General features: G+C 34.3%; 8 protein-coding genes across 9 annotated transcripts; 4 read left to right on the top strand and 4 right to left on the bottom strand.

The window, feature by feature from the left end:
• The first annotated feature begins 531 nt into the window (after positions 1 to 531).
• Positions 532 to 3,935, top strand: LOC111405951 (probable LRR receptor-like serine/threonine-protein kinase IRK). Its single transcript, XM_023035086.1, has 2 exons — positions 532 to 2,772; positions 2,965 to 3,935. Exons 1-2 carry the CDS (start codon positions 1,293 to 1,295, stop codon positions 3,690 to 3,692), a joined length of 2,208 nt encoding a protein of 735 aa, XP_022890854.1. The 5' UTR covers positions 532 to 1,292; the 3' UTR covers positions 3,693 to 3,935.
• A 6,724-nt stretch (positions 3,936 to 10,659) lies between these two features.
• On the bottom strand, positions 10,660 to 12,664 carry LOC111405946. The gene is made up of 4 exons (XM_023035074.1): positions 12,505 to 12,664; positions 12,306 to 12,427; positions 11,744 to 11,923; positions 10,660 to 11,546 (listed from the first exon to the last, which is right to left on the bottom strand). The coding sequence occupies exons 1-4, from the start codon at positions 12,662 to 12,664 to the stop codon at positions 11,136 to 11,138; spliced, it is 873 nt and encodes a 290-aa protein (XP_022890842.1). The 3' UTR covers positions 10,660 to 11,135.
• Positions 12,665 to 14,018: 1,354 nt separating this feature from the next.
• On the bottom strand, positions 14,019 to 17,724 carry LOC111397204. Of its 2 annotated transcripts, XM_023023991.1 has the most exons (8): positions 17,564 to 17,724; positions 17,345 to 17,431; positions 17,133 to 17,238; positions 15,895 to 16,866; positions 15,242 to 15,304; positions 14,950 to 15,167; positions 14,655 to 14,752; positions 14,019 to 14,247 (listed from the first exon to the last, which is right to left on the bottom strand). In XM_023023991.1, exons 2-8 carry the CDS (start codon positions 17,402 to 17,404, stop codon positions 14,145 to 14,147), a joined length of 1,620 nt encoding a protein of 539 aa, XP_022879759.1. In that variant the 5' UTR covers positions 17,405 to 17,431; positions 17,564 to 17,724; the 3' UTR covers positions 14,019 to 14,144. The 2 variants fall into 2 exon arrangements, with proteins under 2 accessions (XP_022879759.1, XP_022879768.1); XM_023024000.1 differs by lacking the exon at positions 17,345 to 17,431.
• Positions 17,725 to 19,422: 1,698 nt separating this feature from the next.
• On the top strand, positions 19,423 to 23,877 carry LOC111397196 (transcription factor RF2b-like). The gene is made up of 4 exons (XM_023023980.1): positions 19,423 to 20,119; positions 21,579 to 21,711; positions 22,598 to 22,682; positions 23,006 to 23,877. Exons 1-4 carry the CDS (start codon positions 19,668 to 19,670, stop codon positions 23,377 to 23,379), a joined length of 1,044 nt encoding a protein of 347 aa, XP_022879748.1. The 5' UTR covers positions 19,423 to 19,667; the 3' UTR covers positions 23,380 to 23,877.
• Positions 23,878 to 35,019: 11,142 nt separating this feature from the next.
• Positions 35,020 to 36,872, top strand: LOC111397188 (expansin-A8-like). Its single transcript, XM_023023967.1, has 3 exons — positions 35,020 to 35,223; positions 35,442 to 35,754; positions 36,315 to 36,872. Exons 1-3 carry the CDS (start codon positions 35,091 to 35,093, stop codon positions 36,616 to 36,618), a joined length of 750 nt encoding a protein of 249 aa, XP_022879735.1. The 5' UTR covers positions 35,020 to 35,090; the 3' UTR covers positions 36,619 to 36,872.
• A 277-nt stretch (positions 36,873 to 37,149) lies between these two features.
• On the top strand, positions 37,150 to 38,302 carry LOC111397181 (major allergen Pru ar 1-like). The gene has a single exon (XM_023023955.1). The coding sequence runs from the start codon at positions 37,413 to 37,415 to the stop codon at positions 37,887 to 37,889; it is 477 nt and encodes a 158-aa protein (XP_022879723.1). The 5' UTR covers positions 37,150 to 37,412; the 3' UTR covers positions 37,890 to 38,302.
• A 1,560-nt stretch (positions 38,303 to 39,862) lies between these two features.
• LOC111397171 (alpha-galactosidase 3-like) lies at positions 39,863 to 46,086 on the bottom strand. The gene is made up of 15 exons (XM_023023944.1): positions 45,624 to 46,086; positions 45,193 to 45,251; positions 44,716 to 44,772; positions 44,601 to 44,635; positions 43,984 to 44,087; positions 43,809 to 43,881; positions 43,492 to 43,550; positions 43,356 to 43,421; positions 43,166 to 43,249; positions 42,788 to 42,852; positions 42,603 to 42,685; positions 41,939 to 42,029; positions 41,626 to 41,684; positions 40,957 to 41,097; positions 39,863 to 40,319 (listed from the first exon to the last, which is right to left on the bottom strand). The coding sequence occupies exons 1-15, from the start codon at positions 45,812 to 45,814 to the stop codon at positions 40,209 to 40,211; spliced, it is 1,278 nt and encodes a 425-aa protein (XP_022879712.1). The 5' UTR covers positions 45,815 to 46,086; the 3' UTR covers positions 39,863 to 40,208.
• Positions 46,087 to 66,516: 20,430 nt separating this feature from the next.
• Positions 66,517 to 67,162, bottom strand: LOC111394391 (zinc finger A20 and AN1 domain-containing stress-associated protein 6-like). The gene has a single exon (XM_023020229.1). The coding sequence runs from the start codon at positions 67,017 to 67,019 to the stop codon at positions 66,552 to 66,554; it is 468 nt and encodes a 155-aa protein (XP_022875997.1). The 5' UTR covers positions 67,020 to 67,162; the 3' UTR covers positions 66,517 to 66,551.
• Positions 67,163 to 71,129: the final 3,967 nt, after the last annotated feature.

The raw sequence follows: 71,129 nt of genomic DNA, 5'->3' as shown, positions 1-71,129 counted from the left end.
GTTATCTAAATTCTTACTTTTAGAATGTTTAATTGATATTTTTCATTAAAAATATTTTTCAAAAGTTGATCAAGTGACTACTTTATTCAAAAATAAGGAAAACGTTTTCTTAAGTTTTTATTTTTCGACAATTCACATTTTCCAAAAACTCTATTCTGCAAAAGGTATAACTGTTTAAGTTAAAAATTAAATCAATCAATAATTAAAAATTTAAATACACAAATTCTTTTAACGAAAATGCCTCTTGTCCAGGCCAAAAAATAGGCCAAAAAACAGGGTGCCGAGGTGTTTCCACCTCGGCCGTCGGATCTTAAAAAAAAAAAAAAATGTATGAGATCACCTCAGCCCCCTGTTTTTTACCCTGAGCCTGGCTCAGAAGCAGAACTCTTCTTTTAATATGTACTCAAGGCGTGGGCCATATGGACACCCGTAACAACGGGAAAGACACGTCGGATTATTTATACCAATAAACGATCACCACGTGTCGATTCCAAATAAAACCGTTCCTATACCTGCATTAAAAGATGTCTCTCTCTCTCTCTCACAGCTGTGTGTGTGTGTAAAAGAGAGCGCTTTAAATGTTTCAGTGACTGTCCGTTGCCGGAAACTCCCATCCCCCCACCTTTCCCGGCGAATTTTCTGGTAACTTCCCCTCTCCAAGCTCCAGCCAGTTACTCCACCCCCTGGATTCCATTTCCAGAAAAAGATAGTCCGGCGAGTCTTTTCACTCTCAGATTTTTCACGGTCCTTCTCGTTACAGTCACTTCAACGCCAAACAAAAATTCTTCTCACAATTGATTCCTATTTTTGATTTTCTTCGTTTGTTAACTTTTTTATCGTCTGCTAAAGATATTTTATGTGTTGATTGATTTTTGGGTTTTCAGAAGTTCTCTTTTGCCAATGCAGTTGTTTAATTTGGTTCTTTAGCGGCTTTTTCTGTTAATTTTCTGGGTTCTTTTCCATATTTTTCTTTGGTAGCAATTTCTAGCTGTTAAATAGTCAAAACGCAAAAGTTACTTGCGTACATGCACATTTGTATGTACATGTGTATCTTTTGATGAGTTTGAAGGTTAAATACAGTAGAATTTGGTTCTTGAGAGCTTAAAAAGAGTTCAAGAACCAATCTTTTCAGCTCCTATTCAAAGTCACTTCCAGTTTACTTGTCTCCTCTTTAGGTTCCTGAGAAGTATTCTTTTAGATAGAAAAAAAGAAAAGAAGAACTGTCTTTCTCGATTTTCAATCTGAACCCAACAATGCCATAACTTTTGTTAACACTATATTAATTTATTTAAATGAGAATTCTGTTTGGTGTATTGTTAGTCTTTTTTTCGTTTCCCATTTTGGTGAAATCTCTGACCCCTTCTCTAAATGATGATGTTCTGGGGTTGATTGTGTTCAAGGCTGATATTCAACATCCAGATGGGAAATTAAGTTCTTGGAACGAAGATGATGTTAGCCCTTGTGATTGGGTTGGTGTGAAATGCAACCCCAGATCCAATAGAGTATCTGACCTTGTTCTTGATGGATTTGGACTTTCTGGAAAACTAGGTAGAGGTCTACTTAAATTGCAGCTTCTGCGAAAGCTTTCGCTAGCAAAAAACAACCTTACAGGAAGCATAAGCATCGGTTTTGCTCAGCTTTCTAATCTGAGGGTGCTGGACCTGAGTGAGAATAGCCTATCCGGGTCAATTTCGAACGATTTCTTTAGGCAATGTGGGTCTTTGAGATCGGTTTCCTTGGCGAATAACAAATTTTCAGGCCATATTCCTGAGAGCTTGGGCATGTGTTCAACGCTTGCTTCACTGAACTTTTCAGGCAATCAGTTTTCGGGATCCTTGCCATCAGGGTTATGGTCATTGCACGGACTGAGGATGCTTGACTTATCTGATAATTTGTTGGAGGGAGAGATTCCAAACGGCATTGAAGGTATGAACAATTTGAGGGGGATAAGTTTGAGGAAGAATCGATTTACTGGTGAAGTTCCGGAAGGAATTGGAGATTGTTTTTTGCTGAGGTCAATTGATTTGAGTGAAAATTCATTTTCTGGAGGGCTTCCAAACACAATGCAGCAGCTTACCTTGTGTAATAATCTATTGTTTGGAAAAAATGGATTCACAAGGGAGGTTCCTGAATGGATTGGAGAAATGAGAAGCCTTGAAACCCTGGATCTTTCTGAAAATAACTTAACTGGCCAAGTTCCAGATTCTCTTGGGAAGCTCTTGTCATTGAAAGTTTTAAATGTATCCAAGAATTCTCTCACTGGACTCTTGCCCGAGTCTATGAAGAATTGTGTAAACCTTCTGACTCTTGATATTAGCCACAATTATTTGACTGGTGAACTTCCTTCTTGGCCATTCGAGCTTGGTTTACAGCAGCTTCTGTTTTCAGATAATAGATTAAGTGGGAGTGTGGATAATACTCTTGCTTCCTCCTTGGAGAGTTCTCGTCACAAGCTTGTAGTTTTGGATATCTCTAAGAATCAGCTATCTGGTGAAATTCCCAGTTCTACCGGAGATTTCAGCAACTTGCATTTCTTGAATATGTCGAAAAACTCATTTGTAGGTAGTATTCCAGCAAGAATTGGACAATTGAAAATCTTGGAAACTCTGGATTTGAGCGATAACCAGTTAAATGGTAGCATCCCATTGGAAATTGGTGGAGCTACATCTCTTGAGGAATTGTGGCTAGAGAAGAACTTGTTCGAAGGCAACATTCCCACCGCCAGTGGCTCCATCAGAGGGAAAAGGTGGCGTCGTCTTCTTCTTTATTTTTGTTTTTACTTTTGATTTTTAAGTATACATTTGTAACTGATTTGTAATTTTTCGAAAATTTGAGGCTATAGTTACAATTAGTTCTTTATTTTTTTTCTTTTCTTCTTATATTATTTGAATAGGGGGTAAATATTGTCTTTTTATTGGAAAAATGGATAAAAATGATCTTTTGAGCAATGAAAGGTGGAAATAGGGATAAAAATGCCAAAAAATGAAGGGAAAGTCCATCATGATAATCTTGTAGCACTTGAAGGTTATTACTGGACCCCTTCACTGCAGCTTCTTATATATGAATATGTCTCTGGTGGAAATTTGCATAAGCACCTTCATGAAGAATCTGGTGGAAATTACCTTTCATGGAACGATAGGTTCAATATTATTCTTGGTGCAGCTAAAGGCTTGACTCATTTGCATCAAATGAACTTGATCCATTACAACATAAAATCAAGTAATATCTTGATTGACAATTCTGGTGAACCTAAGCTTGCAGATTATAGTTTAGCCAGGCTGTTGCCCATGTTAGATCGATATATTTTGAGCAGCAAGATTCAGAGCGCCCTCGGTTACATGGCACCAGAATTTGCATGCAAAACTGTTAAGATAACCGAGAAATGTGACGTGTATGGATTCGGGGTTCTGGTGCTGGAGGTCGTCACAGGGAAGAGGCCTGTTGAGTACCTGGAGGACGATGTTGTAGTGCTCTGTGACATGGTTAGAGGATCATGGGAAGAAGGCAGAGTGGAGGAATGCATTGATAGTAGGCTACAGGGGAAGTTTCCAGTCGAGGAGGGAATTCCAATGATAAAGTTAGGCTTATTCTGCACATCACAAGTTCCTTCGAACAGGCCCGACATGGCAGAAGTGGTTAGTATATTGGAGCTGATTAGATGCCCTTCAGGAGGCCAGATTGAATCAGGATGAGTTCAGCTAAGCGTTCAAGGTAAGTAGGTGCATTATCATGGCTTATCAGGCGAAGAAGAATCCCGTTGGTTTGTTTAAGAAGTAGAAATTCAGATTTAGCTCTAATATTTTTCCTCTTCTGTTGTTTTTCTTAAGTTTTTTAATCGTTCGGTTAAATGTTTGGCAACGGGATTCCTTTTCACCAGGTTCCAATTTGGGACGCCACTGGATATCAAATCGTTACTTTCTGATCCTAGTCTTTCACCTCCTGTTGTTACTTTGTTTCTAACCAATTGATGCTGGCTTTTTACCTTGTAATTTATGAATCTAAATTAGAAACTCGTGTTCACAAATGCTGCTTGCCTCCCGAGTCCTATGATCTTCTTTCCCCAGCAAATGTCAAACCTTTCAACCTGTTTATTCCAGCACGAAGACCATGAGACAGTTTAATCCAAGCTGTCCACAACCTTTTCATATGGCAAGGGGCAAACTTAAAACTTAGAAGAGTGTCCACAGAGGTATCAACCTCGTTCTTCCGACACGGTTACACCTAAAATTAATGGAAGCGCGACACATTTTTACTCTTCTAATAAATAGTGGACATGTTTCGTACGTTAAACTGGATAACGTTAATATAGAATTCAAGAAGAGAGACACATGACAAAGGTTTCTTGTTGAGAATTCAGTGCATGAAACATTTCTGAGTGACAAAGTACAACATATTTTGGTCAATAAAGAGCAAATTTGATATTCATGAGTGCATGTTTGGCAAAGCTTATGATTGCTTATAAGTGTGTCAAATTCTATTTTTATCCATATATTTTGCAAGACTTGCTTCGTATAATCTAGTAAACGCTTTACCAAACATGCTTAGGTTTTACAAGATTCTTGGTTCCCACTACCAAGCAAATAATCTAAGTCAAGCAAATAATCTAAGTGATGAATATAAAAACAGAAAGTAAAAGCAGAATCAAAGGAATAAAGATAAAAGAAAGAAATGTTTCAGAGGAATTGAAATAGAATAATGCAGAAACTATTGCTTTCTGGACACCAATATCATTAGGTCCTAATAATCTATTTTTTTTCCCCCCTTAGCCATTTTTTAGGTTTTTGATTGGTTTTGTAAGATAACATTGTTTAGTTTTTTCAAGCTGCAGCTGAAATTCACATGGTTTCTCCTTCTACCTCATGTCCTTTTCTTGGACTGAGACTTATCTATTTGTATGCAAATCTTTCTGCAATATCAGACAACAAATGGAGCCTCCAACTCCCTTGTCTCTTTTCATTTTGAGCTCATAAATTTGTTCTTTTCTCTCTGACCAGTTTTCTTGTGAATATTCTATCCATATGTATACAAGATTATAGCAAGCATCATTAAAATCATTTTACAATAATATACAAGATTGTTGGAAGAATTTTGTGAATAGTGACGCTGAAATAAGTATAATGATGGTGACAAAGCCGAGGCAAGAGTTGGACTCTTTGTTCTTAAGTCGAATTTGCCCCGCAACGGTGCCTACGGATTTCGGCAATCGACTCCCAAGATACAACGGCTACACTTGTGTTTGTAGCACTCCAAAACACAAGTACAACGAACCAAATGTAGGCTTATGTACTCCAAGGATGAAATAAAAGAAAATCAAAATAAATGAAATGATTTTGATTTTGGATAGAAGAGAGGATGAGAGACGTTTTTGCATATCAAAACTGTGAGGAATAGGACACCCAAAGGGTCCTATTTATAGACCATGAAAGGGTGTAGACGAAATGGTTGAGGCCAAACCATGCACCCTTTCCAAACAATGCACCTTTATGAAAAGGTGTCTATTCACTAATGGTTGAGGCCTTTTTCGTAATTTCTCATTCATCCGATATTGGTTTTCGAAATGCCAAATATACCCTTCAATACATGCAGAGAAATCAACATTCTCTTTCGTTTGTGCGCCCCGAAGCGGTGAAGTGGCAAACAATTTTGCCTAAACGGATTGAGTCGAGCTTTTGAGTATTTGGCCGAATCGATACGAACTTTAATCGATTTTCAATTCTCGATTTATTTAACCAATATCCAACAAAGATTACAGCAAGCATCATTAAAATCATTTTACAATATTGTTTGTCATCACTTGGTGGTTGTCTGAACCCGAATCGTTTTGGATTAAAATTTGATACACGGAAAGAATATGATTACATGAGGATTTTGAACGTCATATAAAATAGTTAGTCTTCTTCTCAATAAATTTAGAGTCGGGCCATACGAAAGACCTTTTTGCCACTTCAATCCGTTCAGCTATTGGAAAATACAAAATAACTATATTCTTAGCAACTGCGATACATTAAGTTAATTTTAGTCTATTTCCCATGTTATACCTTAAAATTGTGCCACTATAATGAACATAATTAAAATGGAGCATGTAAATAAAAGTCCTGAGTCCAGTTTCATCTCCTCCTTTGGCTAACAAAAATATTTTAATAAAGGATGACAAGAAAATATATTTATTAAACAAATTTCTTTTAAATAACACTTTTGGTAGGTGTGTAGGGTTTGTCAAGCCATTGCAGATACCCAAATATGAGTTGTACCCAATCCTTATCTAATTAAGGCCGAAAAAGTGTCGGGCCCAAGAATACCTAACATTTGGCGTTTTCAACATTAGCTTGCACAAGGGACCACTAAGATTATCTCCTAAATTTTGCTAGTCGTACAACAGGGATTGGCAACGCCTCGCAGGAGGAGGGTCGACGATTTATTTATTTATCGTGAATCTCCTACCATGTGTGTGATTGTCAATCGAGATTGTTGATCTTGATTGTACATATAGCATCTTCCTTATCTTCTAGACATTTATCAAACATACAATTGATAACTTTAATTATCACCTAGACGTGCATTATAAGTTGACGTTAGTACTGGGTAGAACAAGACTATGCAACAAATAAACTTTTTCGTCCTTAATATTGTACTCTAGTTTATGTTTTGGCATAACTAATCCAGTGAGCTCCCTATCCCACAAATATTACTTCCGATAAAATCAAATTTTTAGCAACAATATTTTCTAACTCCTCTCTTTTAACTCGATATAATTATACTGTGTCGTCTTTATTACGTGGGATTCTTTAAGCCTACTTGGAATAACTTCCAACCATGTAAGTTGTTGTGCTCTTAATCTATCATTAATCGAGTACTGTAATTTGAATTTCATATCAAATGCCTAGCCAGACACTGTAAAAGAAATACAGTACAAAAAGGGAGGATCAGCAATGAGGCAGAAAGCTCTGATTTGCTTAAGGGGAAATGAGACAATTTGATGGATAGTTTAAGGAATCCAATGGGCTATGCCTTGGCCTCCATTTCGAATAATAATATTTCGATATTACTCTGCTAAGGGCGATCAATGGTTTTCGGGCATTGCAGCCATTGTTGTTAATCCTGCACAGTCTACCCAAAGGTTAGGCTGGATTGTACGAAGTAGTTAAAAACTTAAAAGGTGCCTCTGGAAAGAATACTGTTATTTATTACGCAGTCTTGAAAGGAACAAAAGATGATTCAGAATTCATATGCAATAACTTTTATCATGCCTTATAGGGACATGCAATTCCATCATGGAGCAAGGGAAATAAGGATCTAGCAAAAAATTTGGTTCTTTTTTTTATCTTCGTATTTTGTATGGGATATTTCAAAAGCTTCCATTGTGTGTGCTCGGGGTAAAAGTTTTGTATATATGTATTGCCATGCTATTAATGTTGGGGGAATACACCGATTATGTACATATTATATTCATAAAACGTAACTTACACGTTCACGAAATCGAAACAAGGTTTCAACTTATCGAAATGGAATTTGAGAAACTAACAATAATAGTTACCGAATCCGAATGCATGAATATGGATTCATCTTATTTCGATTCTTGAACGAAAGCAAGTTATTCTTTGAATCAAACCTCGCAGAACAAACATGTAAATAATGTTAATCAGTTTCTGAAATCAAATCATAATTAAGAGAAATCAGAAAATGAAGGAAGAAAGATGTGAATTTTTGGTCGAGGCAAGTGTTTGACACTTGGTTCTTAAGATGAATTTGCCCCGCATCGGTGCAACGGTTTTTCGACAATCATCTCCCAAGATATAACTATCACGTCAAGTTATAGGAGCACTCCAAATGACTTCGACCAACGAACTCGAACGGAATTCCCTCTCTACCATAACAATGATTTTGATGCAAAAGATAATTACTTCTACAAAGTGTTTTATATAAGTTAACATGAAATGAATAATATGGAATTATGAAATAAATTGGAATGACAAATACACAAGGGCGATCAATGGTTTTCGGGCATTGCAGCCATTGTTGTTAATCCTGCACAGTCTACCCAAAGGTTAGGCTGGATTGTACGAAGTAGTTAAAAACTTAAAAGGTGCCTCTGGAAAGAATACTGTTATTTATTACGCAGTCTTGAAAGGAACAAAAGATGATTCAGAATTCATATGCAATAACTTTTATCATGCCTTATAGGGACATGCAATTCCATCATGGAGCAAGGGAAATAAGGATCTAGCAAAAAATTTGGTTCTTTTTTTTATCTTCGTATTTTGTATGGGATATTTCAAAAGCTTCCATTGTGTGTGCTCGGGGTAAAAGTTTTGTATATATGTATTGCCATGCTATTAATGTTGGGGGAATACACCGATTATGTACATATTATATTCATAAAACGTAACTTACACGTTCACGAAATCGAAACAAGGTTTCAACTTATCGAAATGGAATTTGAGAAACTAACAATAATAGTTACCGAATCCGAATGTATGAATATGGATTCATCTTCTTTCGATTCTTGAACGAAAGCAAGTTATTCTTTGAATCAAACCTTGCAGAACAAACATATAAATAATGTTAATCAGTTTCTGAAATCAAATCATAATTAAGAGAAATCAGAAAATGAAGGAAGAAAGATGTGAATTTTTGGTCGAGGCAAGTGTTTGACACTTGGTTCTTAAAATGAATTTGCCCCGCATCGGTGCAACGGTTTTTCGATAATCATCTCCCATGATATAACGATCACGTCAAGCTATAGGAGCACTCCAAATGACTTCGACCAACGAACTCGAACGGAATTCCCTCTCTACCATAACAATGATTTTGATGCAAAAGATAATTACTTCTACAAAGTGTTTTATATAAGTTAACATAAAATGAATAATATGGAATTATGAAATAAATTGGAATGACAAATACACATCCAAGGGGTCCTATATATAGAAGATGAAGGGTTGTGGGTGAAGGGACACGCTCCAAATCCAGCATTTTTCATGGAAAGTTGCAATACTTCATTTCAAACCTACATCCTTTCGAAAAGTTGCAATATTTCATTCTTCCAACTTTGAACTGCAATTTCTCATTCATTCGGAATTGATTTCGAGATTCCAAATATACGACAACGATCTGCTCGACAAGTAGAATAAGTTGGTCTATTTACTTTTATAATTTGACAATCAGATCAAGCCCGAACATTCGACCGAAGTTAACACGAAGTCACACCTTTTCATTTTCCCAATTTTAAACTTAACCAATTTTTGGTTAATTTTTGAACCAATTCCAACAATTAAGTATTTTGATTTAACTTTGAAAGTTACACAGTTCGACTCAAACTACGGGGGGAGGGGGGTGAATAGGTGTTTGCACGAAGTTTAAGCAAATTCAATTAACAAATGCAGCAAGATACATTTATTAATTAGTTCAGTCCAATTAACATGCAATCTATCCTATGTTGAATTATCGCAGTATAATAAATTTTTGGAAAGTAAAGAACACAGAAAATTTGATGACTGAAAAACCCCAACTGGGTAAAAACTCGGGTAACAAATTAGTATGAATCCACTATAAATAAAAACAACTTACAGCACCGTCAGACTCAACCAACACAAGTACTTTCTGACCTCCTGTACTGCAATTCCCAAAGCCCTCTTGGATTTCGTGTTCCTGCATCAACTCTCGATTTTTGATTTTATCAATCTCCCGTGGATTCCCTAAGAACTCCTTGTTCTTCAACAACTGGAACTTTGGTCACTTTCCTTGATCTTCAATCTTTGCCAGATCCTCTGAAAGCTTTTGGTTTTGGTGTTTAAATTTTAGGTTTTGATGTTTTTCTATCGCGAAAATTAATGGAGGATGGATTGTATGTTTTTGAAGAGTGCAAGCGTTTTCTCACAATGGACAATCCAAGCTTTTTTGTGAAACGGTGCAAGTATTTATGTGTGGGACGTTTTGGGTAGTTTGGACTTGTTAATACTCCCGAAAATTGCAAATTAGGGTTTTAAGGAAAACACTGTTGCTTGAGCCACCGTCCAGCAAAAAGCTAGAGACATCAATTCTGTTTTTGCCACTCGAGTAGTGTGTTGGTGAGAAGCAAGTGAAAATGCGACGGTTCTTCTTTCCTTGTTTTGAAGTTTAACCTTAACCTGCCAACCACTTTTACACAAAATTACACCTAATGGCTTTTACATCTTTTCAATTTGACCATTTTTGTTCACAAAATTGCCAATTACAATTAAGCCTAACAAAGTTCGTTTGTTTCTGAGAGGTGGAATAGAATAGCCTAAATGAAGTGTAATGATCATACGACTGTAATGTTAGGCTTGGGCAACTATTTACCAAAAACATATATATACACAAAGTCGTAAGACCACAAATAGGGACTGACGCCTACCTAGTGCCGAAGGGTCAAAGAAGTTGGTGACCTGAAGACCTAGGCGCCGTGACCGAAGCCCCGATGAATGGCGGCTATGACTATAATGATCCTAAGGTGGTAAAAATTTAAATAGAAAATTATCTTTATTCCTCCATTATGCACTTATTTTAATAATTAAAAATAAGAAATAGATTGTGATTTCATTATATTCTAATTTATGAATTATCTGTCCAGTCCCTTTCAGCGGCCTTGCCGTAGGTGAAGGCACGAACACAAAAAGAGTTGATAACAAAGCCATGCACTTGTAAAATAGAAATAAACCTCTAATGTACTGAGTATGCTGAACCAGTTTCCCAGCAGTGTTTTGGACAGTAGTAAAGTCCTAATCTTCTACAATGCCTTTCTTTCTGGAACAATGAGAATTTTAGCAGTGAAGGGAGAGGCAACCTCTACATATAAGAAATCCGAAAAGATCTTGCGTTACATACAGCAAAATTTTTCGTGCACAGCTTTTTCATCAGCAGGCACAGCATAATTGTGTTTATTCAAGGCAAGAATCTTAATTTTCTGCATCAGTTATCTACCTTTTCGTACTCGGTATTGTTAGGACTTGGCAGAATAATATGCAATACTTTTAACTTCTTTTCTATCCTAGTAAAGTCTAGTGCTAACTATCGAATCCTTCCTACTGAACACGCTAATATTGTCTTTTGTCAGCTTCAAGAGGATGACGGAGGACGTATATGTTCCTTACGTAATCATCCCAATCATTTCCCCATTAATCGGTGTCTATGTACCTCAGAGTGGAACCATTCCGCAATCTTTTTCCTAAATGACTTCCTTGTGGTGATTTCATTGCCTTCTCTTCATCCCAATCCTCATTCCAACTTTGATCCCAATGTACAGCTGTTCCAACGCTCGTGGAAGAATTAGAGTCTTTCTTCCCCATTTCAAGTCCTCGATATGGGACTCCATCAAGATGTCGTCCCCTTTTCCCCAACTTGCGGCATGCCCATATCCCTGCTATAAGCAAACCTGTAGCAAACAATAGGTATGCTCCACTGATTGGCGTGAAATATTTGGTATAAAAACCTTCTGATCCTGCATCTCCTACATGAATCACACAATTGCCGTTTCCAGTACTTAAGGAAATCGAAGAGATTCCTACTATATTTTGGGGCAAATTTACCTGAGACAACAGAAGGAATCAAAAAGTGATTAGAAAATGAGATAGGATACACATACGTTTGATTTTGGTCGGAGAGGAAACAAGAGAAATCATTTGTCTTCAAATCATTTGTCTTCGTACTTTCTTTTAATCAATACCGTAGTACTTCAATCAAAATATCTCATGAAAAACAAGAAAATAGACGATAAAAATAATACCTCCTTCACTTGGTGTGCCGGAATTTCTATATTTTCCAGTATTTCGTTCATGGGACGAACAGCAATATTTAGCTTAAGGGAGCTCTCAAAATCATTCAGAAGAAGCATGTATGATCCTCCAGACCCTGCAATGAAGACAGATAATTTCGAACTGTTTTGACGTTGAAAAAGGGAAGCGCACTAGCCCACAATGGTTAATGAAAAGTCAACAACTTGTTAGGAGTAGGTTTTGGCTTGTGACTTTTGCGGTCGCCCTCACTGAACCAACTTGAATCTGAACTACAATTCAGATCGAGTCCTGCCCTAGCTTTCATCTCTCAATGACAGTGTCGGCCCAGCAAAATGGGCCTCCTGGTAATGAGCAAATGATGCAGGCATTGCCCATCTCTCACAGTAGGCTTACAAGGCATTCAAGTTCGATAACCACCCATAAAAAAGTATATAGAGAAATATCCAATATCAGATTTTCCGAGATACCAGCTTGTTCATTAGTTCATTTGATGTCTTTTATCAAATTTAAGTCTTAGGATCGTCCTCTAACATAGTCTTCCAAAAGCTAAACCTTTAACGAAGACGCTACACTTGAATAACAGTACAGAACGTCTTGGGGACTAGTACCAACTGGTAGTGTTAGACCTTTGCCAATTTGTCCTACTACAACACTGGCATAGGTTGAGGATCCATCTAAGAATTCGTGCTGAATCTTAGTGGGTTAGGATCAAATTTGGGGAGTGAAATGAAAAAGGATAAAATATGCATACCTTTTCCAAGAGAAGGAACACATGCTGTGATTTTGTATCCTGCAATGTGGCACTTATCAGACACCATGTCACATATATCTAACTTTGGCTGATTCACTGGATTTTGAACATCCCTAGTATTCGAATTAGCTGATGGAACTGGGCTTGGCGATGGAGACATCTATACACATAATATAAACATTCTTTACTTTTCATTACCAGATAATGAAATCATATTGTTCTAAAACTTAAACCGGGGACTTATTGACAAATCAAGACGCATAAACAAATAGAAACGTGCATACCTGATCGGTTTTTATGGGTTTTGGCTGTGAATTGTGATTAACCTGTATCAATTTTCTAAAGAATACAAGAAAAGATGCATTGGATTGACATGGGACAAGGGAGATCAAGAGAAAAATCGCCAAAATCAAAGTCCAGTGATTCATAGTCAAGTTTGTGAAGCTAAACTCTATGTTTTGGGTGAATTTTGCAAGCCTTGTGGGATAAGTACTAATATTCAATCAAGTATTAATGTAGGATAGTAAGTTGGATGGAAATGGAAGAGGGACTAAGGTTTACAGGGAAACAAACAAATTTGACGGATGAATTGAGGAAACATATAAAACAGGCATCAATCTCTAATAAAGGCGGAATTATTAATGCAACTCATTTTGGATTAATAGATTAATCAGTTCTCCGCCGGCCACAAATCTCAAGAATCGGCAACTCGCCATTAAAGCACTACATTATTAGCAGTTTTATCTAAAAGTTTAAGACTATCATACATAAACTTTTTCAAGCGAAGCATGCGAAACTTTAAGGTGTGATTCGTATTACTATTGAATATATATCAATTTATACTTTTAGATTAATCAGTTCAACATAATACCAAAAACAAAGGACCAAATTTGGAATTCGTCCAACATGAAACTTCTGATTGGAAGTTAAACACGGGTTCGCTTGATGAGACCTAATTCTATCTTCATAGATTTTTCGAGATATTTTCTTACGAAGCTTTGTTATAACATCTATAATGGCTTCCGGTTAAGGTGTACAACATAGCAAATGAATATTCACGGAAATTAGCTTATCGCCTCCCCGAACAATACTACAAGAATCGCTACTAAACATCCGTCCTGTAATTGTATATGCTTCCATAGCAATAATTTTCAAACGAAGATTTTATATGAAGTAGTTCAATACTATCATAAAGGTAGTTCAACCTTCCTATTAAGGAGGCTAGAGACAACTGCTAATGAGTTACTATGGCACGATCAATGATTTTGGCAGCCTATGTCAGACTGACAAGCCTTATCGTATTTTTATTTTTAACAACTTTATAAAGACAAAATTAAAAATAGTTTGCAAGCTTGGAAGCTCAAAGAGCAGGCCAAGCCTGTTAAAGTTTGGCGGCTCGACCCAGTTTTGCACCTTTTGTCAATACATGAACAATGCAATTCTTATTATATTCTTGAGCAACAAGCACAACGTTATTCTCGGTCCCAATGGTTGAACGAAAAAGAAAAGGAAAAAATCGGAAACTACAATGAAATTCAACATCTAGTTTAAAAAATGTAACAGTATCGCTAATAATACAAGCACTCAACAATGATTTAATATGTAAGTGTGGAATACAATGATAGGAAGCTGATTAATGATTAGTGGTTTTCCATTGATAACAAGAAGTTGCAAGTTGAATACATGGAAGCAGCAGTAGCCCTGATAGCTAAATCGCTTTCTGAGTCATTGGCTTCTTCGGATCTGCATAATCAATATTTGTGAATTAGTAGAAATTTTGTTATAAAACCAATAAAAAGTGGGATTAAAGAATGGGAACCAGGTGATTTTTTTTTTATTTTTTATTTTTTATTTGATTTGGCAAAAATAATTTGCTAGTTGACAGCATAGATAGAACGGCATAACTGATTTTTCTACAGACCAAAAGAAGATAACATGCACGTGAACCTAAGCTTAATCTTGCATGTTCCTCGAAGATGCCTGGATATTTAAGTGTTTTCTATGAAATTATAAGTCAAAATCACTTTTCTCATACAAGAAATAATAAAAGTATCACAAACAAAATATATATACACGATAATATGCAAAACGCAATATTTGCAAACTTCAGTACAAGTTTAATGATGTATTTGAAATTTTATTATGTTTACCTGCAATTATTTGGACCTGCTCGCTGCAAACCACTATGTTTGGAAAGAATCGGTTCACTCCACAACTGCATTTCCTTTACTTGGATCAACCAACTTTCCTGATTACAACAAAAAACCGAAAATATTCAGCATAAACTCATATCCTAGACTGTGGTAATGTATCGTGTTTGGTATAAATGACTGAACCATATAACGAAAAAGACTAGCTTTTTTTTTGTTCACAATTTTATTTAGCGTTATCCAATCCTCATTACCAAACATGAACTTGTAGTCCTTCACACCGCTGGTAACTCACCAGTTGACTCTCTTCTGCAGATAGTGCTTTATCCATATGTCCAAACATTGTTCTCCATCTAACAAAGAGAGCATTGATCATTGCTTTGTCAGGATGGCAAAAGTTAGAACCTTCTGCATATAGATCATTCTCTTGGTTAGATGAGAATTCTCTTGACATTAGGCAAGGTAATTCTGTATTAATTACATCCCGAACTCTCTTCTTACTACGCCGCAACGCTGCAATTGGAGAAAATACTAAATTAGGAATCTATTACCAGTAATGGAATTTGACTTTTAAAGTACCAATTTACCTTGAAGACGCCCTTTAATATCTTGACTAAGAAGTTCCAACCATTGGGAAGCTACATTAGCAGCTGAAAACAAAACAGCACTCATATTAGCTTACTACTTCCTTTTGATCTGGTGTACTGGATTTATCAACATGGTATACAAGTGGAAAAAGAAATATTTTTGAAGCATAAGTTGATAATGCTGAAACATTAATTATCGTGTCATTAGCTATCAATCATATTTTGACAAACCCTCATATAAAAAGGGTAAAAACTCGGAAGAAATTATATTCATATTCACCATGTATCCAAATATAAAAAAACAATGAAAAAAAATCCACATGGCTCAATAGAGTATTGTGAAGTTTTCCCTCCATGACGTAATGTGTAAGCAGCAAAGCATTTTGAGGCATAAGAGACAACATAAATCAATAAAAATTATAAAATAGTTCCAAAATCTACAAATACACACAATTATACCCACAATAAACCATAAATTATATAAATAAAAAAAACTAGTTCAAAGAAGGCCGCTACTGAGTAAGTCAAATTGTAAGGCTTGACAAATGGCAATCAAAATGTAAGAATGGAGGCCTCACATGAGGCATGCCTCAAGATGTAAGCCTTGAGCTCTGTACAAAATAATGCAAGCAATAAGAATACAATTATCCAACCTTTGACAGAAAGCGAAGTAACAGCACTGGATAGATTTGCTGACTCCACATTTGACAAAGAGCTTATATTCTCTGATGCTAAAGTTCCACATGATGACAACTTTAGTACGAGTCCATCATCCTCTTTTTTAGTGCAGCTGTATGAAGGGTTGCTTTCAAAAATCTTTGTCTCTCCCTTGAATGAAAAACTATTTCCTCCAGTGAGTTCAGAGTTCAGAGAAGTTGATTTGCTCGATGATGGCCTGCTTATGGACAAGATATCTTCACCATTAACTCTCAAACAATTTGTTTTATCAGGGTCCTTTTTATCACTAAATTCTTCCATGCTACACTTTGTTAGATTACTTTGCTTGCTTTCAGACCTCACCAGGGCTTCCATTATAGAGCGAACCTGTTTACTGTTCCTCACATGGTTTATGATTCCAGGATTTAGTCCATTAAGCAATCCACTTGGAGCAGCAACCTTTGCGAACATATCTGCCTGCTCTTTCTTGGCAAGTTCTATATTTCTCTTCATCACGTCATTTTTACTCTTCCTTACGCGTGGCTTTGGCATTGCCATTGGCGCTGCCCCATAAGAAGTGGAGAGATAACCATTTTGTTTCATCTTATTCCAAACTCTCATTGGATCTTTTACCTCCAATAGACCTATAGAACTTCTACAATCAGAATTATTCCTTGATTTTGAGTACTCGTATGTTTTGTATGGATAGAAAGGGTCATGGTTGATTGAACTGGAAATATCTTCAGCATTTACACCTAACTTACACCGCATTGAATTTGAAAAATCATCACTTCTTTCCATTTGCTCAATCCCGAATGTGGGCTGTTTGTTGCGTTCCTCAATACATACTCGAGTATCATCATCAACAGCATCGCTGATAGAACCAACACTCATATTGAGATCAAGTGCGCGTGTAGCAGAACGTATCACTGGATATGCTGCATCACTTCCTCCTCTTCCTCCTTGATCTATATAAAATTTGTTTTCCAGATTATTTTAAGGAAAAATAATCTCTTTAACCGAATAAAACATTGAAACTACACAAGAAAACCCAAATAAAAAACCCAAAATTCATAAGCCACGAATCAAGGTACAAATTAAGCTCGGTGAAATTTATTTATCAAAAAATAATAATAATAATAATAAATTTCAAATTTGCACCGTGAATTTCTTTCAATTCACCGAACAAAACATTGAAACTACACAAGAAAAGTACATTAAGAAAAAGACATACCATCAGAACGAAAAACGACTTCAATATCACGCATTTTGACTCTTTTTTGAGAAATTGCCGACATTTCTTCAATTTCCATAATACCTCTTTTCTGCCCCACTCGTGCCTAAAAATCAAAACCAAGAACATCATGAATTTAAACAAAAAAGAAATGTATTCAAAACAAAAATAAATAAATAAATAAAAATCAAGATTATTTCTTAAACCCTGACATTTGATTCAGATCTGGACATCCCTAAAGATTGATTCTTAAACCAACTTTCACTCCCCATCAATGCTCGAGACAATGCAGCACGACCCTTTAAATGAAACCCATAAAATCCAAATTCAAATTGAAATCTTCAATCCCCATATCAAGAAAAGATTTCAAAGCAAAATATACAAATGAAGACAACCATTTATTAAAGACTTGCACAAGTGTGTGTATTCACCTCTCTTTGGGATGTAGAAGTTTAAAGGAGGGAAAATGCTGGTAGTAGGTTTGGATTTAAATTGGCAGATGTGGGCATTGAGAGAAGCATTCGTCCGATGAATCTTCGGGGAATAATTGGGTCACATGCAAAAGTTCAAACGTTTAATGCCATTTGTTTTGTTAATGTTTTGGTGTTTAGATTTTCAAATTCAAATACAATGAAAGCTTTTTGTTAGGGACCACGTTAAGATGCAATTAGTACTATAAACGATTTGTGGATTGATTTTTTCCTTTTTTCTCATTCTAAAATGTTATACATTTAGGCTTTGTTTTTGAGAATTGATTTTTTGACTGTTAAAATAAAAGTGGGGTCCACTTGTGAGAGAAGAAGTCAAAAATTACGGTTGAAATAGTAAAATAACGATCAAAAAATAAATTTTTTGAAGTAAAAAATTCCTCCCAAACAAGCTCTTAGCCTTTGCCTCGTTTGTTTCCAATTTTTTTGCTTAATTTAAATTCAATTTCGGAAAATTGCAAATGTTACAGTCATGATTTTTGACTTTCTATCTCACAATGGGATCCATTCGCTAGATAAGAAAGAGTCAAGAAATGCATTATTGTATTCAAATAATTGGAAACAGGCAGAGGCTTAGAGAAGCAAGCTACAAGTATTAACAACTGCTTTCGTTTAATCTTACTTTAAAAAAAAAATGTAAAAAAGAAGCACTTTGTATTTTCGTTCAACCTTACATTAAAAAGAAAAAAAAATGAAAAAGAAGCATTGAAGAAAATTTATAATTTATTGATGATGTCTGTATTTTCATTCATGAGACATTGCTCCCGTTTGGCCCCCATTTTTTAAAAATAAAAATGGGTGGAATAATATATTTTTGAAAAATGAATGATTGAAAAAAGCAGGAAAAAATTTAGATTTATGTGTAATATTATTTTATGGAAGATTATGTCATTGAAAATAGAAAACAGAAAAATAAAATGTAATGTAATGAAATTTAATGGAGACCAAACCGGGGCATTATGTCAAGACATTTTAGTTCAATGTAAATAATTAATATTGTATTTTGAAAATCCAGCTTCTCTCGGCACCATTGGATATGGAGTTCAAAACAATCAAGAATTATGTATTGCCGAGATCAAACACTAGTTAAATCCATATCATGAATATTCATAGTTCATATAGTGTAAGACATTGCTATTTCCATGTACAATTGAATTTTAAAAAAATTGTGATCACTATTAGTTGTAATCATAACAAGTAAGGATCTAATCGAATGCTTACCTTCAAAACTTTATTAATGATATCTAAAATACCAACATTTGAATGATCCATAAAATAAGTCATTGCATAGCCTACTTTAAAAGTTCAATAACTTAGCATTTACAATATAAAAGTATGAATATTGAGAGCCTGTTTGGGAGTGATTTTGAGAATTGATTTTTTTATTGTTAGGAGAAAAGTGGAGTCCATCTATGAGAAAAAAAGTCAAATATGACGACTGAAATAATGAAATAACGATAAAAAAATCAATTTTTGGGAGGAAAAATCGCTCCCAAATAGACCATAAGTCATTGACTTTTATGCAAATGCAAATTTTGCTAATGTACTCGTGATTATTTTTAAAGTTTTCATGATACACTACAATGTATCCATTTTAAAGCGCCGAATGTTATTGTAATAATTGGGACAAAAGTTCGAGCTAATCGAAAAACATTTTGATTATTTTTTAAAAATTTTGTGATGAATTGAAGAACACTTGACAAACCAAACAACCTCAAAGTCACGACATTTGTACACATAACATGAATTTACTTTCGGACATCCTCTGATATGTCCTTATCATGGATCCGATCCCATACGTACCCCCACGCTGTGAAATGATTAGACCCTTATGGACTCTCAAAAGTCGAACACTTTCAGCCCAATCTCACATAGTAAAAGCACCCACTTTTCTCGTTAACCCGTTCCAAGAACAGAAGAAAAGTGAAAGCTCACTCCTCCTATTGATCTTCACTCTTCGTACTTCCCACAAAAATTTAACTACTGTAACGAAAACTGTTCATTGTTCGTCGTACGAGGATTAGTACAGTGTTTTTTTGGGAACAAAATGCAAGATCCGAATTCCAAGCATTTTCCAGGGCCAATGAGGCCGGCCCACCACCGGAGAGCACGTTCGGAGATGAACTTCCGGCTTCCGGAGGACCTGGATCTTGGGTCGGACACGTTCGACCCGCCGGCTGGAAGTTTTGAGGAGATGGGATCGGAGGAGGACGATTTATTTTCTACCTACATGAACATAGAGAAACTCAGTGCTGGTGGTGGATCTGGAATGGGAGACAATGTTTTCGGTAATGCTGGCGGCTCTGATGGTGGGGTGGCGGCGGAAGGCGGTGGTGATGGGCAGAAGAGTAATGGTGGCGTAGCTAGGCCTAGGCACAGGCATAGTAATTCGATGGATTCGAGTCTTCTTTTTGGTGAGAGCAGTATTGAAACTAAGAAAGCAATGGCTCCTGATAAGCTTGCTGAGTTATGGAATATTGATCCTAAACGTGCCAAAAGGTATTCTTTTAAATATTTTTATCTCTCTCTATATATATATATTTTTTGGTATATATCTGTTCCCGATTTGCATTCTTGGAGTCGATCTTAATGGATTTAGTTACATTTTAGTTGTGGGATTGGAGAGATCTAGAAATGGACAGAATCAAGAAGGGAAAAAAAACTTGAAAATCTTGTTATGCCTTTATGGGATTGAAGAAATCTTGGAATAGATCATTGTGAATGTTGAGTTTGCCCAACTCAAGTTGACTGATTATTGTTGTAGTTTCCAATTATCTTTCGTATACATTCTTCAAAAGAGGGGTTTACTTCTTTCTTAGATTTTTTTATAAAGAATGATGGCGTTGGTTTAGCTTTGATTGATTTGTAAAATAAGTGATCTAGCAATTCTAATGGAAGGAAGCATGCACGGGACCTTTCGTTGTATCTCAAAGCTTCATTGGCAAGATAGTACCAACTCAAAACAAATTGTTGCAGTAAGAGTAAATCTAGTGCAAGAATGCTGTTACTTTTATGAATCATTCAGCACAAAAATATGAACCATCAAATCTAACGGATATAAGAGGAGATGATCACATTTAAGGAGCTGCACCTAATTTTAATCTATTTCTAAAATCACCTAGGCCCCGTTTGATTGCATGAAATTTTCCATGGAACTTGGAATTTGAATTCCAACTTTCACTTTTGGCCTGTTTGATTGACAAAATTATCCTGGAAATGGATTTTCCATGAATTTCTAGATACAACACCTTAAAGCGTGATTTTCCACCTTTTATTTTCCTAGGGGTAGGTGGTTTTTGGTTTTCCACCCTTTTTTTTTTTTTAATTGTTGGCAATGAGAACAAATTCTAGAAACAATTGTAAAAGAAGATATCTTTGAAATTGACAATTTTCATGTAAAACAAAGTCAAACAAACACCAAAATATAGATGATTTTTTTATCTTTTTTTTTTCGTTGGCAATGGAAACAAATTCTAGGAACAATGGTAGAAGTGAATATCCCTTAAATTGACAATTTCTATTTAAAACAAAGTCAAACGAACACAAAAACACTTTTACTTCAACATTTTCCACGTGAAAAATTATACCAATCAAACACAATAATTTACAATTTTCAGGAAAACAATTTCTAGATAATTCAATTCCCTGAAATTCATTTTCTTTCTATCCAAATTTCATCTTCACAATCAAACAGACCCTTAATTCCGAAAAATTGATTTCCTTGGAAAGTTTAGAAGAGGAGAAATGGACCAAGCAAAATGAAGAAAGGACAAAGCTTAATATGATGTTATGGCATCTGCAAGGATCGAGCATAATAGAAGCAAGCACCTTCTTGTTCCTATCAGTTGTTTTATCATACTCAAAGTTGAACTAGTAGAAATTTATATTAATAGTTTACTGTACACAGGTTCAGATTTTGTGTTTCTTTACTAAATTTATGTTTTGAATTCATGTACAGGATATTGGCCAATCGACAATCTGCTGCTCGGTCAAAAGAAAGAAAGGCCCGTTATATGTCTGAACTTGAGAGAAAAGTCCAGACCCTTCAAACTGAAGCAACCACTCTTTCTGCTCAATTGACGCTGTTTCAAGTACTTCTTTGAGAACTTGCCTTTCAGTTTGTAGAATCATCTCTGTACTGTAGCTTTTCAGAGAGCATGTTATTAAGTTAGTGTGCATGAGATAAGATCGAAATCTTACTGCAAATTCAGATATTTGACATTATATCCATATTCAAGTCATGTAGGAACAATAATCTTTTTCTTCATGACTCTGCTGTCAACAAGCAATTTATTGTCAAATGGTTAACGACCCTCCTGTACCACTCCCTCGATCACTGTCCTGTCCCATGTTCTGCAGCCTTGTGAAATCAATCTTTCCACTTGGGTGCTACATATATGCACATGCACTTGTTTTTCTTTGGTTTGAACTAGGTTCAAGCTAAATGGTAACAACCTCATGTCATTTACAAATCAGCTAATGAGTTGCGATTGAATATCAAGTCAAGATGGAATTCTGGTTTGTTTTCCAAGGTAATAAAAAAATGAATCTATGAAACAGTAACAGAAAGGGATTGGTTGTTAAAAAAGAAAGGAACGAAAAGTAAGAAGAAACCCCCTGAGCTTAGAGTATCTTCTACCTGATAAATTTGTTATATTTAACTTGAGAACTATAAAAGTAAGGGAAGGAAGATCTCCGCTGAAAGCATTGCCCACCATAATACGATACAAATTCTGACCTGAATGAAGTGGCGATAAAGGATGCATGTAACTGACCCCAAATTAAATTTGAACGATGTTTAGTTTGTTGCTGATGTTCCTTAGAAATTCCAAGCCTTTCTCTGTGTGTGACAAACTCAATAATCTCAATTGTAGTTTTACACCTGGCATATCCATGCCATATACAAGTTGGAATTTATCTTCCTTACACATTATTTGATGCTGTCTTACTTTAATCAACTGTTATTTTCTTTTGCAGAGGGATACAACGGGGCTGAGTAATGAGAACACAGAGCTTCATCTTCGGTTACAGGCCATGGAGCAACAAGCTCAGTTACGTGATGGTAAGTGAGGTTTATTGTTACATTAGATCGTTAAAAAATCGAATGATTGATTTTAATCTTTAGAATTTTGGATTCTGTAAAGGAAAATTCCCACGACTTTCTAAAAGATTACTGTCTTTATACTACTTTCGCGAGCTAGTATAGTACCAGACCTTATCAACCATATCTAAGCAGGAATGCGGTCTGTGTTTGCTCTAGCAATTAGGAGGTGAAACAGATTTGCAAAAAACTTTTCCAGTTTCTACTTGATATTTATTGATTATGGATTTTAATGAAATATCTAACTTCCTGATTTCAATTTCAATTTTATGTATTTGATGCAGCACTAAACGAAGCATTGAAGCAAGAAGTAGAAAGACTCAGAATTGCAACAGGAGAAATATCAGCCCCATCTGCATATGATATGGCAATGCAGCATATTCAATATAACCAGTCCACATTCTTTCCTTATCAGCCTCAGTCCAGGCCAAATGATTCCCAGAATGTTCAGATGCCGCAGTTTCATCCTCTTCACGCTGGCATGTCAACTACTCGTCACCCTATGCTTTCTGCCGCTCGTACACAGGGTATTTCTGATGCATTTCAGCAGGATCCTCTCGGCCGTTTTCAGGGTCTCGACATCGGCAGTCATGGATCCCATTTTCAAAAATCAGAAGGCCCTTCTGCTTCAGCAAGTGAAAGCACTAGTACATTCTGATTCAGGTCTTTTATGATTTGTGCATTTTGCTCCAACTGGACCGACCCCATTTGTTTGTTCATAGACTGACCATGTTTAACATCCAAAATCACCAAGTTTCCTCATTTTTTTATGTTTCTTTTTCATGTAACCAGGTGTCTTAGGTTTTCATTAGCATTTTTAGGTTTGTTATTAATTGTTATATGTGTTGACAGTCGATTATTTCTTGTTTTACCCTTGAGAAATTGTTACTTAGGCACGATATCACATATTGTGATGGAATTTGTCCCATGGATTGGGATGGAGGTTATCGTTGTGGTGTTGACAATTTCACTTATTGCGTGAAGCTTCTCGAACGCGGTATATTTTGTCGTTTATCGATCAAGGGGGAACTCGTTCTTCTAATTCATAATGTCATAGGATGTAATAAGATGTGAACACCATTTTATCTTCATTGACAGAAACTTTTATGTTGTAAAATATCAGTATTTTTAATGTCATTTCTCTCCGTGTTGAACATTTCTTACCTTTTTTTCTTCCCAGCAAAACCCAGTTAACTTTCTACGTTAATACTCGTTTACCATAATGGAAAACAAGGCTTAGTTTAATGTCGTTTCCATATTCATGGATCCCTAAATTTATAGGTATATTCATTGACAAATTGTGAATTCTCCAGGATTATTTTATCTAGTTTGCCAAAGTGCATTATCTATGTTTTAGCCTATGTTTTGCTCATGCTTATAAAGTCCATGAAAAACTCGAACTAATTGCCCCTTTAATCACTAAACTTTGGTTAATGTATACGATCGTTCACTACAATTTCAAATGATTTATTATGTATGGATGATTTCAATACGATTGTTGAAAATATACTTAATATAATTCCATTTTTTTTTTTACCAATTTTAATATTTATATTTTTTGATCACATAGTAGCATAAAATTGATACGTTTTACTAAATAATTAAATTAATCGAAAATTTGTTAGAAAACTATGTCTAAAATTTTTAAATCAAAGACATTATCAAGGCTTTGTTGTTTTGAAAAATAGTTTTTTAGAATGATAAACTAAATGTGTTTTCTTCAATTTTAAAATAATATCTCAAAATAGAAAACAGAAAATGAATTCAAAACTATAACGCACCCTAACCTTCTCAAAATGTCAAATGTTATTTATTGGGACAACTTTTGTTTTGTAAATGTAATGGAATAGTTTAAATGGTAGAAGGATTGCACAGTTGGTGCCCAATCACTAAATTGATGTCCTATATTTAGAGGTGGTTGAGTTTTGACCATTGAACTTTTCAAATGGCACTTTAGGAACACGAATGCTGCTTTTCTTCTTCTTCTTTTTTTTTTTTTTTTTTTTTTTTTTTTTGGAATGAATGGCTTGTAGTATTTGGTATGCAAAGCAAGTTGATAAAATTTTACAAGGGAGAAAAGAATGTTAAAATCAAGAATAACGAAAGAAGAAATATTAACCACGGTGCAACTAAAGCTATTAACTCATTTAAAAAAAAAAAATCCCAAAAAATGAATACTAGAGCCAATAATTATATTCAGAAAACATCCGCTAAAAAAAAAAATCCAAAAAACATGATGATGGAGCTAATAATTACATTAGAAAAAATCCACCAAAAACAAAAAATCTGGAACTGACGCCTCTCCTCCACTTGCGTGATTCTTGGACTTGGGGCTTCTTCGAAGTAGGAAATGCACTGCCTCGTGATTGGCTCTCATTGGCGAGGACGCAGATGGTCCTTCATTTGGCCGGATGAACTGCCCGCCACTCCCTCGGTCCAGAGTTAGATGTGCATAAGCTTTGAATCCAACTGTATAACTAATTATAAGATCTAACAATAAGAAAATTTGTATATATTACTGAGATTTTTATATATACTTTAAAAAGGCATGGAAATATTAACGGCCTGTTTGGGAGGGATTTTTGCTCTCAAAAAATTGATTTTTTGACCGTTATTTTACTATTCCAGCCGTTATATTTGATTTCTTCTCTCACAATTGAACCCTACTTTTCTTCTAACGGTCAAAAAATCAATTCTCAAAATCATTTCCAAACAGGCTCTAAGATACATCACGAGTTGTCAATGCAACTCTTTCTCCAACCTCAGACATGTTCAAAACACAGATTAAATATTCAGAAAGACAACATTTTTACACCATGCAAGATATATCTCCAGACATAAAGTTAGTATTCGGATCCCACAAAAAATAGCATCCTTGTTAACTCAAAAGGGGCCAATAAATGGCCTACCAACCCACCTCCCAAAGCACTATCCAAATGCAGTAATTATGGGTCCATTCCATGTTGCAGGGTCTTAGTCTTGATAACAAGTGGGATAATTAGACAATCCCTTATGAGAAACTCATCTATTGGTCCCTAACCAACAACATTTAGATGAAATCCACATGCCTTTTGTGGATGCTATTTCATTTTCAGGTCATAATAGTGCGTCCCAAGTGAAAAAAATTTGGATTGTCTAATTAGAACACGGATATATGTGAGTACGTGGTATGTTTCGAGCCACCCTTTGTTAGGCACGACCCATTTTTATGAAGTCCGACATAGCATGATACACCTAAAATTGTGATACTATACCTATACACATTGATATTTGACTTGTATCATTTCTTGCATGTTATATGGAACATATATGGGTCCACCGAGAAAGGACCATGGGGTTAAGAGTTCCCCAAGGACCCCAACCATATATATATAATAAAAGTGAAGGATACAGGGGAAGAAGGATATAAATCTAACCTCTGAAAAAACAACAATGCAACAAGTGAATAAAAAAGAAAAAATTGACAATGAAATAAGCAATTTAAAGGTTGAACTAGAGAACTCACTATTTCTTTTTCATTTTCCGTATGACATTTTATGAGTTAAACTAAATAATACTTTTTATTATTAAGAATGATAATTTTTGTAATATAAAACTTTAGTTGAGAACAAAAGGGTAGTGGTGTCGAAGCAGTCTAACTGCCTAAGCCCTAGTTGGCTTGCATAAAAGAGCTCGACACTAACCAACCCATAGGCTAAAATTATAAAGAAAATTTAAAACGATATTCTATGCATAGATTAGTCTCAACACATCTCATTTGTGAACCGATAGCATAAAAATATGATGCTAACCCCCACTTATAAGCAAGTTGGTTGAACAGTAATACTGTGTGTACATTCGGATTGACACCTCGAATGACACTCCACACACATGGGATGAGGCCCGAGCCTAATAAAATAATCGTGGCTCCACCACTATGTGTGTGGAGTGTCATCTAACGTCTCAATTCAAATGTACACATAGTAGAACCGTTGTTTGAAACCTGTGAGAGCCCAGTAAATACTAAATCTTACTTCCACATTTCTCTCATGTACAAGAGACAAAAGTTGGAAATTATGGCCAAGCAATTATAATATACATACGACCAACTTTATAAACCTTTTTAAAGACTAAGAAAATGAACGTAGAACTTCTATCTTCTCTACATCATTTAAATATATACTTTTGTTAGTTCTAAAACCTCTACCTACTAAGGTTAGTTTTGTTAATTATATTATTAAATTCTAATAAGTCAATTCTATCATTTATATGTTGTAAATGCCAAAATTGATGGTTATGGTATTGTTTATGCAGTTAGCCTCGAAATGAATGCCAAGAAAATTATTATAATGACACAATGGGACATAATTTCCGGGTCTAGCATGTGCCCGTAACATGGTAGGTCCTTAATCAAATCCCCACTATATTTGTTTTCAATTAGTATTAATTGTTTTTCTACCTATAAACAAACTAATGTTGATTAAGATTTCTAATTCGACATTTTATTAATCGTATCAATGATTATGAAACCGTACTTGCACGGAACACTTTCGATAGATCTAATTATTGTTAATAGCTCGATAAAAATAAACAAGGGGAATTTACAAAAAATGTCACTTTTTTTGAAAATGTAAAAAAAATTTTGATGTGCACACAATTTGTACAAAAATATCACTTTCTTGTTGTGAAATGTCTAAATTACCCTTAATTTGACCTTTTTTGGAGCATTTAATGCTCCTTCATGATTGTTTTTCAAAACAATTAATGTTGTGATTTGATTGTTTAATTTGTATATTATAATAATTGAATATATGAATATTACATTGTAAAATAAGAATTTAGTTAATAAAAAATGAATTAAAATCCTTAAAAACCCTAGTTAACATAAAAAAACAAGTTTCTTGTTAAACAAACCCTTATTTCATTTATCTTCTTCATCCATTTTCTTCTTGATCAAGAAGACACTACTTCATCCATCTTCTTCATCTATTTTGAAAAGCCAGTTATTACGAATTGTTTATATTTTTATATAATAGCTTACTCTTTTTAAAATGTTAAAGACAACATGATAATCACTACTATTAATCATTATGTTCTTATTTTTTTAATATTTTTGAAAGAAAAACATATCAAAAATATTTAGGAAAATGTAAAGTATTTCATATTTAATGAAGCATTCAGTCATTTATTTCTAGAAATAAATTGTGATGTTGTAGTTGAAAAATGATTATAACCATTAACGCTACCAAACACATTTGACGCTTCTCGGCAGTTCCGACAATTGAACTGTCGAACTCGACATTTCGAAACTGTTGGGATCGACATTTTAACTGTCGAACCCGACATTTATAAACTGTGGGATAGATAACTAAACTGTCGAATTGGACAGCTGAAAACTCTTGACATCCTTCATTTGACCTTGTACTATTGCATAGGTTTAAATATTCGAACGTGTCACTTCCATGCTATTGTATAATCGACATATTGATTGTGCATAATTCCTATCATTGTAATCCCAACATTTCAGGTATGAACAATAATTTGAGATTCATTGTATCGCATGGGGGAAAGTTCGTTCACGTGAATGACGAATGGAAGTGGACTGGGGATAAAACCACTTCCATTTTAGTGCCGAGCAGTATTATACTACCCGAGCTATTGTTATGGTTGAACGACAAACTCGGTGTTCTCGATCCGCGCACAAAAATGAAATTGAAGTTCAAAATTCCCAACATGAATATACCGCCGATCGATATACTCGAAGATGAAGACGTAAATTGGTACATATCAGTTCATAAGGAAACTGCTCTCTGTGTTACGACTTTGAAAACCGGCCTGCCAAGTGTTGAAATGGAGAGGAATACAAATTACAGCCAACAATTGTTCGCCGCAGCGGAAGATCACCAAACCGTACAGGAGGACAAGCTCAATCATCAGCACAGTGTCATAAACAATAATGCAGCCGATATTCCAATTTTCGATTTTGGGACTGCACCATTAGATGATATGTTCGATGACCCCTAACATGGTACAAATACTGGTAATATTACTGACGTTGACGAAGAACTATTATCACATTCCAAAAGTCCAAATACATGCGACTGGATTTCCACTGTGAATACGTCGGATCTTACAGAAAGGCAAATATTTTTTACCAAGAAAGAGTTGTACTCAAGAATTCGTCTACTTGCTTTGCGAGATAAGTTTCAATTTCAGGTTAGCAGGTCAAGCCTAAAAATGTTAACCGTTGTATGCACGGACGATAATTGCAAGTGGATGTTATATGCTTCGAGTGTCAAGCAGTTTGCCATCTTCATGATCCGCAGATTCAACAATGCACACACATATTCCATAGATTATCGTCGTAATGCACATTGACATGCCACTAGTTCCGTAATTGTCGAGCAGATTATGGGGAAATTGGATAATCTGTACCGATCGTATGATCCTACCGCTATTGCACGTGACATGGAACGTGAGTTTGGTGTGAAAATTAGTTACCATCAAACACGTAGGGGGAAGGTCATTGCTTTACATATGCTACATGGTACACCGTGTGATAGTTTTAAAAAACTTTCTTCCTACTGTCACGTCCTAGGAGAAAGTAACTCAGGGACAGTAACATACATCGAAGTTGATTCTCGTAACAGGTTTCACTACTTTGTCCTAGCTTTCGGTGCAAGCATTCGGGGTTACGTGCACTACCTGAGACCTGTTATTTGTGTTGACGATAGTCATTTGAAAGGTCCATACAAAGGTACCCTTCTACTGGCAACTGCTCAAGACGAATAGATCATGGATGTGATTTTTATCAAATTTGAAAGATCTTATAAGTGACTCGGACGTATTGGTGTTTGTTTCCGACATGAAAAATAGTATTGAAAACGTCATTGCCCACCTATTTCCTCGTGCTCACCACGGGTCTTGTGTCTAGTATATGGAAAAGAATTTAATCCAGCAGTACAACAACGCAAGTTCAATATTTCTATTCAAAAGAGCCGCAAGAACTTACCGGACCGAAAGTTTGAAAGACTTATGGGACAGCTTCGTAGGGTAAGTGCAAGAGCGTACGGGTACTTGGAGCGAGCAGGTTTTCCATTTTGGTAACAGGCACTATTTGTTGGCCAATGGTACAACATCTTGACCAACAACAACGCAGAATCTTTGAACTCAATGTTGAGACATGTCCGTTCGTTACCGATCACGTGCTTCGTGGAATACATTCGACTTACTATGCAGAAGTGGTTTTATGAACGTCGAGCCAGTGCAACCGCATGCAGTATCGTACTGTCACCAGGATGAAGAATGAGTTACGAACGACGTTCGAAGCAGGTACTAGGCTGCGAGTGTATGGCTTGATAGATAACTTAACACAAGTTGGAATATCCAACGACACGGATATCTTAGACTTCTCCGAAAACACGTGCACTTGTCGTGAGTTCCAACTAAATCGTATGCCGTGCGTTCATGCAACCCGTGCTGCTTACTTGAGAGGTAAGTCATTGTACGATCTATACTCACCGTATTGCACATCCGAATACTGGAAGAGTGCCTACAGAGAAGCTATATATCCTGTTGCGCATGAAGTGGATTGGATTGTTCCAGCCGAAATTACATGTACTCCTATTATGCCCCCAGTGTACGTCGTCCTCTAGGTAGACCACCCACACGACGTAAGCGATCTAGACACCAGTGTACCACACGACTCAGGAAATACACTCATTGCGGTGGACTTGGTCATAACCTGACCACATGTTCGAACCCCACTGTACCACGTCCGATATAAACAGCATTTTGTATTTGAGTTGTTGAAGTTGTAAGTTAAGTGTTCCCCCGATGTCGTTTGTATATGACAATGTAAATATTGTAATACTGTTTTCATTCTCTTACGCATAAACAGTACTCTTTCTTATGTTCACAATTACAGTACGCAAAGAGGCAAACGTACAACATAACACCCTCGAACCAAATTACAATTTTGTTGTGCATAACATTGTTCCCATTGTTCACAAAGTAAATTGAATGTACGGAATAGGAAACGTTAAACCAAAATACATGTTTCCTTTTATATGCATATTACGAACACATCATTTTTAGTCCATAACACTGTTGACATTGTTCACAAAGTACATTAAATGTACACATGATGGTGTGTTCGTTCATCCAAAATACATGTTATAATTCATATGCATATTACGGACACAGAAAATTTGCCAGTAAACCCTGACAGTTCAGTTGTCGTTCCCGACAAATGGTGTCTGCCATTCTCGACAGTTGTTCCACGGTCCGCTTAACAAAATACAAAATACACATAACATACCAACGGGAGTTTCCTAAATGCTACGCAATTGGTACATACGTAACAAGATTCATTCCTTACAAAAAAAGACTATACATACATACGTTAGTCCATAACACTGTTGACATTGTTCACAAAGTACATTAAATGTACACATGATGGTGTGTTCGTTCATCCAAAATACATGTTATAATTCATATGCATATTACGGACACAGAAAATTTGCTAGTAACCCTGACAGTTTAGTTGTCATTCCCGACAAATGGTGTCTGCCATTCTCGACAGTTGTTCCACGGTCCGCTTAACAAAATACAAAATACACATAACATACCAACGGGAGTTTCCTAAATGCTACGCAATTGGTACATACGTAACAAGATTCATTCCTTACAAAAAAAGACTATACATACATACGTAGAAACCCACACACGCAACAAAGTCAGACACTTCACTCGGAGCTAACACTTGAACCGTCTTCCCCACCGTCATCATCCGAATCATCCGAGCTGATGACAATTACCTTGGACGATGGAACGCGACCCTGCCCTTCATCCTCGTGACATTCAACTTCGTCTGTAGTATTCCCAAAAAAATAAAATAAGTGAAAGGTAAATTAAAAATGTTCATGACATGTACGTCCCTGAAGAACGCATCGTATGTACGCTGCTGTGATTATTTGGTAGAGGTCCAGCACAGAAGCCGGGGCGATCGTTCACCCACCCACTGACATTGCCAACCACCTACTGTCCACATTTCTTACCCACTGCCATTGCCAACCACCCACTGTCCACAACAAAATATTTTCACTACATCAACCAACAATCCAATGCGAGATACCTTATATCATGTAAATAATTACCACGAAAAATATTTCTCCTTCACACAAAACGAGTATCAAATACTAACAACCAACAACAACCAATACACACGAGTCAAAACTGGAATCTGGGACCAAAGAAAATAAAATAAAAAATCTAATTCATATTAACAAACAGCAAAATTTGACGTTTACATTAATATAACACCTTCACAAACATAAATAAATAAACTCAATGATTCAACAAGAATAAATAAGTGTTGTATTCCTTGCAAAATTAATTCCAAAGATAAATTCAAAAAATGGAATACCTTTTGCATAATGTTGATTTGCAATTGGATAGAAAATGAGATACAAAAGGCGGTGGGCGATTCCTCCAACGCTTCTAATATCGTCGATGGTCGGAAGCAGGAGAGATTTTCGTGAGGGAAAGGAGTTAGTCAGCGGTCGATGTAGTGAGAGAGAGGAGTGTGTTTTAGAGTTTTAGGGATTCCGTTTTCGGTGAGGGAGGAGAGTTCGCCGGCGGTGGTTGATTTAGTCACAGAGAGGAGTGAGTTTTAGGGATTTACGGATTTCGTTTTCTCTTACTTTCCTTTATCATTGACGGCATTTTGTTTTTCATTTCCAGGTGGCCGAAAGCAGGTGGTTGTCGGTGAGAGATTTCGGTGACGGGGAGGAAGTACCCGACGATCGATTTAGTGAGAGAGAGGAGTGAGTTTGAGTTCTTGTGATAGAGAGGAGCGAGTTTGAGTTTTAGGGATTTCCTTTTCACAGATTCGTTCTCTCTTTCTTTCCTTTTCACAATTGACGGCTTTTTTTTTCTTTTCCAAGATTTGATATGAGACTTACACAATTATTAAAAAGGAACATGCAGGGTATTCAAGTTCTTTTGAATGGTAAAAATGAACAAATATGACACTTTTGTAAAGAGTTTTAAAAGGTGATATTTTTGTAAATGACAACTAAAAAAATGACATGGGGTGTAATTTCCTCAATAAACAATTGCTTTCTTGTTTAAGTCTCGATAAACTTTTAACCATTGATTTAAGCATAATCACACAATTTATTGCGGCATTCTTTTCTAGGCATAATATGGCAAAGTTTATCAATAAATAGTGTGATTATGTTTAAATCATCTTTAAAAATTTTGGTTATCAATAAACTTTTCCAATCATTATAACCACGTTGCAAAATTTGTGATGCTAAATTAGAGTGAATTGCACAAATGATCACTGAACTTTGTAAAAAGTTTTCAATGGGTCACTGAGCTTTAAAAATCACTTAAATGATTATTGAACTTTGCAAAAGGTTTTTACAGGGTCACTGAACTTTAAAAATCACCTAAATGGTCATTGAACTTTGCAACAAACTTCCACGAGGTTACTGAACTTTGCAGAAGGTTTCCACGAGGTTACTGAATTTCTTGACCTCATGGAAACCTTCTGCAAAGTTTAGTGATCATTTAGGTGATTTTTAAAGTTTAATTATCCCATAGAAATTTTTTGCAAAGTTCAGTGACCATTTAGGCGATTTATAAAGTTCAGTGACTCCTTAGAAACCTTTTGTAAAGTTCAGTGACCATTTGGACAATTCACTCGCTAAATTACCATTGGCTAAAGTTTCATGGATGGTTGATAATTAATAAAATTGCGATGTAAAATCATCACTTATTTAAAAGTATAACAAGTTAGAGAAAAGTAAAATCCCATAAATGAGTAAGGATAAGATGATAAAAAAAAAACCTTTCACGTTGGTGCATGAGATACGATTCATTTGTATGCTATAATAATATGTGATTCATTTACAATTTTATATTTATATGAAATCATTTTTATCGATTAATTTTTGGTTGGTCGAAAAAATCTTGACGAGAAAGCCATAGTTTCTTGTAGAGTAATAATATGTGATTTATTTAGAATTTTATATTTATATAGCCTGCTCATCACATTGAACTTGAAATTAGAATCTCAAACCTCTGTAATTAATTAGCATAATTAAGTGAGCACATGGTACATGCCACAAATATAGGCTCTAAAATGTTAAATGCTCATCCTCTTGAGTTCACATTGGTTTTGGTTGTCCAAGACGTTCTACTTTGACCTTAAGGCAACAACTTTTGATCTAGTGTTCTTACACTAATAATTTTATGCAGTACTCTGTCTTGAGAAAATACTAATTGAAATATTTTTGAAAGAGCGAGCCCTATATCTAAGGGTGTTAATGAGCCAAGTTGAGCTTACTCGAACTTTTTAAGTCCGACTTTTTTGGCTCGAGCTAAGTCGAGCAAAAGCTCTGCCAAAAAATCGAGGTTTGACCAAAGCTTCCGGCTCGGTATTTTTTTTCATGAAGGCAACAGCCTGCTGCATTTTTTTTCCAGCTGGCTTGAGCTCGGCCCTACACCCCAAGATGGGGCTAGGCCCAAGCCTAGCCTCGAACCAAGCCGGCTTGAGCTTTTTTCGGGCTAAGTCATGGATAGTTCGAGCCGACGAGTCAATTTGTCATCCCTAACTATATCTAGCACATAAATGCGATGATATGAAAAATATATTGCAACTGATCTCAACTAATGTAAAATAGTTTTTTTGTTATGAAAATCTATTTTTCAATAAAAAGTATTCTACTTTATGACATAAACTATAACATTGAGTAGGATGAAACTAAGTCGGCCGAAGTGAGTCAAATGTGTAGGGTTCACTCCAGCTAATTAAGTATAAATCGAGTTCGAACAACATTACTATATACATGTGGAGAAGCTACAATTCCACTTTGTTTAAGATATTGGAAAGAAAGGAACGTTTATCTTATACTATTTCGTCTTTTACTCGGCACTTCACTTGGATACCATTTGAACATGCATAAATTCATATCTCCACCACAAGTACTGCTAAAATATTATAAATTTGTATATAATAAACTAGTTTTTTTATTAGAAAGCATGAAGTCTAAGAATAAATGAAAATAGAATAGAGATTGGAGTAAAAAATAAAAATACAAAAGATAGAGTTGAGAAATGCATGTGCTTGTAGGGTATATTAGATTAGCAGTTGGTACTTCAAGTTGGAACAATTGCATGTGCATCTTCTGTTGTATGTGACCTAAATCAATTTGACTTACTTCTTGTGCTTCTTGCAAACTTGTCATTTTCTACTATGCATACATGCCATATCCCCCATTCCTAGTTCCTATTTTTCTATATAAAGAAAGCCCTGACCCCATTTTTTGTACTAAACCCTCAACGATTGAGTCTCTCTCTCTCTCTCTCTCGTCTTTCTTAATGGCTATCCAAGTAGTCACCATTGTTTCTCTTGTTTTCTTCTTATGCATCCATGGAATCTATTGTGATTATGGAGGATGGCAAAGTGGTCATGCTACTTTTTACGGCGGAGGCGATGCATCAGGCACGATGGGTATGTGAAATGCTTCTCAATATTATATCCTAAAGACGTGCCAGTACGCCATATTGGATAGTAGTATAATTTTTTAGCTTATTTTTCTTCATTAGTATTTTACAATCTACCTAACAAATAAACCAGAGTTCTTGATTGAACGCTACATTTTATCAAATAAACCATATTTTGTCTTGTATAATTCCTAAAGGAAAGAATGTACATTGTTGGTAATGCAGGAGGAGCTTGTGGCTATGGCAACTTGTATAGTCAAGGGTATGGCACTAACACCGCAGCACTAAGCACTGCTCTGTTCAACAATGGCTTGAGCTGTGGCTCGTGCTACGAGATGACTTGCTCCAATGACGCGCAATGGTGCCTCCCGGGGACCATAACCGTCACGGCTACAAACTTCTGCCCTCCTAACCCTGGCCTGTCTAATGACAATGGTGGGTGGTGCAATCCTCCTCTCCAGCACTTTGATTTGGCTGAGCCTGCTTTCTTGCAGATAGCCCAATACCGAGCTGGAATTGTTCCGGTTTCATTCCGAAGGTACTAATCACGTTATAATATCATATATAAGAACATATTCTAATACCATAGTCTAAATAGTTGAATAATAAAAACCAACTTGCTTGAAAAAAAGTCAGTGTAAACTGGGGTCACATGGATTCCAATGGACATTAAATGTTCATAAAACATGGAGTAACACCTATCATTGACTATATTAGTTTAAAATTTTTAAACGAATCCTTAAGTATCATGTCATCTACCCATAGTCGATAGAAGTTATAGTGCTTGCTTGTTGATGTAGCGTTACCAAAATACGGCTTGATCGTTGATGTGGCCGCTACGTCAATGGTGGGCAATTGTTATCCTATCCATTATGAACAGGAGATTAGCTTCGTTATATGATAATAGATAAGACTAATACTTAGATTTAGTGGGCAATGGAGTTGAATTACATTATTCAATAGATAAAAATCAAAGAGTTCAAGTTTTGTCGGTGTCAATTTGTGAAAAATATTACAAAGAAAAGAGACAAAGGTTGCTATGATTAGACCTTCTGAAAATATATTTCTGATATTATTTTTAATTGTTGATCTTGACAGGGTGCCCTGCACAAAGAAGGGAGGAATAAGGTTTACAATAAATGGGCATTCCTATTTTAACCTTGTATTGATCACAAACGTTGGTGGTGCTGGGGATGTCCATTCTGTATCAATCAAGGGTTCTAACACAGGATGGCAGCAGATGTCTAGAAACTGGGGGCAAAACTGGCAAAGCAACTCATACCTCAACGGCCAAAGCCTCTCGTTTCAAGTCACGACCAGTGATGGAAGAACTGTCACTACCTACAACATTGCCCCAGGGAATTGGCAATTTGGACAAACATTTGAAGGTGGTCAATTTTAGGCTAGACCATATTGGACACGAAAATTAAGTCTTGTTCGTTGTCGTGATGGCTCTACTGCAGTGGTGGCTGGTTAGCCACCCGTTAGGGGCCTACATATAGATACATATAGTCAGCTATACATATATGTTCAAAGTGCTGACTAGGATTGTGTGAAGCCACAGTTTCATATAAAATCTGTACATTGAATCCCTGACTCTGAAAGTCTAATCAGGGCTACTATTATAAATGATTTTCCTTTTCCATATCGAATTTATTCCGACGGTGTTTTTACTTGTTTCTTAAGCTGAAATGGACATAACAACTGACAAACTTTACTTATGATAAAGAAAGTAACTTACTGCAACTTAATGTTCTGAGGATGTTTGGCCTAATATATAAGTAAAATTTTCAAAGAAGCGTTATTGTCCAGTTTCATTGAATATCTCTATATATTTGGATGCTCAATATTCAATTTAAAAGTAAACAAAAAGTGAAAAATAAAAAGAAAGAAAAAAAGAAAAAAGAACAGGGAAATCTAGAATGCTCAAAACTTGCCCATAATTGGGTGCTCAATATTAAATTACTTCCATATTTCTCACGCTAAATAGAATCACATTCTTTCAATTGTTCACATACAAATATGAATACGAGTCAACAATCCTGGGCTGCTTTCAGAGTTTCCATGAGTGAAATTAATGAACAAAACTATTCACATGCTTTTGTTACCAAACTAATTCACAAAATATTACTATAAATAACAATAGCAAGCCATTTAATCAGAACAATATCATTTCCAACTTAGTAAAAAATTATCATGGGCGTCGTAGCTTGTGACGTCGAGATAACTTCCTCGGTCCCTGCAGCTAGAATGTTCGAGGCTATTGTCCTCGACTCGGACAACCTAATACCCAAGATCATGCCTCGGGCTATTGAAAGTGTCGAAATCCTCGAGGGTGATGGAGGGGTTGGAACCATCAAGCTCGTTAATTTTGGCGAGGACAGCCAGTTTAAGAGTGTGAAGTACCATGTCGATGCTCTTGACACAGAAAATTTCACACAGAGTTACAGCATTCTTGAAGGGGAAGTTCTGATGGGAATTTTCGAATCAATCACTTATCATATTGAAATTTTAGCTAATGCTGATGGAGGATGTATATGTAAGAGCAGAAGCATTTATAACACCAAGGGAGATGTTCAGATCACTGAGGAGAAAATTAAGGAAGGCAAAGAGAAGACCATGGCCATGTTCAAGGCCATCGAGGCCTACCTTCAAGCCAATCCAGATGCCTAAAAATACATTTGGCGATGTGGATTGGACCGTGCTTGGCAATATTAAGAGAAAAAATTCTTGTTCATTGTAGTGTTCAGTCTTGTTTAATATAACGAGCCAAATATTCTTTTAATTAAGATGATCAAATCTGCAGTTTAGATTTTCCGAATTGAGTACTGATAGCAGTGTACTTATGGTTCTCTTTAATTTTATGTTTCACTTATTTTGCTCTCCAGTTGGACTTGAGTCCTGTGTTCTATCATAACAAATGTTCTTTGTCTTGTATAACAACATTGGATTTTAGTATGAATTTTTGTCTTCCTATCGTTGAATTAATTCTGAATTTTTCTGACTGTTACGTTCAAAGTTCAAACAGATTGAGTGGTATATATATGCCCGTTGATACTACTAATCTCGTCACCACCTATGACATAAATCCCATCCTTACTACTCAATAGGAGAAAAATCGAGGAATAATGGGATCAGTGTAAGCTGAATCTAATAGCAATAATGCATCGACATGGAGTGTCCTAACTGACTCACTACTACAGGAGTCGAGTGTTCACTGTAGAAGAGGGATGCTAATATTCTTTATATGTAATTTTTTTTAATTTATTTTTTATTTTTATCATATATGTTGTGGTGGGACCCAAATTCTATGGGATTTGGTGTTTGGTTGAGTAGAAAGTCTGAGGAATTTTTGTTTTAAGAGTCCTAATTAATGGAGATCAAATTTGATCAAGGATTGGGAGTTTAGCTTGAAAAATGACTTCGGAATGGTGAAAACATCATTGGAAAAATTAAACCCTAGAGTGGAGAGCTGCAGCGCAGAGGCACCACGAAGAAATACCGGCGTAGAGGCGCTTGACGGATTTTTTGAAATTTTGTGGATTTTATGAATTCTTCTATATATATTCCACATTGTCGTATCTCCACATGCACATTCAACAACATCTTGAAAGTTAGAGCATTTAGATTTTAATTGAGAGTATTGAGATCTTGATATTGTAAACATAATTACTATTGATTATAGTGAATTTCTTCCTTTCTGCCCATGATTTTTTCTTATCTTGGAATTCCACATAAATCTTTGTGTTCTTATTTTGTTCTTAGTTATTTTATTATTGTCATTATCTTATGATGAATTCATAGCACTACGTTTAAGCTTGACAAGATGGGTATTCACTGTGAATTGAGTTTTGATCTTATCTCAAATTTTTTCAATCGGAAGAAAGTGAAGCATTCTTCATCTCACTTCACTGTCAACAAGGAGATACTGCTGAACTTTGATGGCATATTTGTAAGGTTGAGTTGATGAAAGTTATTAAGAATAGAATAATTTAAAATATCATCAATAATACTGTCCAGACCAGACCAGACCAATTCAATATTACATGCTTAAGTGAGTCACTAAAATTGAAAATAACCCTGTATAATAAAACTACTGTGGCAAATTTTTCAGAATAGCCCTCGTGTGTGACAAAAGTGAAAAGTGCCCACTAATAATTTTTCCGTTCAAAAGACTTGTTATAGATCAAATGTCTAATTTTACTTGTAATGATCTTCATCTTCCTCACTTACCCTCATTCCTATCTATATCCCAGTCCTCCCCGTCCCCTCCATGCATGTGCCTCTTCCTCTGTTCCCAGTTCTGCATCCCCCGTTACTCGGCCGTGTCCAGCAGCTTCCTAAGTTACTACTATGGAGCTGCTCGATAAAGTCCCAACCACCTGAGTAGCCAGTATGGCAGGAGAGAGGGGCAAACGCTAAAGGAAAAGCAATAGGATGGCAAAAGGGAGAGTTGGGACAGAGGCGTTGGGAGTATTGAGGTGAGGAACAAGACGTGTTTTCAGGGCATCATAATTGGGGACAAGGATGACTTCAATATCAATATGCTACCAAACAAGAGTATAAAATGTTAAAATACAACTCCACTGGTGTCAAACCATTCCAAGAGTCCATTAATTTGCATCACCTCTCAAGAAGAAGCGAGGGGGGGAAAACAGTAGATTAATTCAGTTCACAACAAGAGCACACAAACATATATGACATTACAATATTCAACTGATACAAATCGCACTCCCTTGAAATCCCAGTTCCACTGTTCTCTGGACTAGCAGAAAAGTACTACAAATTTTGCAAACTTCTATCAGACATGAGTTGTACTACCGACATAGAAACGATGAATGACACAACCACAACAATGCATGTAGACGAAAATACCTAACATTTTCTCCTTCATTAAAATGACAAGTAATACTAACTTCATTCATACTCAACATGGATATCAACTAACCAAAAAAGGTTGTACCAAGATTTGAAGCTTACTCGAGTAACAATTTAACTAGAGGAGCTTGTCACCGTCACTGGAGTGAAAACATATATTTCACAGCCGTGAGGATCAACTGTAGCAGTGAATGAGGACACGGAATCCAGAGAAACCAATTCATGCTGCAACCAACAAGAACAGGAAAGATAAAAGAAACCATAATATGTTCTGAATCAATCCGGAAAAGAAAGAGAAAAAAGAGGAATATACAAGGAAATTAGAAGAGGATGGTGATAATGGTGAAATTTCCTTTTTCATTGTGTTCACAATCATTTCAGTGGCAGTGAAAAGAAGAGATATTCCTCAGCCCACAATTTCAGTGGCATTAACAATAAAGGGAAAAATGAAAATTGAAAAGCGTTGACTCATAGCCACCGAGATCACTGCAATCATGTCAATTTGCGATGCTTAATAGCCATAGTTATATAATATGCTGCTCCAACACAATTTCAGAATGTCTGGAAAAAACATGGAAGTGCAAAGAGAGAGGATAAACAAATAAAAAACCTGAGAACTAAAAAGAAATAAGCAAAAGAAAATATTTATCACAGGGGCCTAAGACGATGAAAATAATGAAGTGCCACGATCAGGCAATCCTTATGGTTATGGGGTCTAAAATCATTTATGGCTGTTGATGACAATTTATTCTAGAGGTAATTGCATGTATATAATCGACAAAAAAGGAAACATTATTGACAAGCCCCTCATTCGACCATGAAATGCTTTACAGATGGGATTAAATAGAGAAACACTACTCACCTTCCATAAGTCTCTTACAGAGACAATGGTAGAAGACTCAAGTCCTAGTGCAGCCCAGTTAACAGTAATAGTGGCAATTTTTGAACACCGGTTCCACAGAGCAACAACGAGACGGCTTCCGGACAATGGACCCGCCCAAACCTTAATACAAAATTAATGGCCATGTCATGTATCAGAGTGAAAGTCAAGGAACGCAACCTAACTCAACCTTTACATTTTATGCTAAAACATCAATCTTGCTAAGTGGAAGTTTTACTTATATATTTAATTTTTTCTCTTGCAGAACTATATAAGTTATCATATGAAAGCAGTCATTTAAATTCAAAAATTTATTTCAAAGTAAGCTGATGAATGGAAAGGAAAAATAACTCATGGTCAATTGATAGACGAAGGTTTAATGTACAGAAAATAAAACATATCAGATAAGAAACCTGAGAACTACTCATAACAAAACTTGTTTGTGTAAGCCAGGGTAAAAAATTTCTGCACAAGAGGTTTGAAGTCACATGCTGACATCCAAATACTGTATTATATTCACTAAATTATCATCACCAAACACGTTCAACGTTTCAAGGATGAATATTCAATGGATTAACATCATTGCAGATTGCGGAATGTATTCTGTTTAAAATAAACGAGGGGAAGTGCAAAAGATGCAAGAGTCTACACCTGATAGCAACCATCAGGCCCATATGCATAAACTTTTCTTCCTTGAACCCCAAGTGGATCTGCAAGCAGAGATAAGATTTTACTTGCTTTAATGGCTTAAAATAACCTCTATAATTTATCTAGATGGAAATACAAGGGCAAAGCCTGAACAAGGACTGGTTCGATCCATCCTATTGATTCGACTCATACGAATTAATGTGTCTTCCAAATAGAAATAAGGATCTAAAATAACCCAGCAATGTCCATCTCCATTTCATTTTATTATATTTTCTTGTGCAATCCTTCTGTCCAAACACAAAATGAAGTATTTTACCTTGATTTACAGCAATAACTTCCTCATTGCTTATAATTTCCAATGTCTCTGCACTCATGTTTCTTACATCACAACCAATCAAAAGAGGAGCCTGCACATTCAACAAAACGCCAATTAATTCATGAAGGATCAAGAAGGGGAATGTTCTTTTATGTTGATATCTAGAATACTGCATTGTTGGACAATGGTTTTGATGAAAGATTCATGCATTTAAGCTGGTGGATGTCAAGTTATTAAAAGGAAGACACCACAAAAATATAGTACCGTATTACTCTTGAAAAACGTTTTGTATCTTGGGAAACAAACATCCAATTTCTGACTAACACCAGTGTAGGGTGCAAATTCTCTCTTAATGAGATTTGCTACGAGCACACAATCTTTCCATTCACTAATTTATAATAGCACCTTAAGCTTTTTCTATATTTGGTCTGGTCATTTTCCTACTAAAAAAATAAAAATAAAAAGACAGAGTCCCAGCCCCAGCTATAGAAGGTACCTGAATACCATATTGAAGCTGCTGACAGAAAAAACTGACCCACAAAGCTAAAAAGTAATCAACAATTCTCAGCTATGATGGTCTCATGCAAGCAAATGTGATAACATTGTGGTACTCCTTAGTTCTTAAAACTAGCAGTTAAGTCGAAACTCGTTAGTTTAAAAGCACCTTCATCAAAGCCCAAATGCTAAAATGTGCTCGGTACTCCTGGTAAGTCATTCCCCCATTTCCAACTTCTAACATATCTGGATCTGCCAAAAATTGTCAAGGCAATAGCATTAAAATCAGAGTATCAAAAGAGAGTTGGGGAGCTGAAAATGCACTCAACTATAGAGAATAGATCATATTCCTACCATTCCATCCACCAGGCCCCGCATAGGCTGCCCATTTGTCATTGATATCAGCAATTGTAGTCATGCTAAAAAAAAACAGAACAGAAGTATCAATACAGAACAGAAGTATCAATACAGCCTTTGATAGATCCCATGTCACAACAAATACCTTTAAATAAGCAAAACACAACAAAATTTTCTCTCAAAAAAAAAAAGAAAAAAATGCTTTCTAGTGAAACAACATCAACATATTATTATTATTTTTTTAATTTTTATGGTTCATGGTCCTCTTAAAAGGCCATTTAAAACTATAAAATTGGAATTGATTCAAACATGCGGGATAATGCAGTGTAAAGCCTAGATTGCACACCAAACAGTTTAGACACAGGACTTCAGAACCTTTCCCAATTATCTTTGATGTCTCCTGTTGTTCGCCAACTGTTTCCAATCTTGCCTGCCCATAAGGCAGGGTCATTCAAGCCCCTTCAAATTGTAGAGAAAGCCACTCTTAGAGTGCAATTGAAGATTTTAGATCTAACAAGAAAAGATAAACATTAGAAAAATGGAGCCCTGAAATGATAGAAATTACCATTCACATAGTGAATAGAATATGGTCCGTCCAGTTGCATTTAGGGCATCATGCATTGGCGGGAACCTGAGAAACGTGGAACCAAAGTTAGATGAACATATAAGTTTCAAGTTATGAAATAAAACAAGATGCAAACCTTTCTTCTGGTTTGATGCTTAGATTGAAACAGTTGTCATACTTCAAGTAATCGATGCCCTAAAGAACAACAAACAGGGAACATTTAAGAGCCATTGTAGAAAATATGCCATTAACAAAGAAAACATAATACCATAGATGAGAAACACCAAATCCTTTGCATCATCAACTATCAAGAAACTTCAAAATTGAATAGTATTTAATTGGTTTCCTGAAGATTAAATATATTCCATAAAGGTTTCAGATTTGAAATTAAATGAATTAAGCATATATGAGAGAAAATAGAATTTCCAAAAAAAAAAAAAGGAGAACACTAACCCATGATGCAAAACGTGCTGCATCATCATTTTCATGTCCAAGTGATCCAGGATGAACTTGACATGTAAAAGTCCTGTGGTGTTTCAATTGCAGCAGTATATTCCACTTAATTGCGACAAAACAGTAACAGTGCTAGTGTTGTCATTGTGACCAGATATTAGGAAATTCTTTTTACCCTGCATCAGAGTAGATGCCAAGCTTGAGGCCCTTTGAGTGCACATAATCAGCAAGAGCTTTAATTCCTGATGGAAACATTCCAGAATCAGGAACTAATTGACCCTGCACAACCAGTCCAGCCAATAATCGAAATGAGAAACTTCATAACTGTATCATTTCTATTTATCGTCGGCTAAATTATTTTTTGATATGCTTCAGTAAACTGGGACAACATCAATTGAAATAAAAATTTCAACTTCCCCGAATGGAAAAAAATACCGATCCCTCTGCCGAGCACAGAATTTAACGTTAGCATGGTCTTTGGTAACTTAATGCACAAAAAACATTACAGTTAAGAGAGTTCATAGCAGCAAATTGAAGACATCTTTAATTAATATACATTTGCTTCTCTCTAATGGCTTAAGCTTTTAATCAAGTGATTTAACATGTTAGGCAAAGCTCCTCGGTTTAAGTCTTGCTGCCACTATTTAATGAAATCGTGCACGTGTCAGGCTTTTACGATAAAAACTTTGCCTACATGTGATGGGATGTGTTGAAGACAAGATTTAGATGATACACATGTTGTCTTCTCTAACAACTTAAGATTTTAGATCAAGCAGTTTAGCAGTGGTTTACCTCCGAATCCCGCACCAATTCAGACCAGCAATCATCTACATTTCACAATAATGAATAGATAAGAAAAGGCAATTACCGAACTTGAAACTTGTTCAAAGACACGCCAGTTGGTTACCTATATTCACATAATCATAGCCTAACTTCGCCAAACCAGTTGAAATAAGCGCATCGGCTGTCAAAGAGCAAAATAAAGGTTACTAATCTTTAATAGCTTCAATAAGTAAACTGAAAATTTAAAAAGTATCTAGAAAACGATGAAACTATAGGTGTATTTGACAACCTTTGAAATTTTAATTTGTTTGCTACAGTATGATTCTCTACCACACATTCATTAAATAAAATAGTCGATACATAAATCAATAAAATTTCTTTACTTTTAACCACACATTCCCCAACAAATACTATTCAAAACTCTTTAATTTACCTAATAATGGGTGTCAAAAAGGGGCTATATTAAACCTGTATTTTAAAGTTTTCACCTTCTTCAACACATCAATTATCTTGAGCCTAAAACATGAAACTACAAACAACATTGTGGAACAAACAACTGCCCAATTATCAAGCGATAATAATTGCACAGATAAGCAGTTACCCGTTTCCTTGAAAATTTTTTCACTGATATTGCAGGCAAAGAAATTCCAGCTATTCCATCTGGCCACAAAAATAATAATAATAAAAAATTAAATCGAATCAGCTCTTCAATGAAAACCAGAAATTTTATTAAATAAGAATTAACTAGAAACCAGATGCTTGAAAATGATCGATGATTACGTTTGCATATACCTAACTCCAAATTTTAGTTAGGAAGACGTGTGTATCAATTATTTTCTTTTAAAACCAAAAATATTCTTAACCAACATCAGAACAGAAATGAAAAAATCTTCAATATCAAGAACTTGAATTACGCAAAAATCCAACTTTTGCTTTTACAATACAAACAAATGCTAATATCAAGTCATTAATTTCAACCCAAGATCAAATAAAAATTAAGTAAAAAATTAACAAAAGGGAAAATTATGCTACCCCATCTGAGGCGTCTTGGCCAATCCATTGCCGATCTGTAAAATACCATAATTCGAAGTATCAAAAATATTGGTTATGGGTTTTTCAAGGCCACTCAAATAAGGATGCACTGACAGCACTCTTGCTGTGACCGCCACTGACATGACATATAAGTAACATGCCGCGGCAAAATAAGCACTGATCTTAGCCATAAACGGAAGTCAACAATCTTTCTTCCCCTGTCCTCTCTGTGGGTTTATGGAGAGAATTGGGAGAACTGTCGGTAAATATTCTAGAGACTGTAGTAATAAAAAATTTGCACATGATTAATGGACCCCAATTTTAAACAACTTTAACACATAATGAGATATTCTTTTGGATCCTGCTTTGTTCATAAGCATTAGATGCCTGTACTTGTATTGGAACTCTTTGTCAGCATTTTGGTGATGTTTATAGACATGCGGCTCTTTCTGGAAGACACCCTTCTTGTTTACAATAGTTTTATTTAAAGTGATCGTGTACTGGACTCTCTGTGTGAATGGAGTAAGACTTCAATTCTATCTATAGTGAGCAATTACAAAAGAGGGAAAATGAGTTGGAAAGGCCACCCTAATAGACATTTTGTTCAATTGGCCTTTGACCAAAATTATAAAAATAAAAAAAAATTTAATTATTTAAAAGTGTCAAAAGACTTTTTTACACATCTTTAATGCATTTATTTGTTAGGATAATTGTTGTAGTCGCTAATTAAAGATTGATTTCGTAAAGTCACTTGACAAGGAATATGGATCTCAATGGGCGCAGGAAATTTATTGACCCCTAATTATATCCTGCATTAATAAGTTAAGACGTAGAGTCTGTTTGGGAGTGATTTTGAAAATTGATTTTTTGACCATTGGGAGAAAAGTGAGGCACACCTGTAAAAGAAGAAGTCAAATATGACGGCTGAAATAGTGAACTAACGATCAAAAAATCAATTTTTTAGACCAAAAAATCACTCCCAAACAAGCTGTTAGTTTGTGAATTTATTATTAAATTAAAATTAAATTTTAACAATAACCCACCGGTTGAACTATTGACCCGGTGATTTTTTTCGAGTAGATTATCGGGTTGGCTCTAATATCTATACATTCATGTTCTAACACACACAACATTCTCTTCATTCGAATTCAAAAAATCTTCCCCTTCAAAATTATCTTCTCGTTAGAATTTGAACTCTTCTTTTTAAGTTTAAGGTCATCTCTTCTTCGTAATAGATCTCCGATGCACCCAAAGTTTTAACATTGTCCATAACTTAGCAACTAATTGAAAACAATTATTGAGTCATTTATTCATTAGACAACAATTAATTGAAAACAATTATTAAGTCATTTATTCATTAGACACCTATTATAACACGTGAAATTTTTTAAAATAAATTTTATCGTTATATTTTGAAAAAAAAAATGGACAAAAAATATTTTTTAAATTTCTATCTTATTTAGAATCCAATAATTAGATTTTAATAAAAAGCGATGTAGTATATCGATATTGGACTCATTTTAAAGTTTGTAATTAATAAGAACTATTCGACTAAAAAAAAGTCGATTTGGATAAGTCAGCACCAAGGTATTTGCAGTTTGAAGAAATCGTAAAATTTAACTTATCAACTTAATAAAAATGTGGAATGGAAATGAGCTGACACTGTTTCGCTGATTTGCATAAAGACATTGAAATCGTTCCTGAAATATAAAACGACTTCGATATCGTTTCAACATCGAATACACTCTACTTGACTGATTTGTATAACGACATTGAACTCGTTCCTAAAATACAAAAAATAATATTTATGTCGTTTCGATATCAAACACACATAGGTGCACGCTATGGAATAAGTAAACAACATTATGTCTTTTCAATTCAATTTTCGACGAGAATGATATCGTTCATATTCAATCGTAACTATAATGTCATACATATCGTTTTAGGAGTGGTTACACTAGAACGTTATAACTACGATATTAAATGTAATTATAATTTACATATTTTCGTGACTTTTTATAATTTTCAAGTTTACATATTGTACATATTCAGAATGTAAATATTGTGCATATTCATGTAACGATATACACTTCGTTCCGGTGACATATAAAGTCGTTGATGTCGTTCTAGTATAAAATGCTCTTATTCTAATAACGATTTTGAAACTTCCCCCTAGGCACAAAATAATAACTAGAACGACATATGCATCGTTTCTTTTCAAATTTAACGAGTTTGAAATCATTACAGTTTAAATAATAATTAGAACGACATATGATGACCGAAAGAAGGCATCAAGTGGATTGATAGCACTCGAATAGCTTAGAAAAAGCGAATGGAGATACTGTCTTTCTTTCTATTGAATGATATCGAACTCACTTAGTGACTTATTTTATCATCCTACATACGATAAATATATGTCAGGTGACCATGGACAATCGAATCGTCATTTTTAAAATTATCCTTTTAGTTAAGATTTAAACTAAAGCGATATCAATATTATCAAAATTGTACTAAAGCGATAATAGTATCATTATGTATCAAACCCACAAAATAAGACAATGACTTCCAAATCGTTATAGTACAAATTTAATGATTTTGAAATCATTCCAATTCAAATCACAATGATAACGACATAGATACCGTTTATTTTTATATAAAACGATATTTATATCGTTTTAGCTAAATATAAAGATTCGATCGTTCACAACCACCTGTTATGCTTTCAGTATATGTAGAACGATCGAAAAAGGTCATTAAGTGGATTGATATCAATTGAATGACTTAAAAAGGGCGAACGAAAATACTTTTTTGTCGAAATAATTCGAAGGTGGTATACAATTATGAGAGCAAAAATGTTCTCATAATTTCTTTCAAGGGAGATCGAACCCACTTAATTACCTATTTTGATCATCCTACATATGTCAGATGCATGCTTGGTAGTCGTTCGAATCATTATTTTTAGCAGAAACGATATAAGTATCGTTTTATTTTAACTGAAACGATATGTATTTAGTTTTAGTTATGATTTAAGTTAAAACGATATCAACGTCATCAAACTTGTATTGAAATGATAATGATATCGTTATATATCAAAATCACAAATAAAGTAACGACATTCATATCGTTTAAGCACAAATTTGATGAGTTTGAAATCGTTCCAATTCAAATCACAAGTATAACGATGTAGATATCGTTTCTTTTCATATAAAACGATAATTATGTCGTTCTAGCTAAAAATAACGATTCGACCGTCCACAACCACATGTCATGCTTCAACATACATAAGACGATCGAAAGAGGTCATCAAGTGGGTTGATACCACTCAAATGATTTAAAAAGAGTGAACGAAAATACTTTTTGTTAGAATTGTTTGAAGATGGTATACAATCATGAGAACAAAAATATTCTCATAATTTCATTTGAGTGAGATCGAACCCACTTGATTACCTATTTTGATCATCCAACATATGTTAGATGCATGTCTGGTGGTCGTGAACGGTCGAATCGCTATTTTTAGCAAAAACGATATAATTGTCGTTTTATTTTAACTGTAACGATATGTGTGTAGTTTTAGTTATAATTTAAACTAAAACGATATTAACGTCATCAAACTTGTACTGAAACGATAATGATATCGTTATATATTAAAATCACAAATAAGTAATGACATTCATATCGTTTTAGCACAAATTTGACGAGTTTGAAATCGTTCCAATTCAAATCACAAGTATAACGACGTAGATATTGTTTCTTTTCATATAAAACGATAATTATATCGTTCTATCTAAAAATAACGATTCGACCGTCCACAACCACCCGTCATGCCTTCAACATATGTAAGACGATCGAAAGAGGTCATCGAATAGGTTGATACCGTTTGAATAACTTAGAAAAAGCAAACGAAGATACTTTCTATTGGAACAGTTCGAATGTGGTATATAATCATGAGAACAAATATGTTCTCATAGTTTCTTTTGAGGGAGATCGAACCCATTTAATTATCTATACCTATTTTGATAAATATGTCAAATACACGTCTGGTGGTCGTGAACGGTCGAATTGTTATTTTTAACATAAACAATATAATTGTCGTTTTATTTTAATTGAAACGATATGTATGTAGTTTTAGTTATGATTTAAGTTAAAACGATATCAACGTAGTCAAACTTGTATTGAAACGATAATGATTTCGTTATTATCAAAATCACAAATAAAGCAACGACATTCATATCGTTTTAGTACAAATTTGACGAGTTTGAAATCGTTCCAATTCAAATAATGACTATAACGACATAGATATCGTTTCTTTTCATATAAAACGTTAATTATATCGTTTTGACTGAAAATAACGATTCGATCATCCACAACCACTCAACACGTCTTTAACATAGCAAGTAAGATCGAAAGAATACATCAAGTGGGTTGATACCACTCGAATGACTTAAAAAGAGCGAACGAAGATACTTCTTTTTGTCGAAATAATTCGAATGTTGCATACAATTGTGGAAACAGAAATATTCCCATAGTTTCTTCTGAGTGAGATCAAACTCACTTGATTATCAATTTTGAGCATCCTACGTATGTCAGATGCATGTCCGGTTGTGGTGGACGGTCAAATCGTTGTTTTTAGCATAAATGATATAATTATCGTTTTATTTTAACTGCAACGATATGTATGTAATTTTAGTTATGATTTAAACTAAAACGATATAAACGTCGTCAAACTTATATTGAAACGATAATGATGTCGTTATGTATCAAACTCGCAAATAAAGTAACAACTTTCATATCGTTTTAGTACAAATTTGACGAGTTTGAAATCATTCTAGTTTAAATAATGACTATAACGATATAGATATTATTTCTTTTCATATAAAACGTTAATTATATCGTTTTGACTGAAAATAACGATTTGACCATCCACAACCACTCAACACGTCTTTAACATACCTAGGACGATCGAAAGAAGTCATCAAGTGGGTTGATGACATTCAAATGGTTTAGAAAGAACGAACGAAGATACTTCTTTCTGTCGAAATATTTCGAATGTTGTATACAATCGTGGGAATGGAAATATTTCCATAGTTTCTTTTGAGTGAGATCAAACCCACTTGATTATCTATTTTGAGTATCCTACATATGTCAGATTCATGTCTGATGGTTGTGGACGGTCGAATCATTATTTTTAGCAAAAACGATATAATTGTCGTTTTATTTTAATAGCAACGATATGTATGTAGTTTTAGTTATGATTTAACCTAAAACGATATCAACGTCGTCAAACTTATATTGAAACGATAATGTTGTCGTTATGTATCAGACTTACAAATAAAATAACGACATTCATATCGTTTTAATACAAATTTGACGAGTTTGAAATCGTTCCAGTCCAAATAATAACTATAACGACATAGATATCGTTTCTTTTCATATAAAATGTTAATTATAACATTTTGACTAAAAATAACGATTCGACCGTCCACAACCGCTCAACACGTCTTCAACATACCTAAGACAGTCGAAAAAAGTCATCAAGTGGATTGATGACATTCAAATGACTTAGAAATAACGATCGAAGATACTTGTTTTTATAGGAATAGTTCGGATGTTGTATACAATCGTGAGAACAGAAATGTTCCCATAGTTTCTTTTGAGTGAGATCAAATCCACTTGTTGACTTATTTCAATCGTCCCATTTATGTCGAATACATGTCGGGTGGTCGTGGATCGTTGAATCGTTGTTTTTAGCAGAAACGATATATATAACATAACGTCGTCCAATGACATTATCGTTTCATATAACATAACGTCGTCCATATCGTTTCATTACAAATTTGACAAGTTCGAAATCGTTACAGTTCAAATAATAACTATAACGACATTGGTATCATTTCTTTTCACTTGCAACGACAATTATATCGTTATGCTTAAAAATGATGATTCGACTATCCATGGCCACCCGGCATACGTCAGTAGTACATATGACGATAAAAATAGGCCATTAAACAGGTTCAATCTCACTCAAACGAAACTACGAAAACATTTGTGATTCCATAATTGTCTTTCACATTCAAATTGTTTCAATAGAAATACGTATCTTCTTTGGCTCCTTCTGAAAATTGTGCTGAAACGACATAGATGTTGTTTACTTATTCCATAGCGTTCGCTAAGCCTCTTAAGTAGTTAAGCAGTGTGTATTTTATATCAAAACGACATACACATCATTGTTGTGTTTCAAAAATGATTTCAATGTCGTTACGCAAATCAATTAAGCAATGTGTTTATAATACCGAAACGATATAGATGTCGTTTTGTGTTTCAGGAACGATTTCAATATCGTTATAAGGGCATTTTAGTCCTTTACAAATTGAATTTTCCATGTTTAATAACTTTGGGCCTTTTAAACAAAAACCTTAGCTGTTGGTCTTCTTAAACTAATGTTTAGTTTGACTTGCCTTTTTAACTCAATCCCCCAGAAAAGAAAGGCATATTTTTTGAAAATTAATTTTTTGACCATTGGGAGAAAAGTGAGGCACACCTGTAAAAGAAGAAGTCAAATATGACGGCTGGAATAGTGAACTAACGATCAAAAAATCAATTTTTTAGACCAAAAAATCACTCCCAAACAAGCTGTTAGTTTGTGAATTTATTATTAATTGGACACTCTCTCTTTACAAGGATGTTTTAATCGTGAGTTTTTGCCAAAAATGGCTGCTAAAAGTTTGTGCTAAATATATTGTTGCCACCTTTTAATAAGTGCGCCACATTTTAATTGTGTGAAATGTCCATTCCTTTTACTTATTGTCAAGCTCATGTTCTCAACTTTTTTCATCGCATTTTTACCCCCAAAATGCCATTACTTAGATCATTTTGTCTTGGATGTCGATTTTAGTTCAAAAATTCTGTTAAGAAGAATACAGAGATTTGCCTTCATATTTTTAAAATAAAACGAATAGAAACAACAAATACAAATTCAAGAATATATATTCGTGCCTCATTTTACAGTACACTAACAAAATTTCTGGAAAAAAAAGTTTGTTAGAGACCGTATGTGCTTACTAATTGAAAGTTAATGCAAAGAAAATAATGTTGGACATAAATAAGAGAACAAAAAAAAAAAATGATTAAGGACATAAATAAGACAACAAAATAAGATTAAGGAGCTTTAATACCATTAAAATGTGGTGCATTCATATAAAAATGTGAGGTGAGCCAAAAATTTAAGTTGTTTGACCAAACATACTACATTCTACTAGAAAGCAACATCATTTGGGGTAGCATGATATTTCTAATTAAAGTAGGACAATTCTTTCAAAAACTCTATTTTTGACTTTTATTCTTGAATATGAAAATATACTAGTGCTAAATCGATGCGATTGAATTAGAAAATTATGTGCAAACCCTTTTACAGTCGAGTGATGTTACAAGTTGTTAGGGTTGAACAACAAAATCGTTGAATTGCAAAATCATACCGAAACAAGTTTTTTAAAATCGTTGGTTTGCATCCATGTAGATCTGTCAACGTTTTGATTTTGAATCGAATCAAATCGCTTCGAAATGGTTTGCTTTATGTTTCAATCTTTGCACACCGCTCCAAACCATTTAAAAAAAAAAAAAAAAAAAAAAATTTAATTTTTTTCCGATCCAATTAAAACTAAACACATTCCAATTTGATGTACATGTAAAAAGGTCCTAAATTAATTAAACTTAATATTCAAATAGACAATTATTCATCTGAATTAAATAATTAAATTATACTCAAATACCCATCAATCATCGCAACTGTTGAAACATATTTATCGACCGCCCATTACATTGTAATGAGTAAATAATTCAGATTCACACATTTCTTTCCTTTTACTAATAATTTTCTCAAATTTCGACAAATTTCTAGGTTTGTTTATCCAAATTTTCTTTTCTTTTTTTTAAATTATTTGTTGTATTTTATTGGTAGCTGTATTGTTTGTTCTAATTTATCCAGGCTCCCTTAAATTTTTAGTGGATATCACTATTTGTTTATTTGTCTTAATTTCCTAGTTAGTCCCTCAATTAATTATTTACATTTTGACTTAATTTTTAAAATGTATTGTTAATTGCTAGAATGATTTAATTGGTGGCTTACTTAAATGATTTTATGAAAATTTGATCAACGAGTCTTTCACCATATTACTTTGGTGAAAATTTAAAGCAAACAAGTACAGAATTATCTTTCAGATTGCTAAAGATATGTTAGTTATTCAAATATCCACAATTATTTTTGAGTTTGCATTCCCTACAAATGGCGATTCTTGATTCCTTTAGGAGTTACATTAAGTGAAATATGGTTGATGCGATGATTTGCTTTAAAAATTGGTTGTACGGTTAGAAAAAAACCTATAATAATTCGTGAATATTTGAATGCCATAGAAACATTGAATGATTCACAAAATGTTATAGAATGTATTATTGTACTTGATCTTTTTATTCTTTTTCTTTCATTAGTTATTTTATATTATTTAACTATAATGAATTAATTCATGTACCATGTTCTTATTTTTATGGAGAGATTGAATTATGTGTTACAATTGCTGATATTACACCAATTAGTATCGACTAAGAAGTTAAAAATATTTCTAGCATGCGTTGCATTATAATGATTAGAATTATAGAACGTTCATTAGTAATATTTTCAAGGGAAAAACTTCCTGCACATGCCCCTTTGAATAAGGCCTGTATAAGGGCTCTCACATGGGGGTGAACCCCACATGTGGACCACATGTGTGGAGTCCTCCCCCATTTGTGTGCACCTGTACAGCCCTGTGCAAAGGGGTCTGTGCAGGTAGCATGGTCATATTTTTAATGATATTATTTATATCTTAATGTGAAATTTTAATTTGATGTTATGATTCAACTTATTCAATGTACGGTACTTTTTCTTGTTAAACCGTGATTTTAAATAGAACCAAAATCCAAAAAATTGGTTTGAAAAATTTTAAACTGTTTTAAATGGTTTGGTTTGAAAATATGTCGCAAACCATCCAAACCGAATCGTATTCACCCCTGTATGTCACATTTGTTTTCAACAAAATATGTTTAATTCTATTTATATACTTTAAATTATTTTTCTATATGACAAAATATATTGTTAGTTAGTATTTAAAATATCACTATGTATATTGAAATTTAACGTAATATGTTAAATTTATAGATCGATATATCACTACGAAATTCTTAAGGGTAATCTTTGAAAAATCCTTTCATGGCAAATTTGCAATGTGTAACAATATTGCATGCAGAATTGTTGGGATATGCAATATTTATGTCATATTTAATATTGAATATGTGCTTGTATGAGAGGAGTTAAATATATTCTAGATATGAATATAAATTTGATTTCAGTGGGTTAATTAGAAGACGTTGAAGATTAGGATTGTTTATCAGCTCAATGAACCTTTCCTTTCATTCACATTATACACATCAATGCAATACAAGCATTTGCATACAAGGAAATATTTTGGACCTCTCCATACTACGTTGCCAAGTGGCTAACAACCTATATTCCCACTCTTAGAAATCTGGGTGTATGCTGCTTTAAACCATGGATTCTGAATGCTGTTAAATTGGATAATTGATGCTGTCAAAGTGGTTGATTGATTCTAACACCCCCCTCAAGGTAGAATGTGTCTTTACCACTCCAAGCTTGTCTCTAAAGAATAAGAATCTTTAATGAGTAAGAGGTTTTGTCAATAAATCTATAGTTTGATATGATGATGACACATGGTATATTTCCAATTCTTTTCTAAGAACTTTGTCTACTTACAAAATTAACATCGAGCTCTATATGCTTGGTACGTACATGGTAAATCGAATTTGAAGTCAATGCACTTGCACTTAGATTGTCACACCAGATTCTTAGAACTGGCTTCTGTGATATTCTTTACTCTTTCATCAAAGATTGAATCCATGTAATTTTTGATGCACTATGAGCCAACGCTTTATATTCAGCCTCTGTATTTGACCTGGCAACATGTTGCTTCTTAGAACAGCAAGTTATCAAATTTTCTCCAAGATGTACACTATGGTGCATTAGACCTTCTATCATCAGAATCTGCAAATGTAGCTATATCCAGGCTATCAGTTTTCTGAATAATAAGGCCATGACTTAGTGTACCCTTCAAGTATTTGAACATTCTCTTAAGCACCTTCCGATGAGCATCTATAGATGGTTGAAGAAATTGGCTGATTTTATTTATAGAACGAGTGATATCAAGACTCGTATGAGCCAGATATTGAAGACCACCAGTCGCATTTGTGTAAGAAGTTGGATCCTTCATGATTTGTCCTTCAGTCTTAGAGATCAACTTGCCCACCGCCGTAGGTATTAAGCATGGTTTCAATTTCTCATAGCCAAATTTCTTAAGTCAATAGCATACTTTGTTTGAGTCAAGTATAATCCTGTTGTATCTCTATGCACCTCTATACCCAAGAATTGACTAAGGCTTCCCATATCCTTAAGAGAAAAACAAGTGTTCAGCTTGTTAATAAACTCCTGCAGTTGTTGATTATCGTTCCCTGTTATTACTATATAATCCACATAAACCAGTGCAAACAATGCATCTCTTCCATTTGCTAAGAAGAATAGTGAGTTATTTGCCTTGGACTGTTTGAAATTCCATTTCAATAGAGTATTCTTCAACTTCTCATGCAAAGCTCTTGCAGCCTATCTTAGTCTATACAAAGCCTTTTCCAATTTGCGCATAAAGCTTGGATTTTTCTGATCTACAAAGCCTCGTAGCTAATTCATGTACACCATCTCATTCGACTTACTATTTAAAAAGGCATTGTTTACATCAGCCTATCTGATCTGCCAGTCTTTGGACACAGCAAGTCTTAAGATGACTTGCAGTGTTGATGCCTTAATAACATGACTGAATGTTTCACCAAAATCCACTCCAGGTGTTTGAAGGAATCCTTTGGCAACTAACCTTGCTTTTATGCCTCTGCACTTTGCCTTCTGAGTCATACTTCAGTCTAAATACCTATTTATTGCCAATTATCTTCATTCCAGACTTTAGGGGTACCATTGTCTATGTTTTATTTTTCATCAAAGTGTTACACTCTTCTTGTATAGTCTTCTTCCAATTTTTACTTAGCAAGGCATCATTAGCAGTCTGTGGTTCAGTATCTACTGATTTGTGTAAACTTTTTGTTTCAAAATTCTAGCTTTGCTTCTAATAACCATATGATGTCCAACATTCTGTATTTTATTTTGATCCTAGATGTTTATAGCATTACCAATATCTATAATATCACACCCATCTTGTTGGGTACCAACTATCTCATGGTCAGCTGGTCCTTTTGGTTCATCACAGCACTATTAGTTTCTTCATTTACCTCACTCTCAACCTGAAGAATTTTGCAATAAGTGATGCACCAGGATGAGCTATATCAACTATACTTTATGGCATTATTTTGTGACTGGACTCAACATCAAAGGAAAGTTTGTGGCTGAACATGTTTGTTTAGGGAACCAGACTTGAATGGAAATTCTAGTTCATTAAATGCCACATGCCTAGATATATAAATTCTACTTATATCCTTTATATGAATCACTGTAGCCAAGGAAGACACACTTGTGAGAACGGAAATTGAATTTGTGCCTTTGGTAAGGTCTATGACAGGAGGTAACAAGCACAACCGAATGTTTTCAGCATTTTGTAGTCAAAGTCTCTTCCATACAATACTTGAAAGGGTAATTTATGTTGAGGTATAAGAGTAGGTAGCCTATTTATCAGATAAATTCTGTTTTAAAGGATTCCCATCGGTAGTGTAAAGGCATTTATGCTTGAACCAAAAGTGTTATCCCAGTCTCAATAATGTGTTTATGCTTTCTTTCTACATTGCCGTTTTGCATAGAGGTATATGGACAAGAATGCCGAAGTTCAATCCCTAATTCTAAGGCAATTTTGTCAAAATTTCTAAACTTTCCTCCCTAGTCTGATTGTAATGTTTTAATTTTCCTTCCCAACTTGTTTTCCACTAATTTTTTGAATTGAAAGAAGGTATTTAATGCTTCAGATTTTTGCCTCATACGGTAGATCCAAGTTAATCCACTATGATCATCAACAAATATGATATAGAGCCTAAACCCTGAGGTAGAATTCTTTGGTGTTGTTCCCCAAACATCTTTATGCATAAGGTCTAATAGACTTGATGCAAATGATGAGGATATGTGAAAAGGTAGTGCAAGTGATTTGCCAAACTGACATGATTCATAGAAAACTGAATTTTCATTAGCTTTGGTGAATTTATTACAAGACTTTAGAACTTGACTCAACACATGATTTGAAGGATGGCCTAGTCTACTATGGCAAACGTCAAACTCTGAATCTAACAACTTGATACCTTTGGTTGACTCTTCACAATTGGAACTTGCTAAGAAGGTTACACTGCTGGAATTATGTTGGTGGTCTGACTCTTTGGTTGTGAGTTTGGACTTGGAACTTGGCAACCTCAGCTGATACAGCCCATCTTTAAACATCCCTTGCAGTATAGTCTTCTTCATTTGTATGTCCTTAACAACACAACAATCAGGGTAAAACTCTATAAATACATTATTATCATTTGTAAGTTGAGAGACCTTGATCACACTTTTCTTAATTGTAGGAACATGCAGTAGTCTATTTAGTGCAAGTGACTTATCATTCAATGTAGGAACATTTCCTTTTCCAATATACACTCTATGTAAAGAGTTTTCATCACCAATTAGTAACTTCTCATTACCATCATATTTCTTAACAATAGTCATATTACCTTTGTCAGTAGTCACATGATTACTTGCACTAGAATCTATGAACCAAGTTGCATCTTCAATTCTGATGATTTTGATTGCTAGGCCTGCTACCTATATCTATTATCATATCTGTTAGAGTACCAGCTGGCTGAGAGATCGTTGAGTTCACAAATTTGACAAGGTCCTCTATTATCATTTAGCCTGCCTGTTCTACCTCTACCTCTACCTCTACCTCTACCTCTACCTCTACCTTTTGTTCTTCCTTTGAAATTCAATGACCTCCTACTGTTAGCTCTTCTAAAAATTCTGCCAACACCTGAACTAGTTTCTGTGGGTGAACTGTAGGCTTGACTGGCCAATATCATTGACGCTAAGTTTTTCTTAACTTGATTCAAATACTCAAGTCTACTCTGAAACGTCATTAGAACAGAAGATAGTTTATATCAGGATATGTTGTCCCTATTATTGATCTGCACGACAACAATGGGTTATATATTCTTCATTGAATCCTAACAAAATTTGTGTTACAAGATCACCGTGATCAACAGACTTTCCATCTATTTACAGGTTCTTATCTAGTTGTTTGGTAGTAGTAAGATTTCAGTCCATGGTCAAGGAGCCTTTCCTAGTCCTCTACAATTCTTCAGTAACAAGTACGACCCTTGATTTGTTCAATAACCCTCATTGCTGCTTCTAGGGTCTTGGATGAATACAACCATCCCAATTAACAGTTTGTCGGTTGAAATCCATTTGTTACACTCAGGATTCTAAATCATCTCCATGGCTTTTCCTCCACCAGTGGTGGTTTGGGTAGCTAGTGGACACTGTTTTTTCCCTGGTAGGTAGCCTTCTAGATTATGCCTTTGATTATGGACATAATCATGATTTTTTATGGCAGGAAGTTATTCTTGTCCAGTTTCACCGATGGAGTTTGGGAAAGATTATACCAAATGGCGAGATCTGGTTCACAACAGTTTGAGTGGATGGTGTGGTTCTAGTTGGAGGAGACTAGTTACCAGCAGTGGTGTTAACCACAAGGCTCCGATACCAATTTGAAGAATAGGATTGTTTTTCAGCTCAATAAACCTTTTATTTCATTCACCTTATATATACATCAATGCAATACAAGCAATTACATATAAGGGAATATTCTGGACCTATCCATACTGCATTGCCAGGTGGCTAATAAACTATATTCCCACTTCTAGAAATCAGGGTGTATGCTGCCTTGTGCCATGGATTCTGAATGCTGTTGAATTGGTTAATTGATGCTGTCAAATTGGTTGATTGATTCTAACAGAAGAGATGAGATTAATCGATTAAATTTGAGAATAAAAGCTAAAAATGATGAAGGTGCACTTATGACTTGTAAGAAAAATGGTATATTCGATACCACTGTCGAGCTGATTAGATGTTTAAATTCTTCCACCTCTTCTACCAGCACAGATGGCACACACATGGAACTAACAAGACTTGCACATCTAAGCAATAAAGAGCTTAATATCAGAGTGATAAAGGTATCTTTGGAAATGATTGTGTATTAGATATACCATTTTGTGATCATTATATACTTGATAAGCATCATAGATTTTTTCTTAGGGTGTACATAAAATTGTCAAAATTCTTGATTATGTGCATTTAAATTTGTAAGGTTGTGGCTCTACTAGTCCTATTTTAGGTTAGAAGAGATATTTTATGTCTATTATTGATGATTTCTCTATGAAGGTATGAGTTTATTTTTCAAAAGATAACTCTAGTACTTTTGGAAGCTTTAATTATTAGAAAAGGCAAGTAAAGAATCGAACTAGTAAAAAGCTAAAATTCTTAATAGTCGATAATAGCTTAGAATTTTGTAATGTCGAATGAGATAATATGTTTAAAGGAAACGGAATAACAAGGTATAGAACAGTTCCTCACACTCCCTAACAAAATGGAGTAACTCAAACAATAAATAAAATTTTGCTCGATAAAGTTATGTGCTTAATGTTAGGTTCTGGAGCTCCTAAATGATTTTGGAGTGAAGTTGTGACTATTTGTTATTTGATAAATTTAACTCCTATTATTTTAAATGGTGATATTCCACATTAAAAATGGTATGGAAAATGTGCCGATTATCAATAATAGATCTTTTGACGATGCTGCATTTTCTCGTTACAGTGAGGAAACATTTGCATTTAGATTTAGAAAATATGTTATTCTCTAGTAGCCTAAGGGAGTGAAAGGATATAGGTTGTAGGATTGAAGCCAAAAGTGAGGTAAATTCATTGTGATTAGCGATGTCACATTTGATTAGACAGAGATGTCCTGTGTAGGGTCGAAGTTGAGCAACTAAGTGATAACCAACAAGAGAGAATTACTAATCAGTCACAAAGTGTATATACATATCCCCAGCACCTCTTGTGAGGCGGAGACTTAAATTCAGCAACCTATAGTAGAAGAAGGAGGTGATGCAATAGCTGAAGAACATCATATATAATCTAATTCCTCCGTAAACTATCAACTGGCTAGAGATAGAGATATGAGACAACAAAGGGACCCATAAAGATTTGATATGAATATGATTTTGTCTCTGCATATGTTAGTTATAAAGAACTAGCCAATAAAGAAACAAATACATATGAGGATGCTATGAAGAGTAAACAATCAATAGAGTGAATGAAATCAATGAAAGAACATATTAGTTCTCTTTCTAAGAATCAAACATGGAAATTAATTTTTGGAAAATTCTGCTAAAAGACGGCCTACATGTTACTGTTCAAGTAGCAAGGCTCTTAATTTCTAGATCTAAAAACAGGGACGAATCCAGGATGTTGAGCTAGCATGGGCGGTCGTAATAAAATATTAAGGGCTTGTTTGATGTCATTATTTAAAAAAAAAAAAAAGCATTTTGGAATAGTGATTTAATGGAGAATGTGTAGTTAAAAATAATAAAAAATTTCGAATTTACGTGTAATATTATTTTATTAAAGAATGTTTGATCGAAAATAAGGGAAAGAAAAATGTATTCTGAACTAAATGGGAATCAAACAAGGCTTAAAATTTAAATAAAATAATTATTTTGTTGAAGTTAAACATATGTAACTTTGTTAAAAGAATAAATCGTACGCACCAAATAACATTATTGCTTTGTATAATTCAAAGGAAGAGCACGGTATTAAAATTTTTACAATTGCATTAAAACCACTAAAACTTACATATATTATTTTGTTAAACTTTGTACCACAACTCATCAAGTGTCATAATGGTCAAACTTTCATTATATCTTAGAATAGTTCGCAAGTTCAGTTCCCCATTAGCCCTTTCCTTATTTCAATGGCTTTTGGTGAAAATTGTACAACTAAAAATTTATACAATAAATTGGTGGACAGATTCAAACCCAGAACGTAAAATAAACAAATGCAAGCACTGACCAACTTGGCTGCAAGGAACGGATGAAAGAAAAGTGATATATTTGTCTATTCTCAGCCAAAAAAAAAAGGCTCCCAACGGATCCAGCACGCGCGGCCGCAGGGGCTCGTCGGGTGCTGGATCCGCCAGTGTCTAAAAACAAGTCAATAGTTGACAATTAGTGGATGTGTATGGTAAAGGAGGGTACCACTAGGATTGAGCCTCTAAGATTTGAAGCTAGATTAGTGTACACACTAAACGAAGGAGTTGATCGTCATAAAAGTTTTTCTTTGATTGTTAAAGATACTATTATTGAGGTCATGCTTCCATTAGTTGCATATTTTGTCTATAAACTTGAACATTTGATGCGAAAATTGCATTTCATATGGTGAAGTTGAAGAAAAAATTTATATAAGTCAATCACTAGGTTTTAGAGATAATCAAAATCTTGAACACATATATTTTCTTAAAGAATCTCTCTTACGATTTAAAACGGTAACCTAAACAGTGATACAAAATATTTGATTCTTAAGTTCTTACTATTAGCTTTAAAAGAAGTAAGTTTGATCATTGTGAATATAAAAGCGATTGTGAGTTTTTGTTATTATATGCTTATGATATGTTGTTGATTGGATCTTTGATAATGTTAATAAATGAGATAAAAGCCACACTTAATAGTAAATTTGATATGAAAGACTTAGAAAAAAGAAAAAAAAATCCTAAGTATGGAAATAGAAAGAAATAAGTCCAATTCTTTGTTACGTTTATATCAAACTACTTATGTTTTAATTAATTTATTTATTTATTTATTTTTTTAATTTGGCTTGCATGAATGTAAACTTGTTACATTTCCATTAGCAGACCATTTTGTTCTAAAGAATAATCACCTTGCTAATGATGAAGAATTAGAATACTTGAGTAGGATTCCTTATTCAAATGCTTTAGGATCTCTATGTATATTATGATGTGTACAAGATCTTATCAGGCCTTTGTTGTGATTAATATACTTAGTAATCTAGGCCCTCACCATCGGGAAGCATCGTAATGCATATCTTTTATTTAAGAACAATTCTAAGTGTGAAATTGAGAGAATTTGTAGGTGTAGACTACGTAGGGGATAGAAATTAAGGCTGGACAAAACTCTCGAATCGAATCAAATCGAACCGAACCGAGCGATTCTTAAATTAAATACCCAAACGGGTATCTGAATCGAGAATCAACGGATTTCATTCGGTTTTTAATTCTATATCAAGAACCGAATAAAAATCGAATCTCCCTAACTTTTTTAATTAATTTATTTTAAATAAGTCAAATTATTTTATTTTTAAATAAATTTGCTAACTAGTTAATTTAGCTCAAATCCAAAAATTTGATTTTCTTACTTCTAATTTTCAGTTCAAAACCTACTTAATTAAATTGACCTAAATTTTATCCAAATCAGTTACTTTACTGTAGTGTCGTTTCTACTGTTCTGGAGAAATCGAATTGAAGCTCGACAATGTCCCTCTTAATTATTTTGAGTTCGCTATCTTCCTCTTTCTGTAATTTTAAAATTCAAATTTATGAAAAATTCAACAAAGAGAGAAGTAAAAGACACATAAGATTAGATCACGTTATTTTTTAAGAGCTAAAATTGAACATATCATTAGTTGAATTAACGTAACTTTGTAAATATTAAAAAATTAAATATAATACAAAACTTGGGAATCGAACCGAACCAAATTGAACCGAATGGAATAGAACCCTAATGGTCCCATAATTAAATTTGGACCCGACGGTTCCACTTATTAAATATCCAAAAATTTAGGGTCCAATTCGGTACTCGTTATAACCGAACCGGACTAGGTCCAACCCTAACAGTAATAATAGGAAGTCAACTTATTTTATGTGTTGACTTTGTGAGATGCATGTGGCAGTTGGAAATCAAAATTATAGTCTATAGTTGCACTATCCACGAGCGAATTTATGTATATCGCCACCATAGAAGCCATTAAAGAGTCTTTGTGGCTTAAGGGTCACTTGAATGAACCGTGCATTTTTGAAGGTGATGTGATTGTATCTCCATTAGTCAGTCGGCTATGCAATTTTTATTTTTTTTAAAAATCTCAGTTTTTACGAGTGCACTAAATATATAGGCTTTACGATGCATTTTATTAGAGGTATTGTGTCACATGGTGAAGTAAAACTTGAAATGTTGCTTTCGTTATATATTGCTTCAAATATGGTTACTAAAGTCTTACCTTTGGTAAAATTCAAAAGTTGTTTAGAACTCTTGAAAATTGGTAGGGTTAGTAAGTTCCAATTTGGTTGGATTCTTCATTGAGTTATGACTAACTTCGATTGCTCTTACTTGTAGGCAAGAGCAAAACGCCGAGGAAGTGGGGGCAAGGAGAGTTAGTTCCCTTGTATAAATGTTCTTTAGCATATAGGTCAAAGTTTGTTGGATTTTGTGCGGTTTGGCCCCCATTTTCTGAAAATGAAAATGGGGGAAATAGTATTTTTTTTGAAAAATGAGTAGTTGAAAAAGAAAGAAAAATTTTCAATTTAAGTATAATATTATTTTATGGAAGATTGTGTGGTTGAAAATAGGAGAGAGAGAAATGTAATGTAATGTAATTGAATTTAATGGGGGCCAAACGGGGGCTAAAATAGGTATCGAATCATAATAGAAGAAAATATAAACTAATTCACTAACCCGACGCAAACGAGATTAAAAGTGCTATTTTTGAGGTGTAAAGAGTTGCCAAAATAACACTAAATGAGAATAAACCGAGGTCCTTAGATCATTCTCTAAATTGGACTATTGAGATTAAGAGATTATAATTTATTGCATTATATAGTTAATATATAATACATTCCACGATAATGTACAAATAATGTACTCTCTCTCTCTCTCTCTCTCTCTCTCTCTCTCACACACACACACACACACACACAAAAAGAAAAAGAAAAGAGAAGAACGGACAAGGTTATTGCCTCCATTCTTCATTTTTTTCCTCTATTTTCCGAAACAACCTTCATTCCTTCCATTTCTTCACGAAATGCCTACAAGTATATTTCTCATTTGTTTTCATAACTTAATTTTCCTTTGTGGATGATCTTATGTTTTTTGTAATCCAAGGGTTCAAGATTTAGGTTGGGGATGAATATTTGGACAAAGTGGTTGAGAATTTAGTTCTTCGTGAAATTAGGGAACTATTGAGCCCCTCTAATACGGTTGTCAAGAATTCCTTTGTGCAAAATCTTGAAGAATGTTTATGTGACTTTTTTGGTTGTTTTCTTTGATTTCTTGTGGTAAAGTTGTAAGAGCGTCAAATAAAACTCGAATATAACTTCAATGACGTTCAGAAATTTTACCCGTTTAATGAATTAATTGTTATTATGATTTTATGCCTAGATCATATATTTATGCATGGAAGTGTCAATAAATTCTTTCTTTATGTGGCTTTTTTGAGTAACAAGTTGTTCGCACAGTATCCCAATATACATACATAAATGAAGTTTGATTCCACTTGTTATAGTAACTTAAATAAAAGTTTTTTTTTAGTGAAAATTGTATTCCCACTTAAATTAACACTTGAGTTTCTTTCAAAATTTCTCGACAAAAACTCTTTTTATATACTTGCAATTTTTGTAAAAAAATGAATATTATCCTAGCCTTGTCACTTGCGCATTTGGGCAGTATTTCTTGAACACAAAATAGAGGGTATTCTACAAGGATTTCTTCCTTTGTGGAAATTTTAATCAAGAAATAAGAGTCTATGAAATGTTGAGAATTAAAAAATATATGATTGCATTGAGTTATATATATATATATATGTGAAACTATCAACTTTCCTTTTCATGATTATTCCTGAGACAATATCATTAGATAGTCATAAGTAAAAATCCTTAAAAAAATTGGAAAGTCTTGATATACAATTTGTAAAAAGCCTTTTTTTGTTTACTCCACGGTTAGGTTAGCCAGCCAAAAGAATTAGCCTATGTTTGGCTACTGTTTACAAATGGTTAAATCACATTTATACATATATTTTATGGAACTCACAAGTATAACTAATTTATGTAAAACTCATTTTTATCTATTTGCAATTTAAACGGTTTATAAAAACTTTCGAAAACAAGCTTTTAAAATAAAACTAAAATGAGATTCTCTCTTAGAATTTTTTTGTTAAGTAACGATATAGATATATTGTGCTATATTATGAATATCTTTTACTACTTAGAACTTAAATGACACAATTTTTGTTTCTATATTGATAGAAAATTAATTTATCTTTATGGCGTGTGTATAATTTAATCAATTTTTGACTTCTAATTGGACCTATAATTTTAACATTTGAATCTTTATTTTTTTTCAAGCTTATATTCCTAATTCTTCAAAGCAACCAAAAAAGGTGTGTGATGAGAGGAAACAATCAGCCATGCTAAAATTTATAAAATTTCAAAATAATGTTTCTAAAATATTTTCTTTAACTTCTTCAAATCAAAAGAAAAAGTAAGGACTAACAAAAAAAAATAAAAATAAAGAAAGAAAAAAGAAAAAAGAAACTAAGCTGATTCCACTCAAAAGAAAAAGAAACAAGAAGATATCATATTTCATTTTTTCTAAATTTACAATTGAGAGATGATACATTCCAACAAAAAGAAAATCAATACCTTGTGTGTTTATGTCTCCACTTTCCATCATGGTTAAAGAAAAAATGAAAGATGTTTCTACTTCCTAGAATGAACAAATTTAAAAAGAATGTCTACATTAAACCTTCTTGACATCAAGTCCTATCCATGAGTTTATCTCCTTTACAGACAGGATTTTCCTTCGTCAAAACAAGCCTAGCCGCAGTCTTGTAATCAAGTTTGCATGCATGCGCCTCAGGATATCTATGCATCCCACAAAAACTGCCCCCACATTTACATCCAAATCCTATCAATCCAACCCTCTTGTTACAAGATTCACATCTTTTCTTCACAACTGGAGGATTAGTTTCCGCATTAACTGTAAGAGAATTCATGGTATTAACCAGAAGATCGATTGAAAGATTTGTGGAAACTGAAGGACTGGAGGGAGAGTCGGTTGTTTTCTTGAAGAACATTGTTGCTGCAGATTTAGCTATCTTTTCTTTGAGGAGATCTTCGTAGCACTTCGAACAGAGACCATGATTTCGTTGGCTTCCATAGAATTCTTGACATTTGTTGCAGAGTTGAAGAGTTCCTTGTTCGCAGGTTTGAATTTTATCCATTATCAGCTGCTGTTTCTGGGAGAAACTAGATGACTCGTCTGTATTTTGGGGATCAACAACTGAACTGATCTGATCTTCTGTGACTCTATAAATCTTCTAATGTACTCTACTGCAAAGAATTTTTGTATACAATACACTGTATATTGCTTTGGGAGTTTATGAACATAGGGACTGAGGGTACTGTTGATTTATATATAGAGGGCTTGAGGTAGTTAGAGTTCGACAGGGAATAGGAATTTTATGTGTTTGTGTATTTGGTAACATGAACTTCGGATTAGGTTTCCTATCTGTAAAGGGACTAGGATAACAGGAAATTTTGTTTCCTTATAACGGAGGTAAAAACTTAAATGGTTACTTAAGAATAAAAAAAATGTGAAGTTTCTCACTTGGAATTACGTTGCAGTGCCATTCTTCGATGTTAAACTCATATCCACCAAGCCATTTTTTGAAATTTTAGACTAAGTTTTTCGTTTTTTGTTAGAATTATGGTGTGATTCGAATTCTATTTGGAAAATCAATTGAAAATTCTATTTGAAGTCTAGTTGGGAATTTTAATTGAAGTCTATTTGAGAATTTAAGTTGGAATTCAATTTGGGAGTTAGTAAGTAGACTTAAAGTGTTCTTGAAAGAGTCCAAAGTTTTACTCATATTTCATCCCAAATATTTCTTTATTAATTATATCCATTGTATTGAGACTTCACATTATATTAAACTCTTCATTTTATTATATTCCTAATATGTTAGGAATCTTATTATAATATATATGTGGTGTACAACACACATTAAATCATTCCTTACATTCTACACAATAATTTGTAATCCTCCATTATTGATATTAATAAAATTCTCCCCTTCTGCCCATGGTATATTTTTACCATGTAAATCTTGTGTTTTTGTTTGATCTATTCCATATTGCCATATTATTATACTCGTTTAAATAATAACAAATGGTATCAAAGCAAGGTTCGATTAGCTCAATTCGAGATTTGATTTTTTTGCGATAGCAATTATGAAGTATGATTTTTCACTATTGGATTGCAACACTAGGTTTTCACTTTGGTATGTAAAGATGCAAGTAGTGCTCATTCAGATTAATTTGGGTGATGTGTTGTTGGGTTGTGACAAAAGGCCCTCAACTTGGTCCATGGAGAAAAGATAACGTAAGGATCGAAAGAACCTATCATAGATAAATCTTCATCTTTCGAAATAACATTCTACAGGATGTTTTGAAAGAGAAAACTACAACTACCTTATGATTAAAACTGGTGCAATTATGCATGACTAAAAGTTTAATCAGCAAATTGCACTTGAGCGACGTCTTTATTCTCCTCATATGATAGAAGGTACATCACTAGAAGATCACCTAACTATTTTTAAGGAAATTGTCGCTGGTTTGAAGACTTTAGAAGTCAAATATAATGAAGATGATTTTGGGTTAATATTATAATTTTCGCTGCATACTTCATACATGTCGTTTAAGGACACGATCTTATACAATCTTGATTATCTCACTATTGAAGAAGTTTATGATGCTCTAATTTCAAAAGAAAAGATGAAGCATATTGTTGGATCTGAGGTTCATGGATATTGCCTCTTGTCGATGATGATTATGTGAGGGGCAGATTAAGGTCTAATTACAATAATGAAGTTTGTAATCATTGCAAGAGATGGGGGACACGTTAGAAAGGATTGTTATGCGTTTCACAAGAACAAAAAATTAACTACTACAAATAAGAAAGAAAAACAATCAGAAATTCAGGTGAAATTAGTATTGCAGAAGATAGGTAAAATGGTAGAGAACTTTTGGTTATTTATGACAATGACTTCAAACCTGACGAAGATTGGATTCTTGATACAACTTGCACTTTTCATATGTGTCCTAATCGAGATCTGTTCTCAGCATATGAAACGGTTTTCAAAGGTGTTATGGTAAAGGAAAATAATTCACCTAGTAGAATAGCTAGTATTGGAAGAGTCGGAATTAAGATGTTTGATGGAATTGTCAAAACACTTGATGCTGTGAGACGTGTTCCTAATTTGAAGAGATATATTATCTTTTTAAGTACTCTTGATTCAAAAAAGTACAAGTCCACTTCTGTAGGTTGAGTTCTAAAGATTTAGTAAATATACTCGAGTTGTGATAAAAGGACAAGGAAAGACCCAATTATATATCTTGGTTGTACAAAATTATTGAATAATAATCCACAGAAATTAAGGACTCGAGTAAATTTTGAGTTTGGTTCAGTATAGTTGGAGTTTGTTTTAGGGTCCATTTTAAAGAATACGTCTCATTTGAGTTCAGAGGTTAAGGGTAATTCCGCTTTGCCACCACGACTAGTAGTGCCTTCATATTTAATTGCTAGATATAGACCCAGGAAAGACATTAGGCCTCCACAATTATTTGTGATTTTGTTACTCGTGGGGATAATTCGAGCAATTTATATATCCAAAATAATCCAGTTGAGCATTGCTTGGATTCAATTGATTTTTTCAGTGATTGAGTTTATCCTAGTTGGGTTTTGTGAAGAGGTGGATAATTTTTCTTATTGGAGTTTAGTTTTGGTGGAGAAATTTAAGTTAAAGAGTTAAAGTTTTTATTCCTTACAATGGAATTTGTCTCCAAGCAAAGAAATTTTTAAAGTTTTGTTCATTGCAGTGAAATTCGTGTTAAGGTGAAATTTGTTAGAATTAGGGTGTAACCTGAATTCTATTTGAAGGATTACTTGGAAATTCTATTTGAAATCTAGTTGGGAATTCTAGTCGAAATTTATTTAGGGTCCGTTTGATTGCAAAGATGAAATTTGGGTGGACAGAAAACGAAATCCCAAGAAATTTAATTGCCTAAAAATTATTCTATTGAGAATTGTCAATTGATAATGTTTGATTGGTATAATTTTTCACTTATAAAATGTTGAAATTTTGGATTTTTGGTGTTCGTTTGGCTTTATTTTTTATGAAAATTGTCAATTGAAGAGATAATTTATTTTACAATTGTGAATAGAATTTGTTCTCATTGCTAAAAAAAAAGAGAGAGAGAGAATGCTGGAATTCCAATTTCCACCAAAATGATGGGAATTGATTTTCGGAAAAGGGGTCACGTGAGGGTGGGGAGAGGAAAATCCATTGCCTGGAAAATATAAGCTATCAAACAGTTAAAAAGGAGAAAAATAGAAAACGTTTTCCATTTTCCATGGAAAATCCACCGAATCAAACGGACCCTTAGGAATTTAAGTTTGAATGCAATTTGTGAATTGATAGTAAACTTTAAGATGTCTTGAAGGAGCCCAACTTGCAATTAGTTTCTCTTCGCGTTTTTGGCAATATTTTACTCTTATTTCATCCCAAATATTCTATTATTAATTTTACCCATTATATTGGTACTTCACCTCATGTTAAACTCTTCATCGTATTATATTCCCAGTATGTTAGAGATCTTAGTATTATATATAAGTAGTGTACAACACATATTTAATCAATTCTTACATTCTACAAAATAATTTGTAATCTTCCATTATTGACTTCTGTAAAATTTTCGTTTTGCCTATAGTATATTTTTATCAAGTAAATTTTGTGATCTTATTAGATTTATTTTCATATTACCATATTATTATAATGGTTTAAATCATAACATTTTTCATATCAAACTAATTTCCTTTTAGACAGCTATAGACCATATGTTTGTAGAATTCCTTTATCTGTCAAGAATCAACTAATTGGTCAATCAATTCCAGAACCATCTTAATCTAACAACTAATCACATAATACAACCTGCTTAAAAGGAAAACAAAACGAAGAAGAACAGAAAAAAGGTGGAAACCCAAGTCAGAGGAATAGAGCTAGTACTGTGGGTCGCGGGTCGTCTCGCCTAGTTCTCTTGGGAGCCTTGAGATGTGCTGGTGAAGAAGTCAGGGAGAGTTTGTATTTGTAATTTCATACGAGTTAAAAGTCAATCTGGTTTTGTAACATTAACTAAATTTGACTTCAATATGATCCACACTATTGAACTTTATGGGAAATTAATAAGACCCACAAGTATAACAAATAATTTTACAATGAACTCCTCTCTTGATAAATAATGTAAATTAATTAAGTATTAAGAGAGACTAACAC

Source organism: Olea europaea, chromosome 1 (assembly GCF_002742605.1).
Source record: "Olea europaea var. sylvestris chromosome 1, O_europaea_v1, whole genome shotgun sequence".
In the NCBI taxonomy this organism is placed as follows: domain Eukaryota; kingdom Viridiplantae; phylum Streptophyta; class Magnoliopsida; order Lamiales; family Oleaceae; genus Olea; species Olea europaea.
Note: the sequence above shows the minus strand (reverse complement) of the source record. Positions and strands in the feature narration are given on the sequence as shown.

Excerpts from the sequence above, each read along its gene's own strand:
- LOC111405951 (XM_023035086.1), top strand. The coding sequence starts at position 1,293 with ATGAGAATTCTGTTTGGTGTATTGTTAGTCTTTTTTTCGTTTCCCATT. Across the intron at positions 2,773-2,964 it reads TCGTCTTCTTCTTTATTTTT|GGATAAAAATGCCAAAAAAT; the intron begins GTTTTTACTTTT and ends AGGTGGAAATAG.
- LOC111405946 (XM_023035074.1), bottom strand. The coding sequence starts at position 12,664 with ATGTCTCCATCGCCAAGCCCAGTTCCATCAGCTAATTCGAATACTAGG. Across the intron at positions 12,428-12,504 it reads TGTTCCTTCTCTTGGAAAAG|ATGGATCCTCAACCTATGCC; the intron begins GTATGCATATTT and ends ACGAATTCTTAG. Across the intron at positions 11,924-12,305 it reads GTGTAGCGTCTTCGTTAAAG|TGCGCTTCCCTTTTTCAACG; the intron begins GTTTAGCTTTTG and ends ATTGTGGGCTAG.
- LOC111397204 (XM_023023991.1), bottom strand. The coding sequence starts at position 17,404 with ATGGGGAGTGAAAGTTGGTTTAAGAATCAATCTTTAGGGATGTCCAGA. Across the intron at positions 17,239-17,344 it reads TGTCCAGATCTGAATCAAAT|GCACGAGTGGGGCAGAAAAG; the intron begins GTCAGGGTTTAA and ends TTTGATTTTTAG. Across the intron at positions 14,248-14,654 it reads GCAGGTCCAAATAATTGCAG|ATCCGAAGAAGCCAATGACT; the intron begins GTAAACATAATA and ends TTGATTATGCAG.
- LOC111397196 (XM_023023980.1), top strand. The coding sequence starts at position 19,668 with ATGCAAGATCCGAATTCCAAGCATTTTCCAGGGCCAATGAGGCCGGCC. Across the intron at positions 20,120-21,578 it reads GATCCTAAACGTGCCAAAAG|GATATTGGCCAATCGACAAT; the intron begins GTATTCTTTTAA and ends ATTCATGTACAG. Across the intron at positions 21,712-22,597 it reads CTCAATTGACGCTGTTTCAA|AGGGATACAACGGGGCTGAG; the intron begins GTACTTCTTTGA and ends TTTCTTTTGCAG.
- LOC111397188 (XM_023023967.1), top strand. The coding sequence starts at position 35,091 with ATGGCTATCCAAGTAGTCACCATTGTTTCTCTTGTTTTCTTCTTATGC. Across the intron at positions 35,224-35,441 it reads CGATGCATCAGGCACGATGG|GAGGAGCTTGTGGCTATGGC; the intron begins GTATGTGAAATG and ends TTGGTAATGCAG. Across the intron at positions 35,755-36,314 it reads GTTCCGGTTTCATTCCGAAG|GGTGCCCTGCACAAAGAAGG; the intron begins GTACTAATCACG and ends TGATCTTGACAG.
- LOC111397181 (XM_023023955.1), top strand. The coding sequence starts at position 37,413 with ATGGGCGTCGTAGCTTGTGACGTCGAGATAACTTCCTCGGTCCCTGCA.
- LOC111397171 (XM_023023944.1), bottom strand. The coding sequence starts at position 45,814 with ATGGCTAAGATCAGTGCTTATTTTGCCGCGGCATGTTACTTATATGTC. Across the intron at positions 44,773-45,192 it reads AAAAATTTTCAAGGAAACGG|CCGATGCGCTTATTTCAACT; the intron begins GTAACTGCTTAT and ends GCTCTTTGACAG. Across the intron at positions 42,853-43,165 it reads ATCAAAGATAATTGGGAAAG|CATGACTACAATTGCTGATA; the intron begins GTTCTGAAGTCC and ends GTTTTTTTTTAG.
- LOC111394391 (XM_023020229.1), bottom strand. The coding sequence starts at position 67,019 with ATGGATAAAATTCAAACCTGCGAACAAGGAACTCTTCAACTCTGCAAC.